This window comes from Pinus tabuliformis, chromosome 3_1 (assembly GCF_031772625.1).
Source record: "Pinus tabuliformis cultivar Carrire ecotype Pingquan chromosome 3_1, CPIR1, whole genome shotgun sequence".
In the NCBI taxonomy this organism is placed as follows: domain Eukaryota; kingdom Viridiplantae; phylum Streptophyta; class Pinopsida; order Pinales; family Pinaceae; genus Pinus; species Pinus tabuliformis.
This window is the reverse complement of record NC_142301.1, coordinates 211,224,731-211,296,819: the sequence shown is the minus strand read 5'-3', so window position 1 is coordinate 211,296,819 and position 72,089 is coordinate 211,224,731. Positions and strand designations below refer to the sequence as shown.

The 72,089-nt window shown below is 40.3% G+C and overlaps 2 protein-coding genes across 2 annotated transcripts; both read right to left on the bottom strand.

Moving 5' to 3' along the window:
• Positions 1–18,541: 18,541 nt before the first annotated feature.
• Positions 18,542–42,708, bottom strand: LOC149186536 (uncharacterized). The gene is made up of 3 exons (XM_089412629.1): positions 42,403–42,708; positions 41,555–41,700; positions 18,542–18,892 (listed from the first exon to the last, which is right to left on the bottom strand). Exons 1-3 carry the CDS (start codon positions 42,656–42,658, stop codon positions 18,827–18,829), a joined length of 468 nt encoding a protein of 155 aa, XP_089268755.1. The 5' UTR covers positions 42,659–42,708; the 3' UTR covers positions 18,542–18,826.
• A 4,081-nt stretch (positions 42,709–46,789) lies between these two features.
• LOC149186535 (uncharacterized) lies at positions 46,790–47,218 on the bottom strand. The gene has a single exon (XM_089409381.1). The coding sequence runs from the start codon at positions 47,216–47,218 to the stop codon at positions 46,790–46,792; it is 429 nt and encodes a 142-aa protein (XP_089265507.1).
• Between the last annotated feature and the right edge of the window lie 24,871 nt (positions 47,219–72,089).

The window sequence follows — 72,089 nt, the reverse complement described above, 5'->3', positions numbered from 1 at the left end:
TGTACATGTTCCAAAGGAGAAACGAACCAAGTTGGATAGTAAATCTGAAAAGTGCATCTTTATTGGGTATAAGGATGGTTTAAAGGGTTATAAGCTTTGGAACCCAGTCACACGGAAGGTTGTGTACAGCCGAGATGTGTTGTTCAGAGAGGTAAAAGATGTTATTCAACATGAAGTCCAACCAAAGGAACCTGAGAAGATAGAGTTTGAGCCAAAGGAGGAAGAATCAGACTCTGCAGCAGAGGAGGAATCAGAAGATGAAGAGCCACAAACTCCGGCTATGAGAAGATCAGTTCGAGAAAGAAGGCAGCCAGAAAGGTATAGTCCATCTGCTTTCAGTTCAAATTTTGCTTTGTCTGTTACTGATAATGATCCCAGAACTATGAAGGAAGCAGTGGATTCAGAGGATGGAAAACTCTGGAAAGAGGCCATGGTCGATGAAATGGCATCTTTGCACAAAAATGAGGCTTGGTATCTGGTGGAGTTGCCGGCTGGAAGGAAACTAATTGGCAGCAAATGGGTGTTCAAGAAGAAGACAAATGCAAAAGGAAAGGTGGAGAAATACAAAGCTCGGTTGGTAGCAAAAGGTTATTCCCAGGTGCCGGGAATTGATTTTGGTGATATTTTTTCTCCTGTTGCCAAGGTAACTTCTATTAGATTACTTTTATCTGTTGCTGTTGCTTTTGATTTTGAGGTAGAACAGATGGATGTGAAGACATCATTTCTTCACGGGGATTTGGAAGAGGAAATCTACATGAAGCAACCTAAAGGCTTTGCGGTGAAGGGTAAGAAAGAACTGGTATGCAAGTTAAAGAAGTCTCTGTATGTGTTAAAACAGTCACCAAGGATGTGGTATCAGAAATTTGATACATTTATACGGGGACTTGGCTTCACCAGAAGCAAAGCAGATCATTGTGTGTATTTTAAATTAATTGGTGACCGTATTATTTCTCTGGTCTTGTATGTGGATGATATGTTGCTGGTTGGAAATGACAAAGAAATTATCCAGGATTTGAAGACCCAATTGTCCTACAAATTTGACATGAAAGATCTTGGTGCTGCAAACTATATTTTGGGCATGGAAATTAAAAGAGATCGGTCAAAGAGGAAGCTCTGGTTAAACCAGAGGAAGTATGTCGAGACAATACTCCAGAGGTTTAATATGCAGGATAGTAAACCGGTGAAGGTTCCTATTCCTATAGGTGTGAGGTTATCTGCTGAACAGTGTCCCAAGACACAAGAAGAGGAAGAGGACATGTCCCATGTTCCATATGCAAGTGCAGTGGGTAGCCTGATGTATGCAATGGTATGTACTAGACCAGAGATTGCACATGCAGTGGGAGTATTGAGCAGGTTTATGTCAAAACCTGGGAAGGAGCACTGGACAGCAGTGAAGCGGGTTTTCAGGTATTTGCGTGGCACTACTGATTATGGTTTGTGCTACCAAGGAAGACCAGGATTGCACAGAGTGTTGGATATTCATGGCTTTGTTGATGCAGACTGGGCTGGAGATCTGGATCAGAGAAGATCTACAAGTGGGTATGTGTTTAACCTATTTGGAGGTGCAGTCAGTTGGATGAGTAAGAAACAATCTGTAGTGGCACTATCAATTACAGAGGCAGAATACATGGAAGCCACTCATGCAAGCAAGGAAGCAGTTTGGTTGCAGAGTTGTGTTCAAGTATGGGGTTAGTACAAGGAGCTATAAGAATAGACTGTGACAGCCAAAGTGCAATTTTCTTGGCAAAGAACCCTGCTTATCATTCAAAGACAAAGCACATTGATGTTCAGTATCACTTTGTGATGGATATGATAGAAGACAGAAAGGTGTTGCTGGTAAAGGTGGACACTTTGAAGAATACTGCAGATGCATTGACAAAATCTGTGAGCTCTCAGAAGTTCTCTTGGTGTAGAGAAGCAATGGGAATCTCAGGGCTGAAAAAATGACTAAGCTCTCTTGTAGCCCCCTGTGGAAAGAAAACAACAAGTGGGAGATTGTTGGGTTGTGTTATATTATTTCCACGTAGTTAATAGGGGGTTTTAAGGGCACCCGTAATCCCACTTTATGGGGTCCTGGGCAGCGCCCCGGAAAATTTTGGTTTTGGACCATATGTTAGGTTGGGCGGACCCACCTATGGTTTTGTGCATGATTTTCGCACATGTTTTTTGGACGCGATGGTTTTCGGTCCATGGTATTGGACGCGATGGTTTTCGGTCCATGGTATTGGATGCTTCGGCATGTATAAATATGTATTGTAACATTGAAAGGAACATAATGAAAAATCAAGCTGGTAGTCCCGGTTTTGGGATCCAGGGAAAAATCTCTGTGCATATGTGTTTTATGGGTTATGCTCTCGCATTGTTTATTTTCTTTGTTTAAGAATTCGTATGCAGGTAATTTCTGTACAGGGTTAAAACCTACAACAATCAAGTGGCAGCTCATCCAGAGGATCGGGAAAAGACCATTTTCACCACCCCGTGGGGAACATTCATGTATGCTCACATGCCTTTTAGGTTGATAAATGCAGGGGCCACATTTCATAGAGCCATGGACATAGCTTTCGTGGGGGAGCAAGAAAAATTCATGGTGGTCTACTTGGATGACATAACAGTATTTCCGAGGCTAAGGAGGAACACATCCTCCACTTAAAACTAACCTTTGAGAAGTGTAGGAGATATGGTCTTTCCCTGAATCCTAAGAAATCGTAGTTCGTCCTAAGTGAGGGGAAGCTGCTAGGACATATAGTAGTGCAGGATGGTGTGAAGATCGATCCTCAACGAGTTTAAGACATAAGCCACATTCCTTTGCCTAGGAATAAGAAAGAAGTCCAAGACTTCTTGGTGAGAATAAATTTCTTGAGGTGATTTATACCCAACTATGCATAGATAGTCAAGGGTATTACAGACATGCTCAAGAAGGGAAATGAAGTCAAGTGGAACCCTGTCCCCCGTGATTCTTTTAGTAGAATCAGAGAAGATTTCGCTGAAGCCCCAGTGTTACTTAGCCCCGACTATTCAGTGCCTTTATACATCTTTTATTTCCCCTCTCCACATGCCATCATTGCAGTGCTGCTACAGAAAAATAAAGTGGGTTATGAGCAACCCATCGCCTTCTTCAACCAAGTCCTAAGGGATGTTGAGCTAAAATATAACATATTGGAGAAACAATCCTATGCACTGGTCAAGGCTCTAAAGGCATTTCGTATGTATGTGTTGCAATCAAAAATCACAGTGTTTGTCCCAACAATAGCAGTCAAGGACATCCTGGTGCAAGGAGACAACGAAGGAAAGAGGGGCAGGTGGATAGCGAAAATACAAGAATACAAGCTAGAAATAAAGCCTACCAAGCTCATTAAAGGCTAGGGGCTGGCCAAGGTTTTATCTGAATCCAACTGCCAAGCACTAGGGATAAACCTGATCATAGAGGAAGGCAGACCAGAGGATCACTAGAGCAGTATTAAAACATCTGAGCAGAAAATCTATGCCAAATACGAGGGATCACCTTGGTATAAGAACATCGTTCATTACCTCTTATTCCTAAGGTGCTTGTTGGGGCTGGATACATCCAAATACCGAAGTCTGAGATTGCAAGCGCAAAAATATATCATATCCAATGGCCTACTCTACTGGAAGGACCCTGTGGGGGTATTGTTGCTATGTTTGGTGGAAGGGGAGACCCATAAAGTGATTGGGGAGTTTCATGGAGGAGTTTGTGGAGGGCATTACAGCTAGAAGACCACAGCACACAAAATCCTCAAGGTTGGATTCTACTGGCCTATGTTGTTTGGGGATGTTCATTCCAAAGTTAGGATGTGCCACAAATGCCAAGTGTTTGCAAAAAGGTAGAAGTTTTATCCTCTCCCCCTGATTCCTATGCATGTGGAGGAGCCTTTTAAATAGTGGGGACTGGACTTCATAGGGGAGATAAACCCACCATCTAGTGGCCAAGGCAAATGGATATTAACAGCCACTAACTATTTCACCAAGTGGGTAGAGGCCATCCCAGCTAGAAATTCTACAGACTCGGTGGTGATAAAATTCATGGAGGAGAACATGCTATCCTACTTTGGCAGAGACCATCACATCTAGAAATGCTATAGACTCAATGGTGATAAAATTCATGGAGAACATACTATCTGATCCGAATCGGACCCATCAAAGACTGGCAAAGAACCATGATTGTATCAGGTCAGGATGAGTCTCTAAAAACTCCAAAAATAGCGATCAAAAACACCCTGAACCAGTGGCAGTGGTAGCTAGCGTGGAACGATGAGGACCCCGGTCAAAGCGCGCTGACCGAGGCCCATGGAGACTGCGCAGGAGGTCAAAGTAGCCCCTGGGAGCCCCAGATCGAGAAAAGGAGGTGATTTTTGATGTGTGATTAGGGCAAACAAGGCCAAAATGGGGGAAGCCCGAGAACTTGGACGCATGGCGAACCGGAGAACCGCGGGCAAGAAAGGAAAAAAGTGCTAATTGTACAAGGCGAGACCCACGCTCTGGAAACCGGCGGTATTGATCGGGGCGCCCTCAAACGGTAAACGGTTTTGGAGAAAGCAGAGCGATCCCACTTAACGATCGACGCGTGGCGACGGAGGTGAGAGAAAACCGTCGTTGATCGTGCGTTATCGGTCGAGCAGGTCAACCGTGTGGGACGTGCGTACGACGTTGGATCTGGGGGACCCAGATCGGATGGCTGAGATGGCGCCTGATGGAGGAATCGGAGTCGACGAAGGATTACGCCGCATTTGTAAAGATTTGAGGTCCATTTGACTGCCACGATGGAGGAAGAATGCATCCACGACGTAACTGAAGAAACCAACCGACGAGTAGGCTGGCACTATTCAGATGGGGACACCTGGCCACTCCTTGAGCGTTCATTCTGACACCGAATAGGGAACTCCAAGCGCAGCTGTAGAAGGTGAATCGACATAGGCAAAAGAGGAATCGAATGGGCATGAGGACGAATGGCTAAAAGCCATGAACAGAGACAGTTGAATCAAGTGAGAGTGGAAGTGGAAGTAGACACAGAGAGAGTCGAGAGACGAAAAAGGTGGAACAGTGAACCCTGAGAGGACTAAACACAGATAACAACAAACAAAGCAGAAGAGACAGAGGGCCGAGCTAACCAGTGGCACATCAAGCACCAAAGCTTGAAGATTCAAGCCATCCCATAGAGGAATCTGTTTGGACTGAGCATCATATTTGGCTCTGTCCATTATAGACCTGAAGGTCACAGAGTTGGTAGGAGGAAGAAGATTCTGTGCACTCCAGTGGCCTGGGAAATCCAGGAATCACCCTGCCAAGAAAACCTGCTTCGGGAGAACTCTCTTCGAGTCCCTGCATTGTAATTGTCTGCTTAAAGACCCAATAAAACAAGGCCACCACTGAAAGTTGGACCGGAGACGTAGCCCTGGAGAATAGGGTGAACTCCTTATTAAAATTGCTTGTGTCTTTGTGGTTGCTTACTGTATTTCTCTGTTGTCTTTCCATTTAAATGTCTATGTATTGGCAATCTGATCGATCCATTGCTTAAATAACATAGGACACACACCGACACATGAGTCTGTAATACCTTTTGTTTAATAAACCTTAAATTGGTGTCACTCATAGGGTGATTATCATATCAAGTGGTATCAGAGTAGTAGGTTGTAAGGTTATACAAGCTTGCGTTGGTTTAGCTATGAATGCTCATTAGATCAAACCTCAAATTAGGAGAAGGAGAGTTGGTGGAAACTAATCCTGAAATTGGGAGAGTCTATCCTCAGAAGACAATGTCAGAGGAAGGTTATATGGGGCCAGACCCTCAATTCATAGAAAGTTTCCTAGCTATAAAGTCTGTGGTAGAAGAAATGTATAGGGACTTTAGAAAGCATAAGGATGAAGATTCATCAGGTTCTAAACAAGATAAAGAAAAGATGAGTCTCATTCCCATGACCACTCAAAATGAAAGGGGAAAGAGGAAATATTTCTCACACCTCCTAATAGCCCTGTGCATAATAAGAAAGCATCTTTGATTAAGTTAGATGTTAAATTTGATTTTCCTATATATGATGGAGAGCTAAATGCTGAAAAGTTGGACAATTGGATTAGACAAATTGATGTATATTGCAAGTTACAAAACGTAGACTCAGACAAGAGTAAGATTCAGCTGGCAAGGCTACGCCTAGGAGGCACTGCCTTGGTTTGGTGGGAAGGCAGAACTCAAGCTGATATGAAGAAGCATGGTAAGACCATCTCTGTCTGGAGTGAATTTGTTGCTGCAATTAAAAAGCAGTTCTATCCATTGGCCTACATGCAACAAGCTATGATGAGTTGGCAAACTCTTTGGCAGTTGAAAGGAAAAGTGTGCAAGGGTATACTCAAGAGTTCAGAAAAAGAGCATTGATGTTGGGTATATCATTAGACTCACCAGAAACTCTTTTGAAGTACATTGGTGGTCTACACAGCTACATGAAACATACCATCCTCATGTTTAATCCCACTAGTATATATGAGGTATCTGTACAAGCTACTCATCTAGAAGCTAGAGGAAAGAATGGAAATCTAGAAGCTGGGGGACCATCCCAACCCATTGTAAGCAAGAGCAAGGAGAAAAGAAAACAGAAGTGGAAAGCAAGGAAGGCTAACACTGCACATAAAAGAAAAGCTTCATGCACTCACTGTAAAAAGGATGGGCATGATGATGAGCACTGTTGGATTCTGCATCCAGAGCTGAGACGTAAGAAGTCCTAGGGCAAGAAGAAGAATACTGTTGCAGCTATTCAAAAAGATTTGGGGTCGAACTCGAGAGATGAAACAACCATTGCAACCACAGGTATAAAAGGTAAGAATTCTGAAGCATCTACTAGTAATTCTGCTCAATCTGTTATTGATGAAGAACATGAGAGAAAAAGACATGAGTTTTTCCATATTCGAGTTGTTTCCAAAAATCAAAAGATTGATACTTTGTTTGATAGTGGCTTACAAGTAAATCTAATTTCTGAAGCAAATGTAGAGAAATTGGGATTAGAAACTACACCTCATAAGAAACCATACCCATTAGGATGGTTGAATGATAAAGCACAACTGCAAGTGACTAGATAGTGCAAATTCAAGTTTTCTTTTGGGTTAGCATTTGTAGATGAGGTTGAGTTAGATGAAATTCCTTTGGATATATGTGGAATTGTTTTAGAAGTCCTTACTTGTATGATAGAAAGGCTATTTTCTATAGAGATGAGAACAAGTGCCTACTTGTTAAAGGTGGAATCGAATACTTTGTAAGAGCTCACAAGCTCAAGAATAATTATACTCTCATAAACTCAGGACAGATGAAAAGAATGATAAATTCATGCAAACAGTTCCTACTGATGGTTGTAAAGGAAAAGAAACCTGATAAAACCAATGTATTTGAGGGATATAATGCTGATAAGTAAGCTGATATAGAAAAGATTGTTTCAGAATATGATGTCTTGTTCCAAGAACCTAAAGGTCCACCACCCAAAAAGGGGATAGTACATGATATTATTTTGCAGCAAGGTGTTCCATTGCCTAACATTGGGATGTACAGGTTGTCTTATTTAGAGAATGTTGAAATCAAGAAGTAGGTGCAGGAGTTTCTCAAGAAAGGGTTCATCAAGCCTAGCACATCACCATGTGGGTCACCAATCGTTTTGGTGAGACAGAAAGATGGCTCGTGGAGAATGTGCATTGATTACCGAGCACTAAATAAGATAACAATAAAAAATCGTTATCCCCTTCCTCGCATAGATGATCTTTTAGATCAATTGAAGGAAGATGTTTATTTCACCAAGCTAGATTTGCACAATGGATACCATCAAGTCAGAGTTGCAGAGCAAGATTCATGGAAAACTGCTTTCAAAACAAAGCAGGGATTGTATGAATGGTTGGTTATGCCTTTTGGCCTAACTAATGTTCTTGCTACTTTCATGAGATTAATGAATGATGTACTCAAACCTTTTCTTGATGATTTTGTTATTGTGTATCTGGATGACATTCTGATTTTTAGTAAAACGTGGGAAGAACATTTAAGGCATGTTAAGTAGACATTAGATGTTTTGAAAAGAGAAAAAATTTATGTTAATCTCTCCAAATGTGAATTTGGCAAAACCTCTCTAAATTATTTGGGTCACATAGTAGGGGGAGGTGAATTGAAAATAGATCCCTAAAGAGTGGCAGTCATTGTAAACTGGCCTAAACCCAAGTCTGCTACAGAAGTGAGAAGCTTCTTAGGAGCAACACAATATTGGAGGAAGTTCATTTCAAATTTTTCCTCAATTGTAGCTCCCCTTACATGCCTTGACAGGATTGAACAAGGTGTTTTAGTGGGGAGGCAAACAACAGAAAGCCTTCAACACCTTGAAAGAAAAAATTAGTACAGCACTAGTACTAGCACTGCCAGATCTACAAAGACCATTTGAGATCCAAACTGATTCTAGTGACACAGCACGGTAAACCCATATGTTATCATTCTGAGACTTTTAATCCTGCAATAGTTAACTATCGTACATATGATAAAGAATTGTATGCATTAGTTCAGAGTGCAAAAAAGTGGAAACATTACTTAATGGGCAAAGAAACAGTAATACATACTGATCATCAACCACTTCAATACCTACACTCCCAAACTAAGTTGTAGCAATCAAGACATTACAGATGGATGGGTTTTCTACAACAGTTTCATTTGGTCATCAGATATAAAAAGGGCATACATAACAAGGTTGCAGAAATGTTATCTAGACCCATTATAAATGCATCTACCATACTTAAGCATAATTCTATGCTACATGAAAGCTACATAGAATAGTATGCTCAAGACATGGACTTTAAAGATGTATATGCAAATTTGAGTCAAGGCAAAAGAATAAAAGAATTGGACTATCACATGAAGGACCAACTCTTATATCGTTGTGGGAAACTCTGCATTCCACAAACTAAGAGAGTAAAGATAATTAGGGAAGCACACACTTCTCTGATATCAGGTCACTTTGGGGTAAGTAAAACAGTTGCACAGCTGCAAAGGTTCTATTATTGGCCGAGAATGAGTGAGACAGTTTCTAGATATGTAAAAGGATGTGCTATGTGTACTAAAAGAAAGCCCGGCAACAGAAAACTAGGCTTATACACTCCATTTCCAGTTCCTTCTCTGCCTTGGGAAAGCATTTCCATGGATTTTGTTGGAGGACTGCCTAAATCTAGGAAAGGTCATGATTATCTATATGTTGTTGTGGATAAGTTCAGCAAAATGTGTATTTTGATACCCTGTAGTAAACAGATTATAGCTAAACAAACTGCAAAATTTTTCTTTGAACATGTATGGGTTCATTTTGGGTTACCCACTTCTATTGTATCCGATTGAGACACCCGATTTGTGGGGAAGTTTTGGTCAAGTCTATGGGAACTAATTGACACCAAATTAAAGAAAAGCACAGCTTTTCATCCACAAATAGATGGTCAGAAAGAAGTAGTTAACAGGATGGTGGTCCAATTACTGAGAGGATATTGCAGCAAGCACCCTAAGCTTTGGGATGAACACTTGTGTTATGTGCAGCATGCTTACAATAGAGCCAAACACTCTTCTACATAGATATCTCCTTTTGAGATCTGTTTTGGTTTCGTACCAAGGTCTCCTTTGGATTTTGTCTTTGGTAAAGATACCATGGTTGATAGACACAGTGATGTGGACAAGGCAACTAGGGTCATTGAACAGATCCAGGAGATCCACCAAGCAGTACAGGAACAGCTGGAAAAAGGTCAGGCCAAGTACAAGGCTAGGCACGATAAGCATCGAATGGAGCATAGTTTTCAAGTTGGAGACCAAGTCTGGTTGTATATCAGCAAGGACAGGATGCAAGGTGAAGGTAAAAAGCTAAAACCTATCAGGTATGGACCCTTCAGGATACTTGAGAAGATTGGTGAAAATGCTTTTCGCCTTGATCTACCAGCTTACATGCACATCTACTCAGTCGTAAACGCAGATTGCTTGAGGTTGTTTGAACCTTCAATGATTGAGGACCCTGAAGAGCAGAGTCAATTACCTTATGTTGATGACCTGCTACCTGAATATCTTAATGAATTACGGGAAGACACAGTGCTGGACAGGAAGGTAAGGATGACACGCAGTGGACAAGTGGAATACCTCAGGATTGGGCTCAAAGGTTCGAAGCCAAACAGTGTGAAGTGGATTGAGATTGGACAAGTGAGAAAGCAATACCATCACTTAGACGATGTTTGAAAACCAACTTTTGGTGGTCCAAAAGCTCTTTCAGTGGAAAGGTCGTGATCCAAATCGAACCCATCAAAGACTGGCAAAGAACCATGACTGTATTAGGTCATGATGAATGTCTAAAAATTCCAAAAACAGCGATCAAAAACACCCTGAACCAGTGGAAATGGCAGCCAGCGTGGAACGATGAGGACTTCGGTCAAAGCGTGCTGACCGAGGCCTATGGAGACTATGCAGGAGGTCAAAGTAGCCCCTGGGAGCCCTGAATCGGGAAAAGGAGGTGATTTTTGATGCGCGATTAGAGCCTAGATGGTCGAACAGGGCCGAAATGGGGGAAGCTCGAGCACTTGGACGCATGGCAAACCAGAGAACCGCGGGCGGGAAAGGCAAAAAGCGCTAATCGTACAAGGCGGGACCCGTGCTCTAGAAACCGACAGTATTGATCGGGGCGCCCTCAAACGGTAAACAGTTTTGGAGAAAGCGGAGCGATCCCACTTAACGATCAACGTGTGGCGACGGAGGTGAGAGAAAACCGCTGTTGATCGCGCATTATCGGTCAAGCAGGTCAACCACGCAGGACGTGCGTACGACGTTGGATCTGGGGGACCCAGATCGGATGGCTGAGATTGTGCCCGATGGAGGAAGTGGAATCGATGAAGGATTAAGCCGCGTTTGTAAATATTTGAGGTCCGTTTGACTGCCACGGTGGAGGAAGAACGCATCCACGACGTAACTGAAGAAACGAACCGACGAGCAGGCTAGCACTGTTCAGATGGGGACATGTGGCCACTCCCTGAGCGTTCATGCTGACATCGAAAAGGGAACTCCAAGTGCATCTGTAGAAGGTGAATCAACAGAGGCAGAAGAGGAACCAAACAGGGATGGGGACGAATGGCTAAAAGCCATGAACAGAGACAGTCGAATCAAGTGAGAGTGGAAGTGGAAGTAGACACAGAGAGAGAGTCGAGAGACGACAGAGGTGTAACAGTGAACCCTGAGAGGACTGAACACAGAGAACAACAAATAGAGCAGAAGAGACAGAGGGTCGAACTAACCAGTGGCAACATCGAGCACCAAAGCTTGATGATTCAAGCCATCCCATAGAGGAATCTGTCTGGACTGAGCATCATATTTGGCTCTGTCCATTGTAGACCTGAAGGTCACAGAGTTGGTAGGAGGAAGAAGAGTCTGTGCACTCCAGTGGCTTGGGAAATCCAGGAATCACCCTGCCAAGCAAACCTGCTTTAGAAGAACTCCCTTCGAGTCCCTGCATTGTAATTCTCTACTTAAAGACCCAATAAAACAAGGCCACCACTGAAAACTGGACCGGAGATGTAGCCCTGGAGAATAGGGTGAACTCCTTATTAAAATTGCTTGTGTCTTTGTGGTTGCTTACTGTATTTCTGTGTTGTCTTTCCATTTAAATGTTTGTGTATTGGCAATATGATCGATCCGTTGCTTAAATAACAGAGAACACACACTGGCACAAGTCTGTAATACTTTTGTTTAATAAACCTTAAATTGGTGTCACTCATAGGGTGATTATCATATCACTATCCTAATTGGGTAGAGGCCATCCCAGCTAGAAATTCTACAGACTCAGTGGTGATAAAAGTCATGGAGGAGAACATACTATCCTACTTTGCTTGTCCTTTCAAAATCATCACTGATAATGCTCAGGTCTTCAAATCTATCAAGTTCACCAGTTCCTGCCATAAATATAATATCACCATTGGGCACTCCACTACATTCTACCCTCAAGGCTATGGCTTGGTTGAGTCCTCAAACAAAGTTGTGGTGAGGATGTTGAACAAGACCATCACTGAAAATCAAAGGAACTGGGACTCCCAACTGAAGTTTTCCCTCTGGGCCAGCCGAGTGATGCCTAAATGATCCACTGGGAAATCACCTTTTGAGCTAGTGTATGGAAAGGTTGTTGTCTTCCCGATCCAACTAGCAATGCCAGTAGCAAGGTTGCTACAAGAAGCCGAGGAAGAGCCAAGCACCTTGACAAGAAGGATAAATCAACTGGTTGAGCTTCAGGAAAACAAAGAACAGGTGGAGGCCAAACTGCGCAATTACCAACAAAAGATGAAATCTCTGTTTGACAAGAAGGCCAAGGAAAAACCTCTTCAGCCAGGAGATTTAGTTCTCAAGTGGGATGTCTGATGGGAGGACAAAGGAAAACATGGAAAATTTGATCCACTATGGTTTGGCCTCTTCAAGATTGTAAAAGGGAGAGGGAACAACACATATCTCCCTAAAAAATTGGATGGTGAATTGTTGGAACTGCTAGTAAATGGTCAGTTCCTCAAATTTTATTTTCAAAATTAGAAGTACCTATCTTACACTCATTGTAAATATCTGGTGTGTGTATTGCAATTGTTATTTGAATTTTCCTTTTATGTAAAAATTTCTACTTTCATGAAAGTTATATTTTGATTAGAAGTGACTCCATGCCCAAAGGAGTAGTTCGCAGTGTGAAGTTTCTTAGCACCTTGCTAGCAAGGCATTGTCCCCAGTTAGAGCCAATGTATTCACTCACTGCATTGCGGGTTTTAGTTGGTCAAAGTTGCCTAAGAGAAGTGAAGTTTTAATACACCTTTTCAGGCCACAGAAGCTCTCAGAGCCAAGTCATTTCCACTCCATTGCATAGTTCTTAGAATGAGCTTTCCAACGATATATAGAAGTCCCAAAATGGACTTTTGGATCAGAATATATGGCCTCTTGAAGATCAGGAGTTTTGTTGCCCTGAAATGAAGGAAAAGAGCTTATCAGAGGGCCCTGGGCATAGCAAGTCAAGCATATCGGCGGCGGGAAGACCCTGCATATCGGGCACCCCATAGTCCTGCAATCCCACAACCCCACAATTCTACAATCCTGCACCCCGCATCATCGCAGTCCCACACATCGGCGAGCCCTGGGAGTTCATCTGCTTATCAGTCATATTAGCCATATCCCGCATCTCGCAAATCTCACAAATCGGCAATCAGCGATGGGAAAACCTCACATCCCGCAACCCCACAGTCCCGCATGGCCCCCCATAATACCTAATGGACCATCCTTAAGGAATTGCAGGGGGAAACACACCGATAGTGTTAAAACATCGGGGAGGGCAGAGGCCGATTTCCACTGAAAATCACTAAAAAAACCAAGGGTAGTTTCTCTCTCCTCCGCAAGGCCATGTGTTAGACTACCTGCAGTCTCGCGATCCCACAGTCCCGAAGTCCCACAACATCACGTGATATCCTCGATTTGCAATCCAATGTAAAAGCATCGGGGGAGGCCAGAAAAGATTAACAAAGGAAATGCAAGGAAAAACCAAGTTCTAGCGAACCCTCTCTCTCCTCCACGTGGCACTACGAAATGTGATGTGGCAAATACGGAGGACACATGTCACTTAGTTTCGGCATTTTCAGGGGTCTTATGGGGCCATTTTCGAGTGATATGTGTCACCACTCATAGGGTGACACATGGCAGTGATGACAACACCCCGCAGATCGACGATCACAGGTGTCTTGGGGAAAAACTAAAGGTAAGGTGCATTCAACGCTGGGATGTGGGATTCTGAATAACAAAGGAAAAGGCCCCTCGCACAACAGTGGAAAGCCATAGCACTCGAAGGGCTAAGCCCCTGGTTCCATCCCCCGGTCATAAGAGGAAAACTACAAAAGGGCCTATAATAAAGGGGGCTATGGGGGAAATAAAAGAAATGCCTGTTTCACCTGTTTCAGAGATAAAAAGCCTACACCAGAGCAGCTTCTCTGTTACACTGTCATACGCAAACCCAGACCAGATTAGGGCGTTGATTATGTTCAATAGGACTTTAAAGGCAGAAATGACAAATTCGGCGCTGGAAGAAGCTGTAGCAGTAAATCAAGAAGAGGGAGCATTCAAAACCAAGTATGGGCGAACTCAGAAATGGTTCTTTGTGGCCCACTTTCAAGGTGGCGCCGAAGGCACTAAAGGCAAAAATGACAAGAGTTAGCTAAGTAGCACAGGAGACCATACCGTGAACTAGGTGCAGCCTGAAGCCGAAGTAATTACAGTGAGGGGCACAAAGATATTGCATTAATGTTTCATCTGTTTTTTTATCTTGTGATGTGCTTTCCTTGGCAATCACTATTTTTGTGATGTTTTTTGGACACGAAGTCTTCCCTGGCTGAGACAACAAGTTGATCTGAAAATTAAGACTCGACCCAGGGATATTTTGTATTGTATCATGATTAATAATGCACCCCCTCTTCTTATAAATGGGGGGTAGCAACATTGAATAAAGGTTTTGAAATCTTCAAAGAAAGGATGATATTTTTGTGAGACTGTATCACTTAGTTACATAGATCTTGCAGAATATCACAGGAGTAGTGGTGATTGACCCTTTTAAGTATTACAATGTGTTATTTCCCGTTTTCATACATTTTTGTCTATTTTCTTCTCTGAATTCATGCAACAATAGATGCCATAATATTTCATACTTGCCTACATATTCATTTGCATTGAGTTGTTAATGCACATCCCTGTTTGATGGGTTGAAATTATATCTTTAAACTGCACTACATAAATCATAGCTTACAACTTATTTTATGTCCATTATATCTAATTGTAACTCAGATAATTGTAGCGAATCTCATGGTTTCAGGCTCTATGCTTTTAATATAGAATTCTTGGTGCTTTGAGCTCTACATTTTGAGTTATCCCTTCTCTTTGTCTTCTCTCATTTATTCCACAAAGCTGATTAAACTATAAGCCTTTTAAGTGCTCGGCCTCCACTATTTTATATTATATTTCTGGGAACAGTGTATGTGTAGAAATACTGAAATACCTTACTTGTATATTTGGATGAAAGAACCAACTCTTGACTCTTATATATGTGTATATAACATGGGTGATGTCTCTTCTTACTTGAGAATCATTTGAGACACACCAATCTAGATGTACCCAGTGATAGGTCTTGTAAGCAATCTAAGGCTCCCTTTGGGAGTTACAACGGGGCTTATGAAAAATCTATCATAACTTTATCCATTATTGTGTTAAGCTGCCAACATATATTTGTAGTCAGCATATATCTTATTTTATAGGTTATGGTGCTCCCTGTGTCACGGACCAACTTCCTACTTGTTCTTCCACCTCCACATTTGAAATGAATCTTCTAGCAATTATAGCTTCCCTCTCAACATGTATTTCTCTTTTGTTAGTTGAAAGGGTGATTCTTACAAAAGTATCCACAAAGCACTCAGACACCTATAGTGCCCTTGAATTCATGGGGAGCCTAGAGCTCTTGCACCCATGTATGCTACCAAACAACCCCCCACAGCCATCCTCCCCTCCCCAACATGATTGGTCAATAGTATGGGAACCAAGAGAAAGGGAGTAGAGAAGGGCAACAAAAAAAATGAATATCTAATAAATTCCCAAGAAGGGTCAAAAACTAGCCAAGAGATAAAAGAAACCCCCTCCCTAAATCTCTAGTAAAAGGAACTTGTAGCCAAACTTTGAGAACAAGAGAACACCAAAGAATGACAATGGAGTTTAAAATTGCCCCAACTAAATGGAGAAAGAAACCACCAAACTGAGATGAGAGGCAACTCCAACTAAACACTCAAATAGACCACACAAGTAGCTTGCAAAGAGAATTGGCAAACGAGAAAAAACACTGGAAGGAAATTGAAACAAGAATGTTTGTATACAAATTTATATAGCGATATATTTGAAATCGAAGTCTTGACTATCTATACAGGTCCATGCCAAACAATACCAAGCTCCATGAGTGCGTTCCAGAAGCCAAGGATAATTTTTTATCTTCCTTCTTAAATAAGATACACCCTCCAAAATATGGGCTCTACTAACTAACTCACGAACCAACTTAAGAACATCATAGCCACAAAGCAACAATGATGGTAGGCTCAAATCCTACCGGGAAAAGAATTAGATACCAGACATACAAAATCCACTATAAACATAAAAGCTAGAAAAGTTGGATAAACAAAATGCAATAATGTCAAATCAATGTTGATTTCCTTACCCATTTCCCATGTAAAATGTCCATCATCCAAACAACTATACCTTTCCTTACCATGAAACATTGCAATCAAATCTCTATAAGTAGAATGATGATTTTTGGCATGAAGGGTCGATGAACACAAGCACCATATGAACACCCACACTATTAAACATCCCCTCATGCCTACATGTTCATATCCTTTGTATGATTTCCAAGTATGAGGATCCTTGATGCCCCACCTCCCTCGACAGCTAAAATTTTTAATGATCATATCCTTCACCATTAATTGGCACCCACAATGGGGTACTTACACTTAACTTTAATTAATGCAACATTAATATTTTTTGTACTACAAATTTTGTTTCTTATAAATAATAACTTCTATGAATAAAAAATTATATTTGATAATTGGAAACTTACAATGTTAATAGAGATTATAAAAGAGAACATTAATGATCAAATAATATAACAAAGATTTACTACTTGCTCTCTTTCTCGATTTAGTTTATAAGTAGGGTGTATCACCCTACTAGGTTATACAGGTGTGGTAAAGTGTTATTATCTTATTAAGTAAATCATCATTTTCCAGGATTTTTTTAATCCACTACAACAAATTTATAATGTTTTTATATGCAATATTCATTAATATTTAATGAAATTTTAGATAATTGAATTGTGAATGTATAAACAAAATTCCTTCTAGAATTCAACCACAATTCGAAGTGTTTAAAGAATGAAATTTCAAGTAAATATTTGTGTACCAATGTAATCTCAATATTTATAAATAAAACAAATGAGTTTGAAAATGTCTTCCTTAATGTTGATTACGATGTTGAAAATTAGTCATTAAAACTCCTCTTTCCCAAAATGAAATTAACCACTCAATAAACAAGAATCCTAACAATTTCCTTGAAGATTTGTGTTTTCTTCCAATTTTTCCAACCCCTCCTATGCCTTTCCTCCCTATATTTATCATCGTCTCCCCTTGCAAAGATCCATACTGCTTATACTCCTAAATCTGATTTTGCCCCACATTCCAAGGCACCTCAAGGAAAGGTAGTCAACCCTTCTTAACCTATGGGCCAACAACTTTATCCTATATTAAATTAAAGGAGTATATAAAGTTGAATGCTAGATCCAAAAATATGCTAACACTTGTTGTATATGAATTAAAAAAGCATAATAATTCAACACTCTATCTATATTATAACATAAATCACGAGAATGATATTAAACAATTTCTTTCACATGGTAAGGAAGTAAAGAATGGCATATTCAATCCCTATTAGGATCCCAAACCAACTCAGAATCATCCCTCCTAAGCATTCACTTATGTTTTCCATCCTTTCCTTAATTGCCATATATTAGAGTGTTTATTAAATTTTCCTAACTCCATAAATAACCCTAACACATAAACATCAACTATATCAACCTTACTTACTAAACCAATTAGCAACCACCATCACACATCTAAGGGATTGTAGACAACACAACTCTTATATGACATCTAAAAAGATATATAATGGGAAACACCTCCACCTTTCGTAAGCAAACTAAGGTCAACACCCTAACATTGATCATATTGCATAAAAATTGTTGTTCATAGAGCCACATCATCGAGTATGACATTTTCGGTGACCATGCATCCTATCAAAACCGCATTTACCCGCATATCATGGCCGTGTTTGGTACCAATAATTAAATAAAAAAATAATGCTAATATCATACAAATACCATTTTAATGTCCAATATATCAACATTATCTCAATGCTATAGTGATTTTTCTATCATCTAATTCGTCAACCTATAAATTAACTTACAAAAAAACACATCTTCATACATAATCATATAACAATTTCATGTTATAAATTATGTCACATATGTCATTCAATATACGCAAAGTATGTTTATTTATCAAATGCATCACATCAATAATACTTTCACAATATATATTACATTAACATCCACATATCAAAACTTCATTCATAATATATATTACATTAACATCCACCTATCAAAACTTCATACTTTAAATTGCATACTTAAAAAATTGTATTATTATTATAAAAATAAATAAAATAATAAAACTTGTATTATCCACTCATAGTTACAATTGCATACTTAAAAAAACGTAATTATCATTGTAAAAATACATAAAATAATAAAACTTGTATTATCTACTCATAGTTACACGTAACAATAGACTCAATAGACTCTATTAATTTAGCTTTCAATATTAAGCCCGTAAATAACACAATAAACTAGAATATATTATAGCTACTAAAAGGAAAATTGTTGAATGTTATATGAAAACAATATCAGTGTTACTCGAGCACTTTATTTTGCAATAATTTCACAAGAAATACAATAATTATATGCATCTTCCATGGGATTGTTAACTAACCACTAAATACTCATTAACAAACTCATTATAGCATGCAATAATTAGAATGATAAGAAATCATTGTCAATGATGTGATTTAAGGTACTATTCGATGTCTTCAAAAATATTACAAATTGAAAATACCACACTTTGTTAGATAGCATCTAGTAAGTCATAATTGCCGGAATGCTATGACATCATTTTGTCATAAATTTTAACGTCAGTACCTCACAATCAATTTCTCCATATTATCGCCTAAGATGGCTGAATAATATCGAATTTCAGCCTGTCGTCAAAAGAGAACAGTAACTTTAATGGTCTGATTGAAATATATAAATACAATACGCATCATCAAAGTACATTGAAAGTGATAAGATTAAATAAAGCAACTAATAAGTTGAAATAACAATGACTTCAGTCAAAGAGTAGAAGTCATTACACGGAGAGGGAGATATAAATGTTTTTTATAACCATTCTCAATGCTTAAAAAATATAGTAGATCAATATGCTATCACCAATGTTGATGTTTCATTCATTAAAATCCATATTTTGATAATAATTTATAAACATCCAAACACATACCTCGGTGGAAAATGAAATGGACCTGGTCCATATAATGAGATAAATAGGGTAATGTAGAGTTAAATAAGGTTTAGATGGAGTGAAATAATGGTTAACAAATTATTAAATATCAAAACTATTTATAATTTTAGGTGTAGTATTCCTTGAATATAGAGTTAAATAGCATAAAAGAGGGTTAAATAAGGTTTATATGGAGTAAAATACTTGTTAACAATTGGTTAAATAAACAGGTCTTATCAAGATCTAGTTACATCTCAAAGCTCATATATATTGAAATAGTTATACTCCATTTACAAATGGTGAAATGGACGGATAGATTGGACTTTCGTGGTATTTATGGTGGGTCGATCTTAGTACACATGGAGTACATCAAGGGTTAAAGTAGGAACTATCAACTAAAGGATAGATGATGTCGATCTTAGTACACATGGAGTACATCAAGGGTTAAAGTAGGAACTATCAACTAAAGGATAGATGATGTTGTATTGTTGTTCACATTTCTTAGTTTAAGATCAGCAAGGGAATTAACATAAGCATTGTGGATTTCTGCACGCTTCCAAGAAAATGCACTAAATACTTTTTAATGTCCTACAAGATGTCTACTTTATGATTTCCTCTATCTGAAAAATTGTTTGGAAGATGCAGTCAAGGTCTAGAGATAATGAAGTTTCATAATCTGTTACAAAGGAAATTAGTTGAGGCCAATGAAGGCAATAGAATAAGGGGAAAAGGTTGTGGCTACTAAAGATATTTCCCCAAATAACCTACTCCATGTGGTCAAACCTACATGATAAGTCGCAAACCTAAGAGAACTAGGAAAAAAAGATGATTTAATGGGCCATTGTGTTGTATTTTACCCATGAAATAGGAGCAGATATTAAATGAGTAACTCTTCCAATGCAGCTTAATCAATAAGTTTGGCAAGAAGCCATAACAAACATGAATGTTGTTGCATCGCAAATCTAGACTTCAAAGATATTCAAGCCCAACAAAAAGATGAAAACTTAGGGTAAAGTAGAAGCACCACCCTCTATCATCTTGATTCCATCTCTTTAGGTTGATTCATTTCCAACACAAGTGGGGAATTCCATATTAGGATTGCCAATCTATCTTTTACAAACTATAGCAAGTTCCTTATTAGCAAAATGAAAATGTTTTAGGGTTTTTAATATGTTTTGTGGTAGATTTCAAAGGATGAGTACCGTAACCAAGGGTCATTGTGGCTTTTAGGTTACCCAAAAAGTGTTTACGCCAATGATGAGGGCAGTGTTGCAAGAACACACCCCCCCAATTGATCTGTAAATTGTCATGGAGATTCCACTGGACAACTCGTCATAATAGATTCCATAAAATTATATTTAAAAATCCAAAATCTACACTATTACAAGGTTACTTATATTTAGTTTTATGGATATGTAGATTATTGTTAATAATGTATGCATGCGACTTAAAATTATGCAGAAAATAGAGAACAATGAAATAAAAGATCACACATGCATTGACAGGGGATATGACCTGGGGAACCCTTTCGGGAGAAAAACCCAGCTGGAAGGTGATGCCACTCTACTCTCTCTCTGAATAGAAAATGTTTGCGAGTACAAAGAAGTATGGTCTATGGCTTGTGGGATACTACAGTGCACAAATCCTTTATATGTGTTTTATCTCATATCCCTCTCGATTATTTTTTCTCATCTATGGAATAAATGCACTCGAAAGAATGGAACCCCTTCTCCTCCTAGTGTCCCGTTTATAACACAACTCGATAACCTACTAGTAGTTAGGTTTGACTACCTCAACTCTTAACTAGAGTTACAATATAGACTCTTCTAGAGTCTTCTTCATCATAATCACGTGGCTAGCCCATTTCTCATGAATAATGGGGGCTGGCGTGGCATCCTCCTGAATTATGGTGGTGGAAACAAGAAGGTCAACTTATGAGTGACATAACTTTCACATATGGACTCTGATTGACGAGATTGCATCGTTGGAAAGGTATTTGTGCGTAGAATAGGAAAAAAATGTGTTTCACTAAAGTGACAACGTTTTACCCCCAGAACATGTCTGTTTATGCATCAAAACACTCCCGAAAGGTTTCAAACCCCAATTTGCTAAATTGGGTCCCATTAGTAAAAATGGTTCTGAGCGTTGATTCCTCCAATTTTTCCTCTCTCAAACCATCAATATGGATGATAAGCAATCTAATGATCCAATCCAAATCATCAACCCAGTTTAGAGGCCAAAAACTTGCTCTGAAAAAGACCGCTACCTAAGCACCACGTAATCCACAACCTAAAAATTCAAAACCAAACTTCCTATTCTTTAATAGTGATGGTTTGACACACAATCTGACATGTGGGACCACATTCCAACATATAGTTTGACACAGTTCAAGAATTCTTCTAGCATGCTTCCCATCATGGTGGTTTAAGGAGGAGAGAATAGTATCTAGATTCACTACTTTATGTCATAGATGATATATTAGTGTTTTGAATTCATATTTTAGGTGTTTCTACTTCAGTGTGTAGATGCCTTGTATTATAAACATTACTATTTGGTCATGTTGATAGTTTCCAGATAAGTTATTTCAATGATTTAATGGTCGACTTCCTATTATATGCTTAAAATTTTGATGTTTGTTTGTAATTTCTAGAATATAGATGGTTGATGCGCAAATAATTAATCGTTAATGTATTGTGGATGCCAATTAAATCTTGATTTATGTACGAAAACTCATGGTTTCATATATTCTACAACTAATGTGGCATTCTAGATGATTTTTTAATTATAAATGCAATGTGTGTGTGTGTGTGTGTGTGTGTGTGTGTAGAGAGAGAGAGAGAGACGTTTTTGGGATGCTTCACTTCCAATAACTTTTGGAAAATGACACTCTGAGCACTTCACTTCTGAAAAACACATGATACTCCTAGCGCTTCATTTCTAAAAAACACTCCCACTTTTTGCAACGGTGGTTGGGGGTGCTTCATGAGATTTGCAAACATGGTCTATTTTCCACAACCATATGGAATCTGGATTGACATGGATTGGTGCATGGGCGATGGTCTTTGATCAATTTGCACACTAGAGACAACATGTTTAGTGATTCTTGGACCTTAGTTGGATGATTTCATTGCACTCTTTCCTAGGGAATTAGTGTTCTCTTGACAACTTAAGGGATGCTCTTCGTGATGGCCAAATGGAGAGGTTCACTTGCTTGGAGAATGACCTACTTAGGAGGAGGAGTGTTGTGCATCTTAGAGGAGGGAATTAGGCCCTAGACAACATGGGGTAGCTTGGATTTTTGTATGGAGACTTTGAGTACACTTGGGGATGCTTGGGTTACAACAATGTTTGTGTAAGGGGAGTGGACAAATTGGACTACATGGTTTAGAATGAGTGATGGAATCTGTGTGGGCTTGTAAAAAAGGGGTGTTTGGACACACCTTGTGTAGCTACATCATTTTGGAGATCTTATTGCATATGAAATCACCTTGAGCATTACACGTGGACCCTTGAACTAAAATACTTCACTTGTGTAGGCCTACAAGTCTTTATTTCAGTTTCTTGTAAGGGCTTAGGCCCACATTGTATTGTTGGCCTTCATTACCTCCCATATATATAGAGAGGAAGGAGAGAACACTACTCATTCATATAATTTTGTGCTTCTTATTTCACTCTTATATAAAGATGTGACTAAGAGGAGTGAATTAGCCATGCCATCTTCTCTATTTTTGATATCCATTTGTAATTGGTCACTCTCTTAGAAGTTATAAGATTTCCTTGATATTCTTGGAGCATCTTGAAGTTTAGGGTTAGGGTTTCATCACTTGAATAATTGATAATATGGATTTGAGATTAAAAAAAAAAATCATTTTAAAAGTTGTCCAGTCTGAACCGGTAACTAATCAAATTCATTAATCAGATAGGCCGACATAATGAAGCGGTACAAAAACCTAGTTGAAGGGTTGGTTTGTACCAATTAGGTACCTAATCGATACAAATAAGCCCTAATAAACTGATCAGATATCACATGTGTGGGAGGAGTCCAACACCAATTTGTTACCTAACCAATACAAACCAGCCATATTTGACCAATTCCAACCCTAACCATTTAATAAAATCTGACATGTGTGGGGGGAAGTTCGAGACCCCCAATGGTGGTTTTGTTAGATGGTTTTGAAGAAACCAAGTGATTTTTCTATTTCCCTCCCAAAACAACACCCCTCGACTATAAAACCAACCCTCTAAACCCTAAATCTAAAAAAAAACATAACTCAAACCTAACAATGTTGGCAATCAATGGTAATGTTAAATTCTTAAAGGATAAAAAGGAAAGTTTTTCAAAATGTTTGATTGGTTCCAACCTTATCAAAATTCATATGGAGAAAGTAGAATTTCATATCCCACTCAAAATTCACCAGACTTTACAGTTTTCAAGATTTTAGGATCGGTAGGATTACAAATTTTTCATTGAATTATATGATGTATGAGGGTGTGAGATTGGCATTTAAACAAGAGTATGAAGCTTTTTATGTAACATGATGTTGGTGGTATTGATTGTTGAAATCCTCTGATCTTTGTGCTATTGATTGTTGAACTCCTCTGTTATCGCCTTAACAAAAATGTACCCTTCACTCAAACCAAAATAATTGGTTAGGCATGTTAATATTCTTCTACCATATTATAAGGTTTAGGAGATGAACCCTTCACTCAAACCAAAAACATTCGTTAGACATGCTAGGCTTTTTCAAATTTTACCATAGTATAAGGTTAACGAACCTGATTCTAAAGATTTTGAGCAAGATGATGTTTGTGTAGCTCTTGTTGATGATCCCATTTCTACTAGAGGTGATATAGTGATGATTTTGATGAGTGAACATGTTCATCAATGATTTCTAGTAGGCAAATGGCCCAATAGCTTGTAGCATTGTTTTTGGTCTCTAGAGGCCATTTAGAGTGTCAATGATTAAGTATTTTTTTGTTGATATGTATTGCAGTGGGTGTCATTTTGATATATTCCATCTTACATGGTATATAGATAAGAAAAATTTACATATTTTGTTTCTAATGGTTTGGAATCTTAACAAAATAAGATAAAAAAATATGATTTTATGTATGTTTTTCAAATTTGGCTCATTGAATCCAGTGCAATTTGGTTCTTGTTAGAATACTAGTTAGATAGATGGGCCAGTTCAAAACTTGGTTTCAGTTTTAAAGATATGGATGAAACTAAGTGCATTTTGTGAAGAAGAGAATGAGTAGAAGATGATTTCCTTGGAGGACTTGTTTGAGTGATTCTTGCATGTTGGAGCTTCTTTGTTAAGCTAGGGTTTTTCTTGATTCTCTCTAGCTAGAGTTTTGGAGAGCTAATGGATTGTACTGTCCTTTTGATAAAGCCATGGTATGAACAACAAATTCATCTTATACATTAATGATGCCTTTATGTGTCCAATACTTGTGCTAAGTACATATTTGACTTTTAGCCATCAATGTTCTTCATGCATTTTTAACTATAGCTATATATGTCTTGCTAATTTCACATAAGTAAAGGAAAATTATATTGAGTGATTTAACGCCATAACTAAATATGGTTATTTTAATGTTGTTGTTAATATTGTTAAAGATAGTTTTCAGATCTGTTTTATGCATGATAAAATTTCCCTAGATGATTAAAACTTATCAAAACCATAGTTTTAAAACTCAGATTCAGACTTTGGCTCGACTACCTATCAACTCAAGTTTTGACTTGGACTTGGACCGACTTGGATAACTCAGATTTAATGACTCGATTTTCAACTTGGATCGACTCAAATCAAATCAGATTCAATGACTTAGTTTTCAACTTGGATCAACATGCCAAACTGGGTGAAACCCGCTCCTTCAGCCAAGTTGAAAGTCAAGTTGACTTTGTGGTCTATCAACTTGGCTGATGAGACTAAGTCCAAGTCAAACTGATCCAAGTTTTAAAACTATGATTGGAACTCTCTAGTATCTTTTCACATTAGAGTGTCAATAATAATGGGTTGTTAAGGATCAAAATATTTTAATATTTTGTTATTTTTTCATTCTATATTTCATAGCCCTAAGCTTGAAAATTTATAGGATTAATATCTAGGAAACCTCTAGTTAAGATAAGGGACCCACTGTCAACTCAGACCAAGCACCTGCTCTTTAGGCTCAACATCTCCTAAACAACCACAGGAGGAGTCCCTAAATATGCACAAACAACTCAAGTGCAAGACCAGAGTCTTACATGGAGTCAATTGTGTGGAGGTGTTCTTGTTATACATGTTGCGTAGCTATAAATTCGTAATTGTAGTGCTAAAGTTCTACACAAAAAATATTAGTAGCCAAAATTTGAATACAATATAGCATATAACCTATGGATTTTGTGTTTACTCGAAAAATCCCAACCAAATACATTGTTTTTATTCAATTTAGTTTCCTGCTTAGAATGATATAGCTTAGAACGTCTCACCATCCCATCCTATAGAGCCCTTCATTCTGGTTCCAATGAGCTATTACACTAAGGTGTTTTTCCAAATAATCCCCTCCACACAACACCTTTAATGTTTTTAATTAAATTATGCTAATAATAACCCCATTTTATGGGATTCATCAGAATGAAACAAAACTAAAAATGAACTATGTGCACCTGCCCCCGATGGTCAAATACAACAAGAGAACTCCATCGAACCCCATAAAACTCTTCCAAAGCACTCCAAGCCCTCTGATGATGTAATCTCGCTCCTGCAAATTCGCTGCCACCACCCTTGGAATTCCATCCTGACTACATCATAAGGGAAACTTGAAACTATTTATTTCTAGTAGCATCTGATGTGTTATAAGCCTCAAAATTTGCAAGGAGGCGAGGACACATGCATTCCACAATACCCATAAATGGTTTTGGGAAATTACACCCAAAGACAGTTTTATTAAAATAATTAATTATTTTTAATGGGTGCCTAAGTCTAAACTTAGGAAATAAAATAATTAAAGGGTATTAATCAAACTGAGGGTGGAACTTCTAGAAGAAGACAGAGATCAAGCCCAAATTATTTGAGCCATTGATTAGAATCTAATATGGGTTGTTGATTGATCAACGAGAGGATCATAAGAGGAGGCTTGATGGGCATTTGGAAAACATATCGAAGAGAGATCAAGAGATCGTATTTCTTAGAGAGGGCAGCGTAGCAGTTGCTAGAGAATCGATCGAGGAGATTTCTTGCAGTGAGGGGCAAGGATAGTTCTGGAGGGAGATTTCCTGATCCGGGAATATGCCGAAGAGGAAGAAGAGATAGATCCAAAAGAGGCAACGCAGAGGCTACATTGGGTAGCGTAGGCTGACGTAGAAGCAGCGTAGAGCCTAAGAGGATATCCGTATTTTGCTGGAGAAGTCGAGTTCTGGGGCCAGAGGTCAAGGTGTGAGTCTAGGAGAGCAGAAGTCGGAGTTCCATAAGCAAAACAATGAACCAAAAGGAATGACACAAGCCCCAGAAGGAGTGATGCAGAATAACATAGTGATTGTGCAGAAACTGCGTAGAGGCTGTTAGGGGCCCACCATTCAGTGGTCGGATCAGTCTTGGATCACCAGTGATAGTATGAGGTATTTTTCACTAATCTTGTGTCAGTCAAATTCTCTGTATTGGATAACCAACAAGGCATCCAAAGATTGTATTCAAAAAACTACTGCTTAATAATACAAACCCTTAATGTTGCACTGGCTTTCCCGCATTGGGTTTTCGAGGGACATTTGTCCAAAAATAACGTTGTTAGTGTTGTGTATTTCTTTCTTGCTCAGTTTCTTGTTTCTGTGTTTAATTTAATTGGAGACTATGGAGACTCTGCTCCTCTCAACGTCTCATCTTCATTCCAGCAATATAAGCTTCTTTTGCTGTTACATGTTCAATTCCCATTTTCTTCTCTATCCTAAGCTTTCACTTGAATAGGTTATTCCGTTTTCTTCTGTATCTAATGCCAGATAACTGTCATCTTATCTCTGTGTTGATAAATTAGATTTGCAAGCTTTATTTACTTCCTGTAGCTAGCCATTCATATGTGTTTATGTATGCATCTGTTGGTACAGTCAGTATTCTCCATCTATCCATTGAATCTATAAACTATTGAGCATTAGTGGTCTAAAGCCTTGTAAAGCTGAGGGTGTTCATGCATGTCTTGAGTGAAAACAGAGTTGAAATAGTCATCTGACTTGATCCAAACCATCATCCATTCCAATAGTTCTGAGAACGATATTGAAGATTTATATGTTACCAGGCATCTCCGAGCTACAACCTAGGAGAGCTTCCTGGAGTGCTAACATAATTGGCGTCGTTGCCGGGGAGAGGAGACTGAAGCTTAGCTTCCCTGGGAGATGACACAGATCCAGCTTTGATGATAGACAAAGTCTAGGCACTTTTTCGGTTGTAATCATCTATCTGGCGACTCTACTAGAGGACGAACCTCTTGGCGACCCCACTTCATAGTTCTGGCTCAATTTGTGAGGCATACTCGGAGAAATCCTCAGAAGCCACAAGCTGACCGAGTACCTGACCCTGAAAGAATCATCAAAGAAAGAAAGGCATTGCAAAAAGGAGCATCAGGTTCAGGTAGCTCTAAACAATATTCTATCTCTTCAAGAAAATCCTTTAATAGAACAAATACATGTTGAGAGTATAGCATCTAATACTAGCAGTGAAGAAAAAATCTCATAGATTCATAGAGCTCCTTATTCTTTAGGTCCTCCTTCCGTTCTAAGCCCAAAGAAAGCCTCTCCTCCTATCCATCATACTCCTTTAGTCCTATTAGTCACTCCTCAGCCCTCTGTCATTCAGACTTCCAGTACCCTTATAGCCACCACAGATATGGCAGGTCCTCAAGCACCTACCAAAATGGAAAGAATCATAGTGGCTAGGTATGGACCTTTAGTACTGCCCACTCCTGTGAATACCATGCCTACTGGAGAATATCAGAAGTATATGCCTAAGTTCACTGGGACTGAAGGTGTTACAGCTGAGGAACATCTTGATCATTCTATAGCTATGCTGATAACCTGGACATTAGTGAAGATGATGTGTGGATGAGAGTCTTTGTCCAAAGCCTAGATGGAGAGGCTAGAAAATGGTTCAGAGAACTGACCCCAAGGTCTATAGTAGATATTGAGGCTCTAGATGATGTATTCCTAAAGCATTGGGGGGATAAGAAAGATCTACTCTACTACCACACTGAGTTTGCAAACTTAAAGAGGGAAAATGGTGAGTTGTTGTCTGATTTTAATAAGAGGTTTAACCGTATGTACAACAAGATACCAGTTGAAGTAAAACCCACCACTACCTCTGCTAAACTCATCTATGCCATCGCCTTTGATTCTGACTTCTGTCTACTGTTGAGGGAGAGACGATGTGCTACTCGGCTGATATGTAGGATGCAACCTTGGAAATAGAATCAAACATCATGGCTGTAGAGAAGCTCAAGGGGAATGTTGATAGAAGGAGACAGAAGGGGCGAATCTTCATCATCTTCAGGATGATAGAGTCATTAGCCTCTGAAATCTCCAAATTAAAAGTTGAGTAGCACCCTAGGAAAGGAAGAGTTCCTAATACCTTTGCTCCTAGAAATCCAAATCCATATAGAAGAGCTAATGAGCAGTTGCAGATTTTGCAAAGAAGCAAAGATGCCAATGAAGACCAAAGGGTGAAGACCCCTTTCTAGAATGTAGTCATGGAAGAAGAGCAGTTTGAAGAAGATGATGAGATCCATTGTCTGGAAGACAAAGACAATGCCTCCTTTTTGACCTCAACTGCCTATGAAAAGTCGTTATTCAATGACCAGACCAGCCAAGAGTGGGATGGTGGAGTTGTTCTGCAAACTAATGATCAACACAGATATGATCTGAGGTCAAAGATGAATAATGCTAAGGAAACTCCTATTCAAAGAGCTATTGTCCCTGCAATACAGCAAGCTAATAAGCAGAAACGACCGACAGTTGATCCCATCATCCTCAAAGCTCCAGCTCACGAGGAAAGAGGCCCTTACAAGTCTCCTTCTCTTTTCAGTTTTGAATCAGAAATCCAGAAGCTAAGAATACCTATACCTCTGATTGAACTAGTGAAGAATGAGACTTTAATGAGTCCTTCAAAAGATCTATCCTCGAGGCCCTTGAGCCTAAAGCCATCCAAGCCTCCACTAACTATGTAAATCTGCAAGATGACAAACCAGCTATTGTTCTCAGCCCAATGATTGAAAATTATGATGATAGCTCCCCATCATTCTATGTCCCTCTGACTATTCATGACAAAATCCTTTGTAACTACCTTCTGGACACTGGAGCCAGCCATAATCTAATGCCCAAGGTTGTCATGGATGAATTGGGTCTTGACATTACCAAGCCTTATCATGACCTGTTTTCTTTTGACCCTAGAAAAGTGAAATGTCTAAGATTAATCAAAGACCTAGCCATCACCTTGTCTTAGCTGCCCATGAAGAGCATGATAATGGATATTGTGGTAGCAGATGTACCCCCCAAGTTTGGCATGTTGCTTTCCAGAGGCTGGATCAAGATATTAGGTGGAACATTGCAAAATGATATGTCCTATGCTACTGTCCCAGTTTTTGGAGGTGAGAGTAGGAGATTATACAGAGAAGCTCAGTTGGATTATATCATCAGTGATGAAAGGAATCCCACTAATCATCCCATTTATGTTGTCGACATAAATTTTGGAGCCTGTATTCTTCAGATTGAAGAATCCCAGTTGGCCTCCATGTAGCTAGGAAACCGATTTGCCAAATCACAGAGGAAGAAGGCCCAAAAATTTGGGACATGTTCTTTGATGGAGCTTTCTCTAAGAAAGCTGCAGGGGCAGGTGTAGTCCTTGTGTCCCCCACACAGCAATGCATTCATTTATCTTTCAAATTAACTTTTCAGGTCACAAATAACATAGAAAAGTACGAATCCTTGATATTGGGCTTAAACGTTGCTAAAGAAATGAGCATCAAAGGTATGAAGGTGTTTGGAGATGCAGACCTTATCATTCAGCAGGTGAAAAAAACTTTCCAAGCAAAGCATCCAAGGCTGAAAGAATACAGAGATGAGGTATGGAAGCTCAAGGGTCCTTTTAATAGTTTCAACATTTCTTACATCCCTAGAATTAAGAACTAGCTTGTTGATTCCCTTGTTGTGACTGCTAGCATGTTTATTCCTCCTTTGCCTCCTAAATTGACTTATGAAGTTCAGGTGAAATATAGACCATCTCTGCCTGACAATGTCAAATACTGGAAAGTTTTTGAAGATGATGATGAAATTAATAGGTTTTTACAAGTCGTTGATGAATTTTCCGAAATGCACGTCGACCAAGAAAATGAAACCATTGAAGAATGCAACCAGTCCAAGCTAAAGGATGAGATTGGTCAGGACAACATTGTTCAGCTGCCTAGTAACCATATACCCAAAGGATTGGTGCCCCTAGAGAAGTTGTTTGATCATAATGATGTACCTTATAAGCCTGCCAAAAAAGAAAATGAGTCTGCTGTTCAAACATAACGTAGGGAGTCCAGCCCATCCAAAGTACATAAATCTATCCACTCACTTGTCTTCTGCCTAGAGTTCCAAGTATTGCACCTCGATGAAACAATTTGCTGATATTTTTGTTTGGGAATACAATGATCTTAAGACCTATGACACCAACCCCATTCAACATAAGATTCCACTGGAGAAGAACACCATCTCTTTTAAGCAGAAATTAAGACCTATCATCCCTCTCTTATTGCCTTTGATTGAAAAGGAAATCAAGAAGTTGTTGGATGCCAAGATCATAGTTCCCCTAAGGTATTCAAAGTGGATAGCTAACCTTGTGGTAGTAAGAAAGAAGAATGGAGAAATCAGGCTTTGTGTTGACTTTAGGAATCTGAACAAATGCTCTAAAAAAGACAACTACCCCTTGCCTAAGATGGAACACTTGCTGCAAAAAGTTTCAAGGGCTAGAGTCATGTCTTTCTTAGATGGATTTTCAGGTTACAATCAGATTGTTGTACATTCAAAAGATCAGGAAACGACCGTCTTCACTACTCCTTGGGGCACTTTCATGTACTCCAAGATGCCTTTTGGACTGATGAATGTTGGGGCTACTTTTCAGAGGGCCGTGGACATAGCCTTTGTGGGAGAGAAGGACAAGTTTGTCCTTATTTACCTTGATGACATAACAATATTTTCTAGCACTCACAAGGACCATTTGCAGCATTTGAAGAAGGTGTTTCTAAAGTGCAGACAGTTTGGAATTTCTGTGAACCCAAAGAAGTCACAATTTGCTCTAGAAGAAGGCAAACTTCTGGGACATATTGTTTCTGCTGAAGGTGTGAAGATCGATCCAGCAAGAGTTCAAGCAATTCAGACATTGTCCATCCCAAGGTCAAAAAGGCACATTCAATCTTTCCTGGGTAAGATTAACTTTGTAAGGAGGTTCATTCCAAACTTTGTAGAGCTAGTGAATCACATTACTTGCACGCTGAAGAAAGGATCAGAAATAAAATGGACAAATGCTGCAAGAAGCTCTTTTGAAACCATCAAACAAGTTATCATGGAAGCTCTCGAAGAAGGCAAACTTCTGGGACATATTGTTTCTGCTGAAGGTGTGAAGATCGATCCAGCAAGAGTTCAAGCAATTCAGACATTGTCCATCCCAAGGTCAAAAAGGCACATTCAATCTTTCCTGGGTAAGATTAACTTTGTAAGGAGGTTCATTCCAAACTTTGTAGAGCTAGTGAAGCACATTACTTCCATGCTGAAGAAAGGATCAGAAATAAAATGGACAAATGCTGCAAGAAGCTCTTTTGAAACCATCAAACAAGCTATCATGGAAGCTCCCACTCTAATCAGCCCAGATTACACCAAGGAGTTTTATATCTTCTCTTTTGCCTCTTATGATACACTTGCAACAGTTCTATTGTAGAAAAATGATGAAGGTGTAGAGCACCCTGTGGCCTTTTTTAGCAAAACTATGAGGGACGCTGAACGAAGGTATGACCTTATTGAAAAACAAGCTTACGCTCTCATAAAATCTTTAAAGGCATTTAGAATTTATATCCTTCATTCTAAAGTGATTGCATATGTACCTTCAACCTCAGTAAAAGATGTTCTAACTCAGCCAAAAATTGACGGAAAGAGAGTTAAATGGATTGCAAAATTCATAGAGTTCAACATAGAGGTGAAGCCCACCAAGCTTGTCAAAGGCCAGGGCTTGGCTAAGCTTATGGCTGAGGAAAATTGCAGTTTGTTAGACATCAATTGCATGGGTTCAAATTTAGGTGGTAAGCGGACAGAGTAAACAACAGAAGAGCAAGAGCAGAATCAGTCTTTGGCTGAAAATCTAGCCACCTGTGAATGGTATTCCAATATAGTTCATTTTTTGCAGAAGCTAGAAGTCCCTCCAGGGCTTAGCTCAAGTCAAGCCTGGGCCATTAAGCTTAGATCAGCCAAATTATGCATTTATAAAAACCTACTTTATTGGAGAGACCCATCAGGAATCCTCTTGAGATGCCTAGATAAAGGACAATCTGTGGAAGTCATGCACCAGTTCCATTCTAGCATCTGTGGAGGGCATCATTATTGGAAAACCACAACCCACAAGATCCTGAGAGCTGGGTATTATTGGCCTACTCTGTTCTTTGATGTGTGTTCTTTTGTGAGGTCTTGTGACAAATGTCAGAGGTTTGCAGGAAGACAACAGCTAAAATCTCTACCCTTGAAGCCAGTACATGCCAATGGTCCCTTCCAGCACTGGAGCTTGGACTTTATAGGAAAGATCAACCCACATTCAAGTGGCCAACACAAATGGATCTTGGTAGCCACTCATTATTTCACCAAGTGGAGTGAGGCTATACCCACTAAGAATGCTAATCATCAAGTTGTCATAAATTTCTTGAATGAGAATATTTTCACTAGATTTGGTTGCCCAACCAAACTAGTCACTGATAATGCAGCAACTTTCAAGGCAAAATAATTGGTGGACATGATTGAATCCATGGGCATTCAATTGGTGCATTCTACCTCATATTATCCTCAAGGCAATGGCCTGGCAGAATCATCTAACAAGAGTCTTGTAAGGATAATCAAAAAATTGTTGGAGGACAACAAAAAGAACTGGGATTCCAAGTTGAAGTTTGCATTGTGGGCTAACAGAGTTACCAACAAGAAGTCCATAGGAAATTCTCCATTTAAGCTGGTTTATGGCGCTGATGTTGTTTTTCCTATCCAGCTGATTCTCCCTGTGGCCAAATTCTTGCAAGAAGAACAGAATGAAGAGAATGACATGGCGAGGAGAATGAGTAGCTTGGTTGAATGACAGCAAATTAGAGAACAACTGGTTGAGAAGTCAAGAATTCATCATAAGAAGATCAAAGAAACCTTTGATAGAAAGACAAAAATAGACAGTTTTCAGGTTGGTCACTGGGTTCTCAAATGGGATGCATTGAAGGAAAAGAAGGGCAACCATGGTAAATTTGATGCCTTATGGATGGGACCGTTTGTCATTACTCAAGTTCAGACAAACAATACTTTCATTCTGCACAATTTGGAGGGGGAAGGTGTTTTTGATGGCCCAGTCAATGGGCGGTTTTTGAAACTTTACTTCATATAAGGCTTTAAGGCTTTAATACTGTAATAGGTTTTTCAATTTTTGTATTTTATGCAAATAAACTCCATGCCCAACGGAACACTAGGAGATAAGTTTGTTTTGGTTGTTACTGGAAAGGCAGTAGTCTGCAGTTCTTGAAACCTCATAGGGAGGCTTTCATCCCCAGAAGGAGCCAGTGTTAGCCCTATTGGCATGTGGTCCAAAATGGATCCAAATATGCTCTCTAAGTCTTCAAAATCTTGTAAAAACATGCCAAAGACCAAAACAATCGAATGAGAAAAGCCCTTAGAATGGCGGAGAAACACTATCGGGAGGCAAAATCCCAAGAAAACAGTGAAAAAACTGAGTATCAACGGTGGAAACAGTGAAATGCACAGTAGTCGTCAAATCTGGCCGATCAACGGTCCATATCTGATCGGCAGATCGCAATCGATGGTGGCAATTGGCAGTGGCAATCAGCGATGGCAATTGGCAGCTATCGGCGCGGACCATATAAAACTTGAGATGGCGACCGACAGAGTCAACTAGGACCGTCAATCAAGCGCACAGATCGACGGCCCACGTTGCATCGCAGGATCGCTATTGGAGATTACACAGAGCGCTCACCATCGGCCCGAGGCATGAGCGATATGCAATTGCAACTAATCGCATTGCGATATCGCAATCGGGGAAACATTATGGAGAGGGGCCTTTATACATGTATATGTGCGATGCGATTAGCCAGACCTGATGGCTATATAAGCATTATTGCATAGATTTTGAGATCTGCCGAAAGGCATTTGTTAATGTATTTTCGCATATTTTGTTATTTAACGAAATATAAAGAGACAACACCGATGCGATAAAACCCGGACCAGAAGGGGTTCGGGAATGAAAATATATAATATTTTAGATCCGCCAGAGCCATTTTTTCAAGATTTTTTGTGTTTTTAACGTATTTCAAAATAAGAAAGGAAACCTTGGAAATAAGGTCGAAGCGACTTGCGATAGTGATTGAGGGTGGACTTAATAGAGGAATAGACCGGATTTAAAGACTTTTGAAGTCCGGAATGAGCAGAGCTTGGCGGAATTTCACAGTGTTGCAGCGTTTCTCTGTGTAAAACAAAAAACAATCATTTTTGGTATTCAAATAGATTTCAAAAGCCCGAATGACCCATTCTGTCACAGAACAGAGGACGGGAGACAGATGGCCGGAAGAGAAAAAAGCCACAACACAATGCAGCCCACAACAGAAGGAATCATGGAGCATCGTTGGCAAGAGCGAGCCACCTGATAACGCAGCAAATTACCAGAATGCAATTACTCTGCTGTTGGAAAAAGAAACCTCCAAGCTCATGCGTGTCTAGTCATGGCATCAAGTCGTTAAAAAGACAAAGAGGATAGATTAAGACCTCTCGAGCCTCAGAGGGTTTGAGAGCATTGTAAAAGGCCTATAAAAGGTTGAACATTCAGAGGATCAAGGGTTCAACTTTTGGAGACTGTGGAGACTCTGCTCCTCTCAGCGTCTCATCTTCATTCCAGCAATATAAGCTTCTTTTGTTGTTACATGTTCAATTCCCATTTTCTCCTCTATCCTAAGCTTGCACTTGAATAGGTTATTCATGTTTTCTTCTGTATCTAATGCCAGATAACTGTCATCTTATCTCTGCATTGATAAATTAGATTTGCAAGCTTCATTTACTTCCTGTAGCTAGCCATTCATATGTGTTTATGTATGCATCTTCTGGTATAGTCAGTATTCTCCATCTATCCATTGGTTCTATAAACTATTGAGCATTAGTGGTCTAAAGCCTTGTAAAGCTAAGGGTGTTCATGCATGTCTTGAGTGAAAACAGAGTTGAAACAGCCATTTGACTTGATCCAAAACATCATCCATTCCAATAGTTCCGAGAACGATATTGAAGATTTATATGTTACCAGGCATCTCCGAGCTACAACCTAGGAGAGCTTCCTGGAGTGCTAACATAACAATATTCAATTAACTTCAAAATGTGGGAAAAGTCAAAGGAGGAATGATAAATATACTTTTGGAGGCCAAAATTCCCTAGAAAATGGCTCGTCTTGTAACAGAGGGCTATAACCTGTTGTTGTAGACATGTAAACCCTTGGACAACAACTTGTTTTAATGAATATAATCCCTATCTACACACAACAAAGCACTATACCTTTCTTGAGCCAATTTGCTAAACCTTTGTAGCAAAACCCAAATGCCAAAGTAGCTAAAAATTGGAAATTGAAAATATTTCTGAATTTTGAGAAATTTGTGATGAAAAGAAAATATGGCTTGCCTTTTACCACACTAATTACCTCTTTATGCTGGATCGTAATCACAACCCTCCCTAAATCAACCTTGAATTATTTTATTTGTAAAATATGTGAGTTTGGAGTGCATGCACTAGTTACCTCCACTCTTGTCTAAGTCTTTCTTTTGGTGCCATCCAACTACCAGTGACTCCTTTAATGGAGCAACTCTAGTCAATGAATCCACTATGATACTAAATAGATTTAATCCTTTAAGGAGGAATTCTTAATATGGGTTTGTCCAAACATCAAATTTCAAAAGCCCTAGCTCAACAAGAAAATGATGAGATCTAGCATCCTAGACCTTTTTCTCTAAGTGACTATGTAGCTACTAATGGATGGATCGACTAACTTTGTGTAACTTCAACCATAAATCAAAAAACTATTTCATGGAGCACACTATCTTTGCAAGAGCTAAGGAGATAAATAATAGAATAGCCAATCTACAAATTGGAAACAAAGTGTTTGCAACTAAGAAGCTCTTATCATGGCATTGTGATCTCACATATTCACAACATGGTATGCTAAGGAGAGAGAACTCTAAATTTATAGATAAGGCTTTCAATAATAATTCTACTTTGGTTCACAAATTTAAGTCACTTGTCAGCCACAAAATCCTTGCAAAAAAAGTCAATTTTTTTTTAATATTACGTTGCTTAAACCCTTCCCAAGGATGTAGACATCTCACAAAAGGGGATTGTATCCTATAAAAAGAGGATTGTCTGGGCTTAAAATTCCAATGTTTCACTTGATTTTTCCTTAAATAGCCTTCCAAAATTTCCACACTCCTTGTCTTGCTTCAAAACTCCTCAAAATTGTTCAAATTCTCCTCATCAAGGGAATGATGTCACCCCAACGACTAGCCTGTATGGATGGCTCCCTTGATTTGGAGATGAAACTTGCACTTGAATTATTCCTTGACTTTATCTTGATGCCTGATTCCCTAAGTTGAGATGATTTGTTGGTGAATAAATCATATCTTGTTCCATTCTTTGCTTGAATTGACTTGGAGTACTCCTTACTTTTCTCTTTGACCTTCCAGCATCTCACTTGACTAAGCCGACTGGGTAATTTTTCCCTTGAAATAATTTTTTTTTCTTTCTCTTTTCCTATTTGTCCTTAACCTTGCTTGAAGACTTGTCTTTAGTTGACTTATTGATTTTTCTCATTCTAGACATTCCCTTGAGTGAGTTGGAGGACACTCCTAGTCCCAAAAGTGTGGCCAACCCCCCACGAAAGCAAGCCTCAAATGTAGATCTCGAATGTCATTGATTTCTTGTGAAAACTAAAACATGGGTTTTGTAGAAAAAAAATTGTAGATGCCAATAGATTGCCCACTTACCCCATTTGACCCAGAATTGGCAGTCAAAATGACTCTAGAAATTTCCATTTGCCCTCAAAAGTAGGATAGACCTCCTTTGTTGATTTGGGGAAGCATCAGATGTGCTCTAGCCATGAAAAGTAGTGGAAAGACTAAAGAGCATGAGATATCCAAGACCCAGTAATCGTTTTGGAAAATTCCATCTGGATGAAAAGTTATTAAAATAATTGATATTTTTAATGAGGCCCTAAGTCTAAACTTAGGAAAATAAAAATGTTAATGTGTATTAATGAAGATAAGGATGAGAAGCTTCTAAGAGACGAAGATCAAGTCTATTTTAACCTTAGCCGTTGATTAGGGACTTAATCTTGGCCATTGATTCATCAACAGGAAAAGTATAAGAGAAGGCTTGAGGGTCAATTGGAGATATACTAAGGGAGACCAGTGAATTTGATTTCTGGAGCGGGGTTTGCTGAGAAATTCGAACTAGAGGTCTAGATTGCAGCAAGGGGTAGTGAGTACGGAACAGAGAGGCAGGAATAGTACCAGAAGATCAGCGCAAATATCAGAGAGGCAAACGTAGAGGCAGCAGGACTACGCAATCACTAGAGGGCTTGCATGGGTGATGTAGAGAGGCCCAGTGCTGACGCAGAGAGGCAGGAGCTGACACAGAGGTTTTGAGAGCTGTGCAGAGGCCAGAAAGTCTAATGCTAAGTCTGGGGGAGGTGCTGGAGAATTTATCTCTATTGGGTAAGCCAGTTTGGCACACAGTTGTACTCAAGAATAGCTGATTAATAAAATCCTTCTCTGTTGCACCGGTTTTCCCACATTGGGTTTTTCTGGGGACATTTGTCCAAAAATAATTGGGTTTGGTTTTTTTGCATGTATTTGTTTCTGTTCTATGGTGTGATATCTGCAGCAGAGTTTATTTTAATATTTACTGAAGCACTTTCATAAATAACGTATTGAAGAATAAGTAGGAAAAATAAATCAGTTGCTGTAGTAATAGAATTTTCGCATCCTTGACTAAGCATATCTACCTCCTAGATCACCATTTCTGAAAAATTTCAAGAGGCATGGGAAGTAGAAATTTTGTTGCTTCATCTAAGCATTTTGACTAATGACCTCTCCATAACCTATGCACTAGGATTTGCATACTGTTGGAAAATTTGAGACTACCATGTTGAAGAGTTGTGACATGATGAAGATACCAAAGCAAAGGAATGCCATACACACTGAATAAGACAACCAAGCAGGGAAAAGGTAGGTGCATCAAGATCATGGGGCTGATGTGAGGGAAGAGTAGAATATGTGATCACCTTCACAAGGATAGACATTAAGTGATCCCATAAATCATGAGTCTTGATAGATCCACTTCTAAGATGCCCACATACCACCCCAGTGTTGAGAAATCTAGGGCATTATATTTCTCTTAGATCTTGACATTTACTTGTGAATATTCTTATATGTTTGTTAGTTCTTATTTATATTTTTCTTTCATCAAGATAAATGCCAAACAATAAAAATCACAAGGGACACAGGATGTAGGCACTCAGCCAGGGTAAAACCCCTAGGTAGGGGAAAACCCAGTCAAGAACTCTTCCTTCAGTAGATTCAAATCACAGTGAGGCAACCAAGACTCTTGACACCTAGACCAAGAAAAATTCGTTCCACCAAGTCAACTTCTTTCCCTTAAGACAACGTGATCCTGATTCTTCAAGAATTTCGTCTTACACTTGTATTTCTGAAGTAAATCTGAACCCTCAACCCTGTAATTGCATTAAGGACAAAATTTACATCTTCCAAGGATCCTTCTCTTCCTTCGCTGTATTGGTTTCTTTATTGTGAAGACAAAAATCTTCTGCTTTACCCTCTCACACTTACTTCTTGATATCTGAATTGCAAATTGATTAATGCCAAAACAGGTCAAGTACCTTTTGCTATATATAGTGGTTTGAACGTCCAATAATAGGCCAACTTGTAGACTGGTGAATAGGCCGACTTGTAAACTGTTGAAGAGGCCAACATGATGAGATTGAGGCTGACTTGAGAAGAAGCTAACTTGGTGGAGGATAGACAAAAAAATAATTTTTCTTTCTTGACTTTAAGAAGTCCAAGAAGGGTCTCTTACACAAATGATTTTGACTCTGACTCAATAGAAACCTAGAGCACTCAAAGGGTGCTATGACCTATTGATCATTGAACCAAGCATGAAACCCATGCTTTAATAAGTCAATTTAATAAGAATAAATTTCTTTTGACAAATATATTACATCGTGACTCAAGTAAAATTATGAAGACCGACAAAAGTTACATTCTTCAACACCCAAGACATAAAGATCCCCATCAAAGCAGGGAGTTATTTGCCACTAGGGGGATGTCAGCAGTGTCATAAAACCAAGCATCATGGAAATGAAGCTAAGAAGACCAACCATGACCATCCACACATCGGGGATCCAAGACACGCACTCACATAAAGATCATCCCACAAGGCTTTACAAGGCTTTAGACTTGCATTGCTTGAGCTTAAAACGGTGATGTCAAAAATAAATTTTCTCATATGTACCCTTGATAAAGGAGGGGTAATAGGTTCTCTTGCAAAAAACTAGTAGATGCCTTTTGACTACTCACTCAACCCATTTGACCAAGATTTGACCTCCAAAAGCCCACATGTGCCACAAAAGTAAGACAACCTCCTTTGACTAAGCATAACTTCTTTCTAGTACATCATTTTTAAAAATTCAAGATGGTGTGGAAAGAGGAAGTTTTGCTAAGCAATCTAAGCCTTTGTTGACTTTGACTCCGACAACTTGTTCATTGGGATTTGCAAACCACCTTGGGAACCGCAAACTATAGGAGAATGTGAGATTGCCATGTTGAAGAGCAGTGACAAGATGAAGAAACCAACGCCAATGAATGCCTACAGACTCAATAAGAAAAACCAGTGGGAAAGAAAGAGGTGCCTCGGGACTAAAGGGAAAAGTACAATAAATGATCACCTTTATAGGGCTAGACACTGAGTGTTCCCATAAATCATTAATCCTATTAGGTCCACCTCCATTATGCCCACATATCACCCGAGGACACAACGATGCCCATCAAAGCATGAAGTTACTTCCCACCAAGGGTATGTCAGCAGTGCCATAAAACCAAGCACCATGGAAATGAAGCTAAGAAGACCAAGCATGATCGTCCACCATCGTGGATATAGGAAACACTTTCACACAACCATCATCCCACAAGGAATTTACAGGGCTTTAGACTTGCATTCCATGGGCTTGTAATGGTGCTACCTAAAATGTATCTGTGCATATATGTACCTCTACTGAAAGAAGGGTAACAGGACTTTAAACACAACATAGGTGGTATGTGCAAAGATTGACTGCTATTTAACTTCCCTTTTGTATCAAGAACTAGGCTCAGAGAATTACAGCAGCTGATTGCATTTTTTCATGTGCATAAGAGAAACAGTAAAAAAAAAATAAGTTTCTTTTTTTCGAATGAAGGCTTTTGTGAGTAGAATTATTCAAGCATCTGTCTTCTGGATCCATCACATAAAAGAGTAGATTATCGATTCATTGAGGAACCACATTAGTTGGTTCGAAAAGTGTCTTCAATCTACTATTTTATGTGATGGATCTGGAAGAGAGATGCTTGAAAAAGTTTCTTCACAAATTTTCAAAAGCTTTCAAATCTAATACATGAAAAAAAGTATTGCAAATAGCAAAATAATTTATCAGTAGCACTACAAATGTATACGTCTTACCTGAAGTAAAATACACAAGTATAGAAACAAAAGATATCTCATCTAAACGTCATTATAATTCTACCAATGATATGTTCCCATTTTCCAAAGAAGAAGACGCAATCACCCCTCCCTCCTTTCAATATTTTCAGATCGTTTATCAATCAAAGATAAAATCAAGGTGTTAGAGGAGCTCAAATGGTAGGATACTATAATAAAAAAATATTCGTAAATTGATGATTTCATATTATGCATATGAGCTGAGCCGTCGAAGCTTAATTTATGGAAAGAAGATATAGATAACAATTTTAAGCTAACAATGAATTTAGCCAAAGGACTACTCTATAACAGAAAAATATCAAGAGAATATTTACCAACCTCACGGACAGCAATTATTTCATTTATGAGGTTATCGCCAATAAAGTTCTTCAGGACTTCATTCTTTCTGAGTTCTGTAACAGACTCATCCAACGATGTGGGCAATCTGTGCACCGCACCTTCCTCGAGATCATCCGGGTTTGTGTCTGTTACCAATGACAACGGTGTGAAGCTTAGAGATCGACTTGATAAGATCAAAGCATAATTAACCTAATTAGTAAAAGATAATTAAGAACAAGCTTCAAAAAAGAGCTACATATATAATTTATTAAAATATGCAAAACATAAGTATTGTGCAGATAATAGGCAGAGAAATGCAATGGGAATTGTTGAAATTTTTGAAGGTATACAACTTGAGAAGTAACCAAACTAATCAGATTGCAAATAACAGTTTAACAAAGAACAGCTGAGGTAGCTAAATTTGTTAACAGGAAATGGAAGTAATTATATAGAGAAATCCATCATTTAGTTTAGGAATGAAACAGAACATCCTAATCCACTGAAAAGATAAAACATGTAGTCCTTTCAACGAAAAAAACAATGCCATGGGAGCAAAAAAATCCAAATTTTGTTAGCATTAATAATATATTTCAACTTCTCGGAAAGTAAAATTAGAATACCAGTAGTCATTTAGAAGAATTCAAAAGGTGATCTTCCTCAAGTTTAGAGTGACGAAATGCGTTTTGAATAAAGCGTTATTATCTTCGAATGCAGACCGCAACAAGACTTGCCCAGTGTAAAGATTATAAAATACATGTAAAGAAACCGTTCAAAGTCCTAGAGATAATTTGACAACAATGAACAACACCAATCTAAAAAGAATTTATATCACAGTTCGGTCACCATACCAACAGGCTCTGGCAAAACAAGGTGCTTCCGCAGGCCATCTATTCCAGCTGCTATAACTGCTGCTAGTCCCAGATATGGATTAGCACAGCCATCAAATGCTTTAATCTCAAAGTTGCTCACGACTTCACTTGAAATCCCAGGAGGACATGCTGTTCGGATTGGAGCTTCTCGATTTTCCTTCCCCCAGCAATGATATGCTCCACTCCATGTGTTAGGCTTCAATCGCTCATAACTGCAATATTCGTAAATATGCATTAGCTTCAAAAAAGGAGTGACTAAAATGACAGTCGCCTAAATATCTAAACTGCTGTAGTTTAGAATAAAAAACCGATGAACAAAACCATTACATAATTAGAATACATATAAAACGCAACCATCTAATAAGTTGGAGCCTTTTGTATATGACAAGGACTTCATAGATTAGGCTATTAGAATTATTGCCAACTTATTCATTTTCCTAAGAATTACACTTTGTCGCATGATCATGCAAATATTTTATAAAATAAACTATTGGAATCTTTGCTCAATTTGTCAATTTCAACAAGTATTAATGGTTGTCACATGGTCACCCCAATAGTTTTTTGATAATACAAGAAGAAAACTCATATAAACCAGGAAAACATATTTCGTTACAAGGTCACCATACCCACTCATGATGGTTAGGTGTTTGGTATTCTGTTAATAGACCAATGAGGGCATGTGGCAGTAAAAGAAAGTACAATACCATCAGGACAAAAAGAAAGATGAAACTGTCAGAGGTGATCAAATTGGAAGATAATATAAAAAAGTTGCACATATTTCTGAAATTGGATGACTAAAACTACATAGGAGGAGAAAACATAAAGTGGAAAAAGATGCTGGGAGGTAGAAGCACGTGAGGAAGCTGATGGAAGTAAAATAGAAGCAAATGAGTATAGTCTGTTGATGTTTTGGGTAGCATCAGGGGTGTTACCGCTCAATCTAGCAAGGGCCCTAGTAGGGTTTCCAAAGGGGCAACTACTAGACCAAGTGGCAACAATGGACAAGAACCCACTGTCACCTCAGTCAATGCCCACTGCTCTTTACGGACTTTCACCAATGGGAGGAGTCTAGGTATAAGGAAAATTACTATGAACTGTATATCAATGATGGAAGGATAGTGATTTCAAGAGCCCATTCATAGGAAAGGCTCAAATGATAGGACTTCCTTGCTCAAGAAGCAAGGTATAGGGATCTCCAAGAAAGGCTTAAGAAGAAGCCTAGACCTAGGTATTAGGGATATTCCTTGACAAGGGATGCCCTAGACCTAAGATCTTTAAGGGAAGAGGGTTTCTAAAGTGATCTTGTGAAATAGGAATGATGAAGGTGCGGGACCACAAAGAAGCCCAAGTGGACCCAAGTAAGGCGTAGGGTTTCGGGTGAAGCATCAAACAAAAGATCTAGGCCAAACAAGGGAGAAGAAGAGGATTAATGAAATTGGATATGACTTGAGTTTTAGTGCAATGACCCTTAAGAAAGCCACTAACCAAGGAAACCTAGGGACAAGAACGAAGTTGGAGCTAGGGCTTGGGATAATTCCAAATCTAGCTGTGGGAATTCCTTCAAACCTTGTGAGGGCCTAGGGAAAACCCCAGCGCAGTTGTAGTCCAATTCGCTCTCCAAATGAATGGCTCAAAAGATTTTGTTTGATGCCATAGGAGACCCCTAGGGTTAGGGCTTTGGAAAGGAGGAAAGAGGTGAAAAATATATTCTTTAGGGTGATCACCAAGGATAGGATCAATGCCTAGTCTATTGGGAGAATGGAGTCAATATGCTTTCAACCTTTGGATTTCTTTTACCCAATCAAGGAGTCTGATGGTAACTTCACATGGCACTAGAGGCAGCTACTAGGTTACCAAAAGGAATTTATACTTCTTATTGCAGCAATTTGATGACTTCTCAAGGCAATTATGGAGATAATTTACCCCTAGGAACATTCATTCACTATACCCAAACATGTAACTATGAAATATCCTCACAAGATCAAAATTTGACAAATTCGCATTAAATTAGGGCAGATTTTCAGATTTCATGACCGAAAATTCCATACATTATGTATATAAGAGAGAGGAAAAATAGGCCATGAAAAAGCACTTACAAGTATAGTGAGTATATCCAATCATCAAAGAGATACAAAATCGAAGCTCCAAGACCAAGAAAAGATATCCAAACATTGAAATGCATCAATATTCATCCAATTTGTCCATCAATAGCTATAGCAAAATTCCCAAGAAGAGAGAGATACCAATCCAAGTGACGATAAGGAATGAATCAATCCTCTCATCAATATATATGATCCTCTAAGGGTTCGATTTGCCTAATTAGGCCTAGTGATGCCCCTAATAATAAAATAATGTGAAAAATAACATTCCTTGTTGACAAGCCCACCAAGATAGCTCCATAACATGAAAAATAAGCCTCTCAAGAGGGCCAAAATGATAGATAAGGTTTAAATAGATAGGAGGGCCATTGGAAGGCCTAGTGGAGTCCAATGTGTGCCAAAATGAGTGGAAAGGCTCCACATATAGTGATAAAGGGGGCGACCCTTTGATCTCCAAGCAAATGAACCTTGGTGCTCCCAAGTGGCTTTGGGGGCAAAAAAACATCCTCATGGGTCCCCAAGTAGATCGATCAAGCCTGTATCCCATATGAAAGGGCTGGAACAATGATGCAAGCCCTCCCTTTGTCTCCCATGGTGAGACAAAACCTCATTTAGGCCCTAGATCAACTGCCAAGTGTGTGGTGCAACCTTGCAAGTGTGTACCTAGCTGGGCAGGGTAGTCGAGGTGCATCATCATCATCAAATAGGTGGAACACAAGCGAGCAATGGATGGTACTGAAGGATCCCATGGCGTGTCTATCTGCTCTCCGCTATAGTGGAGGCACATGGCTCTTAATACACATCCTACAAATGCCAATATGACCCTCTGGAGGGCTTGGACCCCATATAGGGAGACCAAACCCCAAGATGAAGACCCACCTGCAATCCTGTGTAAGATTAAATGCGTCTCCCCACCTTCTAGTCTCATGCTATATATACACTTCTCAGGAGGTCGAATAGGCCTCTTCTAGGCCAACTTCTCCTTGGCAAGGTCGATTTGGTCTTGGAGGATAAAATGACTTTCTAGACTCAAAAATAATGATTTTTTTTTGTTACAACAATTCCAAATACAATGTAATATTCTGAAGTAGAAATTTACAAAGATAACAAAGACATGCAACAATTACAACACAAAAATTTATTCAATAAACACATGTAAACAGAAATTTTGTCCAGAACACCAAATTGGCCAATTTTCATTAATTATAATTGTTGGAGTACAATATAATATGGAAGGAGTGCACCTGGGTTTGCACAAGGCAGGCTACAAGCCTCAGGTGGATAATACAATAGTGCCTAGCTGTTGTAATCTTTGTTGCATCCAAAATACTGCATTGTTCCTTCAAAACTGATCTGCTGGTTGATTTTCAGCTCTAATTTACCCCCTCAAAACAACCCAGATTTTCTGTAACTTTGGGGATGTACTCCTCTCCAAAAAACCAGAAAATACCTAGAAAGGGTTTTGCCTGGTTTTGACCTGCCAATTTCGACTCCTTGGGGATTGGACCTCCTCCAACGTTGGTTCTCACTGCCTGCAACTGAAACTGTTGTAACTTGCTGCCACAAGGCTAGAAGCCTCCCCAAATCAGGCTCCCAACAATCTCTCCACAACCCAGCTCCCAAATCCTTTGGCTAAACTTCCAACCGAGAGTCCCCCTCTAGTGATTGTGCAATCCTGAGTGAGGATGACGCGGTCCCTCCAACCTGCAGTTCAAACTGGGTGTATGACTGACTATCCTGCTGCAAATTATCCTCCACAATATGACAATTTGATGTGGGCAATGGAAGCCATCCTAGGGTGGCACTCAAAGTCCACCGAAGAGAGGGATGGGCTTCACTCCTTTGGAAGCTCCGGTGCTGAACAACACTTTGTAGCTTAGCTAAACAACCAAAGCAACAATGAAATTCTCAAATGATCAAAAGGCCCCAAATGCTTCTCACTTCCTCCTATTTATGCAGGCTCCCTTAGGCCCCACGTGGTTCCCATCAAATATTTTGATCCCCACTTAGGAAATTCGAATTGCCTTCATGGGGTGCGTATTTTTGGGTGGGTGAGTGGCCCACACAAGCCACTAAAAGCACATCAACCCCCTTTCTCCTAAGTTCTCCCACATATTTTCCTAAAGCCAAAAATATCAAAATTGCCAAAATTGATTTTATCCTCACCTTGGGAAAATTATTAGGAAGGGACATTATAGTCCTCCCCTCCTAGATGTTGTTGTCCCCAAGCAACTGCAAAACTAGATGCTGCAAGATTTGTTCACTTCTCACATGGCATCCTCTTCTGGCAAATCCTTCCATTTGACCAAGTACTCCCGGATCACCCTGTTCCTCAACTTCTTCTCTCGGGTCTCCAATATGATCTTTAGTGTCAAAACCAAGTGCCCCTCATCATCCAAGGGAGGCAACTCAACTGCTGCTGTGATATGATATCCCAATGCCTTTTTCAGGCATGAAACATGGAACACGTTGTGAATCCGGCTCTCCTTAGGTAGCTCTAATTCGTAGGCCACTTCTCCCACCTTCCGAACCACCTTATACGGCCCATAAAACCGTGGGAAAAGCTTCTCTGCCCCTTTCTGCTTGAGCGTATATTGCATGTATGGCTCTAGGCGTAAGAAGACCATGTCCCCTACCTTAAAGTGTCTATCCACCCTATGTTTATCAGCATAGACCTTTTGTTGATTCTGGGCCATCTGCAAGTTGTTCTTGAGAGCTCAGACAATCTCCTGGCTCTCTTGAACCCAATCCTTTGCCCCTGGGGCCCTGCTATCTCCAAACACCATGTCAGAAAAAGAAAGTGCATCACACCAATAAAGTGCTCAGAAAGGGGTCATACCAATGGACATGTGATAAATAGTGTTATAGAAGAACTCCCCAAGGTGTAGCCACTTGACCCATGCTCTCTGCTGTCCAATCACATAGTTGCACAAGTACTCTTCCAGCCACTTGTTCACGATCTCTATTTGCCCGTCGGTTTAGGGATGATAGCTATTGTTGGGTGTAAGTTCTGTACCCACTAACTGGAACAAATCCTGCCAAAAAGCCCCCATAAACTTGTTGTCCCTGTCACTCACAATGGTCTTGGGGACACCATGCAACCAGAAAACCTCCCAAAAGAACAACTCGACCACTTGGGAAGCTGAAGATCTCGTTGGAATAGCAAAGAAGTGGGCGAACTTGGTCAGTCTATTGACCACCACATATATGCAACCTCGCCCCTATGCTGCTGGAATTCCCGTGATGAAATCCATGGATATGCCCTCCCACTTCCTCTCTGGAATGGGGAGTAGCTGTAGCAAACTGGCCAGGTGACTCAGTTCCACTTTGTTTCTCTGGCAATCCACGCACTCTCTCACATGTTTCATCACATCTCCTTTAAGACCTTGCCACGAGAACCTCTCCCTAATGGTACGGTATGTCTTGAGGAAACCTGGGTGCCCCGCTAGTGGAGAATCATGGGTTGCCTGCATGATTCTCTCCTTCAGCTGAGATCCTGACACTAAATAAATCTGATCCTTGTAGTAGATCACATTGTCCATCACCCAGAATCAATCATCTCAATGCACGCCATCCAAAATGTCGCAGGCCTGCGTATCCTTGGAGTACTCAACCAATAGTTGAACCTTCCAATCCTGTGTGACATCAATCAAAGATAGAGTTGCGGGTCTCCTGGAGAGGGCATCAGCTACCACGTTGTGTTTTCCCTTCACATACTCTATCTCAAAATCGTAAGCCTGGAGCTTACTCACACATTTCTGATGACTCTCCTCTAAGGACTTATGCTCAAGGAGGAAGTGAAGACTATTCTGATCTGTCTTCACTTTGAATCGGTTGCCCACTAAATACTGTATGAATTTGGCCAGCGCATGCATCATTCACAACATCTCCTTGTCGTACATAGAGTACAACCGCTTGTGAGGCTGCAATTTCCTGCTCTCAAATGCAATAGGATGGCCCCCTGTGTCAAAACGGCCCCAATCCCTTCACGGGATGCATCACACTCCAACACAAAAGGCCATGTGAAATCCGGCAAAGCTAAGACCGGACAACTGCTCATGACCCTCTTGAGGCATGTGAAGGCCTCCTTTGCCACCTATGTCCACACAAAAGCTCCCCTCTTCGTCAAATTCGTAAGAGGTGTTGCAAGTTGTACGAACCCTCTCACAAATCTCCTGTAGTACGTACAAATGCCCAGGAAACCCCTCAACTCCGTCATGTTCCTGGGTGTGGACTAATCTAGAATTGCCCGAATCTTCTCCTGATGCACCTTCACTCCATCCTCCCTAATCACATGCCCTAAGTACAACATCTCTGTTAGCCCAAACTCACATTTGGACAACTTCGCATACAGTTGTTGCTCCTCAAGTATGCGGAGCACCTCCTCCAAATGCTGAAGATGCTCCTCCCATGTTCTGTTGTAAATGAGTATGTCATCGAAGAAGATTAGAACAAAATGTCTTAGTTGTCTACAGAACACGTGATTCATACATGACTGGAATGTGGTCAGGGCATTGGTTAGCCCAAAGGGCATCACCAAGAACTCAAAGTGTCTGTAATGGCAGCGAAAGGCAGTCTTCGGAATATCCTGCTCCCTCATGCGAATCTGGTGGTACCCTGAGCGCAGATCTATCTTAGAGAAGTATTTAGCTCCCCTAAGCTCGTCCATCAACTCATCTATGCGCGGAATGGGGTACCTGTTCTTCAAGGTCTTTTTATTGAGAGCTCAATAGTCTATGCACATGCGCAGCGTCCCATCTTTCTTCTTCACCAGCGCCACGGAACAAGAAAATGGACTCGAGCTAGGCCTGATGTGCCCCAACCTCAACAACTCCTGAATGGCCCGCTCTATCTCGTCCTTATAGGCCTTCGGGTGCCTATAAGGGGTGGTGATGACTACGTTCACCCCCTGCTCTAGCTCAATGATGTACTCAAACCTACGGTCTGGTGGTCTACTTGGTGGGACATCCCCAAAAACCCCCTGGTGCTTCTCCAACACGGCTAGTATATCTGGATGTGCGACCTGTGTCTTAGTGCCTAACTCCGAAATCCGTAGCTCAACTGCCCACTCCACATCTTCATGGTGTAGATCTGCCTCCATCCGGTGGGCTGAAGCTGTTTGAGGGGGATAAGAGTGCATGCCCCTTAGTATTACCGGCTTCCCATCTAGACCCTGGAACTCCATCTCGAATTTTTGCCAATCAGTCGTGACCTTCCCCAATGCATTCAACCACTGGACACCCAACACCACATTGGTGTCTGAGACAACAACCACAAAGAAATGGTCAATGAGTGAGTAGTTCCCCATCGTCAAGGTCAACCGGGGCACATACTTGATACACTGCATGGTCTGGTCTCCGGGTACCAAAACTGAGAACCCCTCAAATGTAGTTTTCTAGATGCCCGTACACTCCATCTGGGCATCAATAAAATTGTGGGTGGCCCCACTATCAACTAGGACTAACATGTTGCCCCTGTACAATCCCCCTGATCCGGAGTGTCAAATACATTGGCACACCCCGAAGTGAAGCGAGGACTCCCCCCGTTGGGGCAAACGACCCTCCTCTAGGTGGTGGTGGTGGTGGCCCTCCTGCTGATGGTCCCCCCTCATTTCCCGACTCCTCTCCTGCCTCAGTCTCCTCCTCCTCGGGCTCATTATCCGAGAACACCTCGATGAAAATGGCTTTCCCCTTGGTACACTTGTGCCCTGGTGCCCAAGGCTCCTGGCACGTGAAGCACAACCTCCTACTCCTGAGGTCCCTCTAGGTGTCATCATCCAATTGGCTACGTCCTCCATCTCTCTGTGGTGGCCTCACATCTCTATTCCCCAATGGAGTTATGGGTCTTGTGGGAATAAAAGCTCGGTTCTTGCGCACTGCGTCAATCACGTCCTGGGTCCTAGAAATGGCATCATGAAGTTAGCCCTGCTTGTACACTCTCACCCAGCCACGCAGAGGCTCAACAATCCCCTCCACAAACAACATGATCAGTCGTGCCTTCGAAATATTTGTCACCATCACTGCAAGTCTCTGGAACTCTGTAATGTAGACCTCTATGCTGCCAATCTGTCTCAAGTGGGCTAGCTCCCAGAAGTGTAGCTCCAGGTCCTTCCTTTCAAACCTTTCCAACAATCTCCTGGTGAACTCCGTATAAGTGGTGATGTGAAGGTGCGCCAACATGATCAACCCATGATACCACCACTCCCAGGCATCACCCTCCAAGTGAAGGGTGGCAAAGCGTATGGCATCAGATTCCCTCATGGGATTCAGGTGAAAGTATGTATCAAGTTTCTGGATCCATGCCCTAGCTAAGCTTTTTGCTGACCCATCAAAATTTGGGAGTGTGATCTTCCCCAATAGCTTCTACACATCTTTGTTGGATGCTCCTCCTCTATAGTGGCCTCTAGCCCTAGTAGTGCACCTCTCCTTGAGGTGAATGTACTCTCCAAAAGACATCACCCTCTTGATCCGGCCATCCAGCCCCTCGTACTCATCAATGCCTGATGCGACAGAATGTACCAAATCCGCAACTGGGTCTGGCTCTCTCTCTGGCTCAGCCTCCTCCATGAAATGAGGCATCGTGGGGCGGTCAGCTTGCCCATGCTGTGGGGTGTGTGGAGGCTGATAGGTACGACTGCCTCCTCCCGCTCTGGAACCCCCTTCACCTTGAGGTTCTCCCTCCGGCCTTCCACCCATCTACAGGCCCATCACCTGCTGCATCATGTCCATCATCAACTGCCCTTGCCTCATCATCTATTGGTTGGCCCTCAGTAGCTCCTCTAAGACCTGGTCTGTGTTCCTCTGTCTGGGCTGCTCATTCTCTTCCTGGTTCTCCATCCGGCCTCTGATGTTATCCACTTCGGTGTCTGAAAATGGGTTTGGCCCCTCTTCTCTACCTCGACCCCTGCCTCTACCTCTACCACAGCCTTTCTAGAAAACCAGTCCTTGGTATCTTGGTGGCATCACCCGCTCTTGTTCCCCACTCTAGCCAAGAACATGCTCTGATACCACTGTAATATTCTGAAGTAGAAATTTACAGAGATAACAAAGACATGCAACAATTACAACACAAAAATTTATTTAGTAAACACACATGTAAACAAAAATTTTGCCCGGAACACCAAATTGGCCAATTTTCATTAATTATAATCGCTGGAGTACAATATAAGATGGAAGGAGTGCACCTGGCCTTGCACAAGGCAATCTACAAGCCTCAGGTGGATGATACAATAGTGCCCAGCTGCTGTAATCTTTGCTGCATCCAAAATATTGTGTTGTTCCCTCAAAACTGCTCTGCTACCTGACTTTTGGCTCTGATTTACCCCCTCAAAACAATCCAGAAATTTCTGCAACTTTGGGGATGTACTCCTCTCCAAAACCCAGAAAACCCAGAAAGGGCTTTTCTTGGTTTTGACCTACCAATTTCGACCCCTTGGGGATTGGCCCTCCTCCAACACTGGTTCTCACTGCCTGCACCTGAAACTACTGTAACTTGCTACCACAAGGTTGGAAACCTCCCCAAAACAGGTTCCCAATAATCTCTCCACAACCCAACTCCCAAATGTAATATTCCTAATTAGCCATGGCTAATTGGAATATTCAATTTTGCTCAATTTTGCCTTCTATAGTTATTTATAAATAAAAAGGTGAGGAAAGGGGGGACATAACTCACTTTTTGGAATAAAGTCACTCCCTAGTAGCACAATGTTGTAACTTAAAAGGGGAGCCAAGGGGGCCAAAGGACCACGTAGAGAAGGGGGGCCACGTACACACTTGGAGGGACTGCGCAGATGGAGAAGGAGCACATGGCAAGAGAGAGGCTACGTTGGAGGAGGTGGGCCTTAGGGTTTTGAGAGAGGCCAACGCTATAAAGGAGAGAGGAGCCTCCTCATTTGAGGCATTCGATTATGTTGCATTTGAGCTAGTCACTTCGACTTAGAGCACGCTGGTTGTTTAGCCTGTCTGCAACACTGTTTAGTGCATCGAGTGCCTCCATTCAGAGATCTCACCCTTAGCCTCGGGGGACTTCGAGTGCCTGCTCAGGCAAGGTAGTTTCATCAGTATTATACAGGAGGAGCGATCTCTGGAGTTGAGGAGGAACTGAGCATTTTGATGACTGCGCAGTGTTGAGAGGGGAGGACGCAATCTCTTTTGGTAGGAGCTCCGGATTGGGTTTATGTGGAGGATTTGAGCTTGGAGATTGAGCAAGGGATCATCCCTTGTATATTGGAGGATTTTGGCAGAGTCTCGGATAGAGTTTTGGAGGATTCTCTTTAGGGGCAACGCATAGCCTTGAGGGATAGCATAGATCCTCAAGGGGGTGATTTTTGGGGGTTATCTATTTTAGAAAAGTTTTCTGGGCCTTTCTGGGTTAACTAAACAGAGGTTGATTCCAGAGTTTCAGCATTTTCTGAGGAGGGGAACAACCCCAAATCCTCACTTGATTCCAGCAGTAGCAGCAGCACCGCAGTTCTCCGGCAGTTTGGACACAGTTCAGAGAGAGGCCATTTCCTTACCATTCTAAGTGTATTTCTTCACTTGCCTTGTGCAAGTCGAGGTTATCTTCCTGATCACCTATTGTACTCTTCCCATTACTCAATATAATAAAATGGCTTAGCATTTCTCTCTGCATTACTCTAGTATCTGCTTATATTCCATGTATACATTATTGTATGTTGCACTACTGTTATTTTTATCTCTTTGAGCTTCCCGGCTACTATACCATTTGTGTGTTTTTCTCCTATACTCTTAGACAAAGTCTGGAAAGGGCCAGGTAGCCTCCAGATCTCGTCCTCCTTTCAGAGGCGACATGTATAGTAAACGCCCTCCCAGTCCATCTCTGGTTGAAGTTTGCTTGTGTTTGAGGGATACCCCTGATAAGGGATATTACATTGGTATCAAAGCATAGATCTGGCTCAGCCTGTGGGGCTAACAGTCTATGAAACCGAGGGAGAAGCCCTACATCTGTTACAGAGGTAGGAAGTACAAAGATTATGAGCATAGGTTGGAGAACACCTATGGAGAGGGAGACTGTGTTCGGGTGGTGAACACAGAACAGGAGGAGCCTGTGGTGGACGTAGAGCAGAAGAATCTGATGGCAGATGAGAACGGGAAGAGATTTGCGGACATGCTCCTCAAATTAATGTAGGATCTGTCGAGGCAGACCAAGGTGATGGGGCAGAGATTCACGGAGATGGAGGCTAGACAGCGTGAGAACCCACGGGCTTTCCAAGTTGGTGAGGGATCGGGTACATCCCACCATTTGCCAGAGCAGGGTGCCACTCAGAGTGATACTACTCAGCAGATGGCCTCACATGCCCCTACACACTCTACCATGCCCACTTTCCTAGGCGCAGACAAGGGGGCCGGAGCCCAGCAGGAGGCAGAGCTCAGTCATATGGGCATTTATTTTGCAGAGTACCAGGCCTATGGGCAGGAGTTCAGGATGCTCTCTCATTCAGAGACTGTTCAGCTCCAACGGGATAGTAGACCCCACGACCATCATAGAGGATATCGGCATTATCATGATGGAGACACCCACCGCACAGCTAGTAGATTCCACTTGCCTACGTTTGATGGCTCATCAAACAGCTCGGCAAAGTCTTGGGTGGAGAAGCTGGACATCTATTTCCAGCTTAACTAGATGACCGAGACAAAGGCCATCAAAGTGGCGACATTACATTTGGATGATGAGGCCCAGGACTAGTGGTTCCATGGTATGGTTACACTCGGACACTCCACAGTGACGACATATGCCGAGTTCACCAAGAGAATTATAGAGAGGTTTGACCGGAGGGATCCGAACAACACTTTGTTGAGCTGACAAGGCTCAAACAGACCGGGAACCCAGAGACCTACATTGCAGACTTCTCAAGGGTTTCAGCGATGGTGCCAGATCTATCCGCAACACGGAGGATCTACATGTTTGTTGAGGGGTTAGCAGAGCCACTTCGGGGTCTAGTCAGATCCACTAGACCAGCCACACTCCAGGATGCTATTAGCAGGACCCGGGACTTACAGGATGCCTTACCCAGGACCCAGACATCTTACCCCCAGAGACAAGCTTTCTAGCCTAAGGGGAAAGATGTGAGGATTCCAACTCCAAAGGGGAATCCAGGACGAGCACAGATTGATGATGATGCCAGGAGGGAGCTGAAGAAGAAGCGGTTGTGCTTTCCCTGTCAGGAGCCGTGGGCATCGGGACATAGATGTGCTGCTGGCAAAGCACATTTTATTGAGGTCTTCTCTGAGAGCAGTGGGGAAGAGGATGATGAGGATGACGTGGGGGTAGGATATAGTCATGCTGCATAGGATCCTTTGCCACCTCTACCACCACCAGCAGGTGGTGCAGCTTTTGCACCTATCGAAGGGGCACTTGCAACATTGCGAGGAGTTCCCAAGTATTTGACGCTGCGCGTACGGGGGACAGTACGTGGGCAGCGAGTATCAGTTCTGGTTGACAGTGGGGCAACCCACAACTTCATCGATGAAGAGATGGTTGAGCAGAGAGGTATACAGACAGAGAGCTTCGATGGCTTTTCAGTTTTGGTCCCAGGAGATCAGACCATGGTGTGTGCTCGTTATGTCCCAAAGTTATCAGTGATGATGGGCACTTACACAATGACTGACCACTTTTTCGTGGTCAACATTCTGGACACCAACATGATATTGGGTGTTCAGTGGCTTATCACTCTAGGGAAGGTCACGACAGATTGGAAGGCCCTAGAGATGGAGTGGGATGATGAGAAGACAGGGAGGCACGAGAAGATATGGGGACAGCGCACATATTTTCCTCAGACTGTTTCGGCTCATCGGATGGAGGCAGTGTTCCGGAAGGGAGACGTAGAGTGGGCAGTGGAGCTGCGTACATCAGAGGTAGGGACTACAGGGCAAAGGGTGCATCCAAAGATACAGTCCATCCTTGACCAGTATGCCACAGTGTTTGGGGAGATTCCGCCGGGACAATCACCGGATCGGGGGTTTGAACACACCATTGAGCTTGAGCAGGGCATACAGGCAGTGATTACTACCCCCTATAGGCATCCCAAGGCCTATCAGGACGAGATTGAGCAGGCCATTCAGGAATTGCTAGCTCTTGGGCACATTCGGCCGAGCACGAGTCCTTTTGCTTCTTCGGTGGTGTTGGTGAAGAAGAAGGATGACACATTGAGGATGTGCATCGACTACAGGGCCCTGAACAAGAAGACCCTGAAGAACAGGTACCCCATACCCAGGATCGATGAGTTGATGGATGAGTTGAGAGGAGCATGGTTCTTCTCAAAGATTGATTTGAGATCTGGGTACCATCAGATTCGCGTGAGGGAGCAGGACATTCCCAAGACCGCCTTCAGGTGTCACTATGGGCACTTTGAGTTTTTGGTGATGCCCTTCGAGCTAACCAACGCCCCAGCTACATTCCAGTCCTACATGAATCACATCTTCCGCAGTCACTTAAGGAAGTTTGTGTTGGTGTTCTTTGATGATATTCTCATTTACAGCAGGACTTGGGAGGAGCATCTCCAGCACATTGAGACAGTGTTGTGCATCTTGGAGGAGCAGCAGTTCTATGCCAAGCTCTCCAAGTGTGAGTTTGGGTTGACAGAGATGTTGTACTTGGGACACATCATAGGGGTGGACGAAGTGAGTTCACGAGGAGAAGATCAGGACCATTAGAGATTGGCCGGAGCCGAGGAACGTGACAGAACTTTGGGGATTCATTGGCATTTGTACTTACTACCAGAAGTTCCTCAAGAGTTTCTCACAGCTTGCTGCATCCCTGACAGATCTAAGAAGGAAGGGGGCATTCAGTTGGTGGGTTACAGCACAGCGAGCCTTTGACAGGCTCAAGGAGGTTATGAACTGTTGCCCAGTGCTTGCATTGCCGGATTTTTCGCAGCCATTTGTTTTGGAGTGTGATGCATCAGGAGAGGGGATCGGCGCAGTGTTGATGCAGGGAGGTCACCCTATAGCCTTTGAGAGCCGGAAGCTCCTTCCACATGAGAGGTTGTATTCTATATACGACAAAGAGATGCTGGCCATTATGCATGCATTGGCCAAATTCCGACAGTATTTTGTGGGTAACAGGCTCAGGGTGAGGACTGATCACAATAGCCTCAGGTTCTTTTTGGAGCAGAAACAGCTACAGGAGAGGTAGCAGAAGTGGATCAGTAAGATCCAAGCGTATGACTTTGACATTGAGTATATCAAGGGTAAGAACAACATGGTAGCAGATGCCCTTTCACGTAGACCAGTGATGTTGTCTCTTATGAGCTTGGACACAGACTGGAGGGCTCGACTCTTAGTAGAGTACTCCAAGGACAAATTTGCATGTGAGGTTCTGGATGGGCAGGTGGCGGATGACAGGTATAGGGTAGTCGATGAGATCATCTACTATAGGGACTGGATCTTCTTGACTAAGGGATCTCAACTCAAGAAGAAGATACTTCAGGCATCACATGATTCACCATTGGTCGGCCATCAAGGGTTTACCAAAACCTACAGGGCCATTAGAGAGAGGTTCTCATGGAAGGGCCTCAAGGAGGACGCACTCCAGCATATCCAGGAGTGCGATATTTGCTAGAGGAACAAGGGGGAGATGAGCCATCCCGCAGGATTATTGTAGCCTCTTCCCATTCCAGAGGGGAAATGGGAGTGTATTTCGATGGACTTCATCACAGGTTTGCCTATGGTGTAGGGCAAGGATTGTATCTTTGTCGTCGTTGATCGACTAACAAAGTACGCACACTTTTTCGCCATATCCGCACACTACACAGCAGCGCAGGTGGCTGAGCTGTTCTTCATAGAGGTCTTCAGGCTACATGGTCTTCCTAAGACCATCATCAGTGATAGGGACAGTCGTTTCATGGGCGGGTTTTGGCAGGAGCTTTTCCGGTTGGTGGGGACGGAGTTGACACCAAGTACCAGTTATCACCCACAGATGGACGGGCAGACAGAGATAGTTAACAAGTGGCTGGAGGGCTACTTGCGTAACTATGTCATTGGGCAGCAGCGAGCATGGCTGAAGTGGCTGCATCTAGGGGGGTACTGCTACAACACTACACATCACATGTCCATTGGTATGTCACCATTCTATGCTTTGTATGGATATCATCCTTTATCTTTTGCTGACGTGATGTTTGGTGCTAGCAAGGTTACGAGAGCCAAGATTTGAATCCAAGAGAGTCAGGATATCCTCCGAGCTCTCAAGGATAATATGGCTACAACACAGAACTAGTAGAAGCTATATGCTGACAAGCTCATGCCCCTCTTTTATGGGCCATACAGGGTGATATGCAGGATTGGACAGGTTGCGTATGAATTGGAGCTGCCCCAAGGCAGCAAGATTCATAACGTTTTTCATGTATCATGCCTAAAGAAGGCATTGGGGCAGCAGGTGACAGTGATAGATGAGCTACCACCCACGGATGATGAGGGGCATTTGGTGTTGCAGCCAGAGGTTATTATTAATACCAGGGAGAGGCAACTGCAAAGCAGGACGATCCGGGAATTCTTGGTGAGGTGGAAGAATTTACCGGATGAAGATGCCAATTGGGAGAGAGAAAATTTTGCAGCATCCATCACTTCAGTTGCTTGAGGACAAGCAACATTTTGCCAGGGGAGACTGTAATATTCTTAATTAGCCATGGCTAATTAGAATATTCGATTTTGCTCAATTTTTCCTTCTATAGTTATTTATAAATTAAAAGGTGAGGAAAAGGGGGGACATAACTCACTTTTTGGAACAAAGTCACTCCCTAGTAGCACAACGTTGTAACTTAAAAGGGGAGCCAGGGGGGCCAAAGGACCACGTAGACACTTGGAAGGACTACACAGATGGAGAAGGAGCACGTGGCAAGAGAGAGGCTATGTTGGAGGAGGTGGGCCTTAGGGTTTTAAGAGAGGCCAACGCTATAAAGGAGAGAGGAGCCTCCTCATTTGGGGCATTGGATTATGTTGCATTTGAGCTAGTCACTTCGACTTAGAGCACGCTAGCTATTTATCCTGTCTGCAGCACTGTTTAGTGCATCGAGTGTCTCTGTTTGGAGATCTCACCCTTAGCTCCAGAGGACTTCAAGTGCCTACTCGAGCAAAGTAGTTTCATTAGTATTCTACAGGACGAGCGATCTCTGGAGTTGAGGAGGAACTGAGCATTTTGATGACTACACAGTCTTGAGAGAAGAGGATGCAGTCTCTTTTGGTAGGAGCTCCGGATTGGGTTTATGTTGAGGATTTGAGCTTGGAGATTGAGCAAGGGATCGCCCTTGCATATTGGAGGATTTTGGCAGAGTCTCGGATAGAGTTTTGGAGGATTCTCTTTAGGGGCAGTGCAGAGCCTTGAGGGATAGTGTAGATCCTCAAGGGGGTGATTTTCGGGGGTCAGCTATTTTAGAAAAGTTTTCTGGGCCTTTCTGGGTTTACTCAACAGAGGTTGATTCCAGAGTTTCAGCATTTTCTAAGGAGGGGAACAGCACCAAATCCTCACTTGATTCCAACAGTAGCAGCAGCACAGCAGTTCTCCAGCAGTTTGGACGCAGTTCAGAGAGAGGCCATTTCCTTACCATTCTGAGTGTATTTCTTCACTTGCCTTCTGCAAGTCGAGGTGCTATCTTCCTGATCATCTCTTGTACTCTTCCCATTACTCAGTATAATAAAATGGCTTAGAATTTTTCTCTGCATTTCTCAAGTATTTGCTTATATTCCATGTATACATTATTCTATGTTGCACTACTATTATTTTTATCTCTTTGAGCTTCGCGGCTACTATACCACTTGTGTGTTTTTCTCCTATACTCTTAGACAGAGTCTGGAAAGGGCTGGGTAGCCTCCAGATCTCGTCCTCTTTTCAGAGGTGACATATCTGGTAAACGCTCACCCAGTCCATCTCTGGTTGGAGTTTGCTTGTGTTTGAGGGATACCCCCGATAAGGGATATTACACCAAATCCTCTGTCTAAACCTCTGTTGACCACTACGTGTCAACTACCCATAGCAGTACACCCCCTTTTTCGCAAAAGGGATAGCGCTTGATCGACGTGTTCATGCCATTCCACTGTCATCATCAGCTCGATCGTCTTATGTTGTAAACCCAGTCTGCATGTGTAAATTGTAAACGATCTTAGCAGATCTGAGTCATGTATGTAAATTGCCTAGGCAAACCTAATTTTCTAGTGATAATCTACGTTCCGGAAGGTTTTTTGTCTCACCGATCCATGATCGGCAGAGTTTTCCTTCAACCTAACCCCAAAGCCGGAATGGATTTTGTCATTAGAATCTTAGGGGAATCCTAGTGTGTTTTGAGTGTATGTAAAAATAATTTGGAAATAATTCTAACTATTTGGTTAGGTTACTACAAATTGCTTGATCTGCTAGATTATATTTGTGTCACAGAACTGGGTGGTCTATGAGGGTCTATGTCAAATGGGTTTTCCCCCTTGAGATGTAAAGTTGTAAAAGTCATGATGTAAAGTGTCTTGAGGGTTAGAAAATGTTTTATCCCCTCATAAGTCCTAAGTCCTAGGTCCTAGGTGATTTTTCCAAAGGCTAAGTTCGAGGATCCACAAATAAAAAAATAAAAAATATATATATAAATAACAAAAAAATTAAAATTAAAAAATTAAAAAATAATAAAATAAAAAAAAATCTAAAAAAATAAATAAATAAAAGATTTTGAAAAATAAAATAAAATAATAAAATAATAATAAGTCAAAGTTTTGAGAAAATAAATGCAAGGTTTTAATTTTTTAATATATTAAAATGCATTTAAAATTTCGACGGATGAGATTAAAAGAGATTTTGATACTCATCGACGGTCGAGATCATTTTGACATGGATCACTCAAACTAGCCATTGGGAAATTTTCCTTTAAATAAGGTGTTAGGGGTCATTTGAAATCATATTGGATCTGAGAGTCTGGTGCTAAAAAAGCTCTCTTGTAGTCATTTTTTGTGCAATAAAGAAAGACTTTGGGGTTGAAAATCTTGCTGGTGTTACTCTTCTGGAAATGCTGTAAGATGTTTTATTTTTCTGCATAATTTTATTTTCAGTCATTGATGATAGCTTGATGAAGATTGATTCAGGCACAGGTATCTTGTCTGATCTCTGGGGTTTGAATGATAGTTTAGATTCTGAAATATAACGGTAGGTATCTCCATTTGATCTGGATTTCACTATTGTTTTATCCCTCTATGTTAATGATTGATTTTAAGTTGTGTAGGAAATCCTTTTTTTTAGATTACCGGGCGTTCGGGGAAGTTCTCGGCTAAACCAGCCAACTCCCGGATTGCGTTTTCTGAAAGAGCCCAGCCAGTTTTAATCCCGGGCTTATCATTTAAGCTTTTTTTTATGAATGCATGAAGGGTTTTCTGAAGCATCTCACATTAAATTTAAATTCTGAAAATATTTCTGTGGCATAACGATAAATCTGGCTATTTAGAGCCTTTAAACTGTGAATATTGTAATTATTTAGCTGGATTTAGGGTTTTTAGTTTTAATCCTTGCACATTTTATTTGTGGGTTTTCAATTTTTGCAGGTTGCAAGTACAGATTTTGAAGTTTTTTTCAGGGTTTTCATTAGACAAATCTGAATGCAGGGTGATTTAAAATTTACTGGAGAATTTGGAGGGTTTTCTAATCTATCTCTCTGTTGTTGCCTGGGGTTTTATTTTACAAGAGAATTTTCGAAATTTTTTAGAAGAAAGAATCAGGCGGCGGGATTGTCAATGCTTTTAAAGATAGATATGGTGATCCAAATAGCTTGCCTTGTGCCCCTAAAATTGTGCAACAGAATGAAAGTAATCTTATAAAAGATCCAGCTGTTGATGAAAGAGTTCAAGACAATTCTTCATATCAGAATGTGCCATCCACCTGTACCATTGCAAAGCAAATCCATGATAGTGGAAAAGCAGGGACAAATTACAAATCACTGTCGACAATGAAAAGATAAGAAGCAAATTATATAAGAACTAATGCGGCTGGTAAAAAATATGGAGAGCAATCAAACTAATTACGCCAATGATGTGAGAACTTTATATACCCACTTGGAAAAACGTAATAAGGAGATGGAGATTATGCAAAATCAGCATGCTAAGGAAATTGAGGCCATGAAGACTAATCATGACACAGAAATTAGTTTTATGCAAAGCAAGTTATCAGGCTTAGAGGAAAATATCACGACCATGAAAGCTAATCATGCTAGGGAAATTAATTCTATGCAAAATAAGTTATTGACCATTAAAGAAGACCATGCCAAGGAAATCAGTGATACGAAGGTTGAACACTTTAGTCAGATGGATGCCATTACAATACAGGTTCAGAAATTTCAACAGCTGTCAGAGGATGAAAGAAACCAGGGAACGTCAATAGACCAGGAGCCTCCTTATCTATTACAGCAAGCTCCATCTTATTATGAGGTCCTTTGTTCCACTGAAAAGTGGATAATTGAAGGTGATCTGGATAAAAGGGAAATTAATAATCAGGCTGATGCTCACACGGTTAATCCACTAGTCATTGAAGATCAAGTTATAACCCATGGCACCTATGAGATTGATCCATCATCCTTGACAGGGCAGATGCAGAATGAAGAAAGACATGTCACGCATATCTTACATATTTCATTTGAGAGCTTTGAAGCGGAAATTTCCATGTCATTAATGATACAGCCTGCCACGAAGAAAAAGCGCAAGAAAAAAAATGAGAAAAAGATTTGATGCGTCAGACGGCTGCGAACAACTTGATTTTCGGATAGGGAAAATTCCTACCGTATGTAGAATTGGATATGGCACATCCGATTAGCAGCTGACAAATTTGCCTGAAAGCAGGCAAATGCTCAGTATACACTATATTGAATACATCTGATGCCATGGGGCATCCTCTGTATTTCTAACCCTACTCTTTGTTTTTTCAACATTTTCATTTCTCTTTTAGGATTAGATTTACTTTTCATGTTACTAGATAGTTAATAAATGAAGAGCTTATATCTTTCCTGTTCTTAATGTTGTATGATGATTTTTGGATGGACACTACTTATGTTTTGTTGTGTGGACGCGAATTCTGGATTCTCACATTCCTACAATGCAGCAACGTGTCCCCAAGTAGAGCCAGATGTTGACCACTACGTGTCAACTACCCATAGCAGTACACCCCCTTTTTCACAAAAGGGATAGCGCTTGATCGACGTGTCCGTGCCATTCGACTGTCATCATCAGCTCGATTGTGTTATGTTGTAAACCCAGTCTGCATGTGTAAATTGTAAATGATCTTAGCAGATCTGAGTCATGTATGTAAATTTCCTAGGCAAACCTAATTTTCTAGTGATAAGCTACGTTCTGAAAGGTTTTTTGTCTCACCGATCCATGATCGGCAGAGTTTTCCTTCAGCCTAACCCAAAGCCGAAATGGATTTTGTCATTAGAATCTTAGGGGAATCCTAGTGTGCTTCGAGTCTATGTAAAAGTAATAAGGAAATAATTCTAACTATTTGGTTAGGTTACTTCTACCAGATTATATTTGTGTCGCAGGACTAGGTGGTCTATGAGGGTATATGTCAAATGGGTTTTCCCCCTTGAGATGTAAAGTTGTAAAAGTCATGATGTAAAGTGTCTTGAGGGTTAGAAAATGTTTTATCCCCTCATAAGTCAAAAGTCCTAGGTCCTAGGTGATTTTTCCAAAGGCTAAGTTCGAGGATCCAAAAATAAAAAATAAAAAAATAAAAGATATATATAAATAACAAAAAATAATAAAATAAAATAAAATTTAAAAAATTAATTAAAAAAATAATTAATAAAAAATTTTGAAAAATAAAATAAAATAATAATAAGTCAAAGTTTTGAGAAAATAAATGCAGGGTTTTAATTTTTTAATATATTAAAACGCATTTAAAATTTCGACGGATGAGATTAAAAGAGATTTTGATCCTCATCGACGGTCGAGATCATTTTGACATGGATCACTCGAACTAGCCGTTGGGAAATTTTCCTTTAAATAGGGTGTTAGGGATCATTTGAGATCAGATTGGATCTGAGAGTCTGGTGTTAAAGAAATCTCTCTTGTAGTCATTTTTGTGCAATAAAGAAAGACTTTGGAGTTGAAAATCTTGTTGGTGTTACTCTTCTGGAAATGTTGTAAGATGTTTTATTTTTTTGCATAATTTTATTTTCAGCCATTGATGATAGCTTGATGAAGATTGATTCAGGCACAGGTATCTTGTCTGATCTCTGGGGTTTGAATGATAGTTTAGATTCTGAAATATAATGGCAGGTATCTCCATTTGATCTGGATTTCACTATTGTTTTCTCCCTCTATGTTAATGGTTGATTTTAAGCTGTGCAGGAAATCCTTTTTTTAGATTACCGGGCGTTCGGAGAAGTTCTCGGCTAAACTAGCCAACTCCCGGTTTGCGTTTTCTGAAAGAGCCCAGCCAGTTTTAATCCCGGACTTATCATTTAAGCTTTTTTTTTATGAACGCATGAAGGGTTTTCTGAAGCATCTCACATTAAATTTAAATTCTGAAAATATTTCTATACATAACGATAAATCTAGCTATTTAGAGCCTTTAAACTGTGAATATTGTAATTATTTAGCTGGATTTAGGGTTTTTAGTTTTAATCCTTGCACATTTTAGTTGTGGGTGTTCAGTTTTTGCAGGTTGCAAGTACAGATTTTGAAGTTTCTTTCGGGGTTTTCATTAGACAAATCTGAATGCAGGGTGATTTAAAATTTACTGGAGAATTTGGAAGGTTTTCTGATCTATCTTTCTGCTGCTGCATGGGGTTTTATTTTACAAGAGAATTTTCAATTTTTTTAGAAGAAAGAATCAGGCGGTGCGATTGCTTCCTCACCTCCACGCAACTTTCTCCCAATAACCGGTGTTATGATGTTGCCACATCTGTCCTGTTTCTTCCAAATTAAACCCATAGCAACTCCAACATTCCTCATTATCCCCTTCGTGTGGCTTTTTTCCCTTTATCGAACCCTCTTCTATGCTGCCCGTACCTTCCTTCTGTTGTGCGTACCTGTACTCAGTCTTCAAACCCTCATCCATCTGCATTTTCCCTCCGCTGTCGTCGACCTACTCCATTCCTTGCTCCAGATCTGCTATTCGCTGCCTCTCCATCTGCAAACAAAAACATAAAACCCGTGGCTCCCTGCGTTGGTTGCTCCACGTTGTCACTCCTTCACCTTATCCGCAGCAAGCATTTCTGCCATCCCAAGCTGCATAATCCTTCGACTTCCAAAACCCGCATTCACTATTGCCATCCTCAGCTCAGCTCCTCCCTCACGCTGGCACACCCAAGCTCCACGCTGCCTGTCCGCTGCTCCCTTCGCTCCTCAACCCTTTCCGTCAAGCAAAGTTTCAGCTCCTCGCATATCCCTGCAAGCACAATTGTGGAAGCCGTACGCTCAAAATAATTTTATGCGCTTAGTTTATTTTTCTTATACGTTTTAGCAATTGGCATTTTAATTTTTGTATAGTTTAGATTTGAGATTTGATTTTTATTTTTGATTAGAGTTCATTTAGAATTTAGGTTTGATTTCTTTCAAATATATATATATATATAAAAGATTCGAATTTCCATTTTCCGTTTCTTTTATTTAGCTTAACTTTTATTTATTTTTTAAGTTTTAGTTTAATTTAGGACTTTAGTTTTTAGAATTAGATTTTTTAATCATTTTTTCTAGTTGTAAATTTCATTTTAATTGTATATATTTATTTAGTTTAGTTTAAAAATTTTAAACTTTCATTTACTTTATTTAGAATTTAGTTTTGTTTTATTTTTTAATAAATCAAAAATCATAAAAAATATAAAATATAAAAAGAAATCATAAATCGTTTAAAGAATTAAAAGGTTCATTATCATTTTTAGAATTTTAATTTAGAATAGATTTAGGCTTTATTCTGATTTTTAATTTTAAAATATAAAAAATATAAAAATAAAAAAAGCCATAAAAACTTTCTTTTTTTAGGTTTTAGATTTGAGTTTTTTAGAATTTAGATTTTCCCTTTCTTATGTATATATGATAAAGTGTTAGTTTTAGATTTAGATTTAGATTTTATTTATTTAGATTTCAATCTTGTTATATTTTAAACTTAAAATTTTATGAAAAAATTAAAATAAAATAAAATTTGAAAAAGCTTAACAAAAAATTGAAAAATTCCTTTTTGGTGTCTCTATGTTCCATTTCTCTATAGTTAAATGCACTTAATGTTTATTTGAAGTTAGTTATGTGAAAGTGGTAACTGGTCAGCGTTTAAATTTTATGATCATTTAAAGCATTTAATTTTTCTTGAAGTTTAATTGTTGGATCATTGATTAAAGCATTGTGAATTCACTGAATATCTTGCATTGCTTGGGTTATTTGATGATAGATGATTGTTAATGGTGGAATTAATGATTGTTAATGATAAAAATCAATCAAGTACTGGTATTGCCTTGTTGTGTCTCCCAACCCAATTGGTCCACAGTTGGTCTTCTTTTGTCCCATAGGGTCTACCCCCCTTAGCCTCGGGAGACGGCTTAAACGGAGAGATCGGGGATTAGGGTGACAGCCCCCGATCTGAGCGTTGTCGTGACAATCTGTGTGACAAAATTTTTTGCCGCCGTTGCCAGAGACATTTTATTCTCGGCGTTTCAACGACATTTCATCTTCATTCTTCTCATTCATCTGGAATTTGGAATTTTTTCATTTGAGCTGGCAAGGTCAACATTTGTGAGAGATTTTTCGACGAAAATCACATGGAATACCATTTGTCGACGCGTTTTGAACCAACTAGTGTGGTTCATCGTCAGGACAACTTGTCCTGACGATGAACCACACTAGTTGGTTCGAAACGCGTCGACAAATGGTATTCCATGTGATTTTCGCCGAAAAATCTCTCACAAACTTGATATGGATCACAGAAGCTTGAATTGTATAAGGTCAACATTTTTTGGCATCATCTCATCTTTTCCGACATTCATTAGCCTGTCAAACGACCAACATTTTTTTGACATCATTTGGATCTTTTCATCGCCTTATCTTTCATCATATCAGCAACTACTCTTCAGTTCGTTTCTTGTTTGGGTGGCGACTCCATTTCTTTTATTTTTTCCTAGACAACAAGCCTCCCTCATATCTGCTTCTTGGTTGTTTTTTGGATCCTAGAATTAGATTCATTGTTCAAGTGGCGGCTCTGTTGTCGTCGACCTGCTCCATTCCTTGCTCCAGATCTTCTATCCGCTGCCTCTCCAGCTGCAAACAAAAACATAAAACCCGTGGCTCCCTACGTTGGTTGCTCCACGTTGTCACTCCTTCACCTTATCCGCAGCAAGCATTTTTGCCATCCCACGCTGCATAATCCTTCGACTTCCAAAACCCGCATTTATGTATATATGATAAAGTGTTATTTTTAGATTTAGATTTAAATTTTATCTAGTTAGATATCAATCTTGTTTTATTTTAATCTTAAAATTTTATGAAAAATATAAAAATATTATTAAAATATATATATATATATATATATTGAAAAAACTTAACAAAAAAGTGAAAAATTCATTTTTAGTGTCTCTATGTTCCATTCCTCTATAGTTAAATGCACTTAATGTTTATTTGAAGTTAGTTATGTGAAAATGGTAACTAGTCAGCATTTAAATTTTATGATCATTTAAAGCATTTAATTTTTCTCGAAGTTTAACTGCTGGATCATCGATTAAAGCATTGTGAATTTACTGAATATCTTGCATTGCTTGGGTTATTTGATGATAAATGATTGTTAATGGTGGAATTACAAAGTTCATATTTCTACAACATTTGATAAACAATTATTTAATCATTAACTCCATAAGGCACTGGTACATTAATTTTCAAAAAATCAATCAAGTACTGGTATTGCCTTGCTGTGTCTCCCAACCCAACTGGTCCACAGTTGGTCCTCTTTTTTCCCCTTAGGGTCTACCCCCCTTAGCCTTGGGAGACGGCTTAAACGGAGAGATCGGGGATAAGGGTGACAGCCCTCGGTTTGAGCGTTGTCGTGACAATCTGTGCGACAACAACCTCCAACCAAGAGTCCCCCTCTAGTGACTGCACAATCTTGAGTGAGGATGACGCAGTGCCTCCAACTTGCAATTCGAACTAGGTGTATGACTGAATATCCTGCTACAAATTCTCCTCCACAAGATGACAATTCGATGTGGGAAATGGAAACCCTCATAAGGTGGCACTTGAAGTCCACTGAAGAAAGGGGTGAGCTTCACTCCTTGGGAAGCTCTAGGGCTAAACAACACTTTGTAGCTTAGCTAAACAACCAAAGCAACAATGAAATTCTCAAATGATCAAAAGGCCCTAAATGCTGCTCATTGCCTCCTATTTATGCTTGTTCCCTTGGGCCCCACGTGGGTCCCATCAAATATTTCGATCCCCACTTAGGAAATTCGAATTTCCTTCATAGGGTGCGTATTTTTGGGTGGGTGAGTGGCCCCAACAATCCACTAAAAGCACATCAACCTCCTTTCTCCCAAGTTCTCCCACATATTTGCCTAAAGCCAAAAATATCAAAATTGCCAAAATTGATTTTCTCCTCACCTTGGGAAAATTATTATTAAGGGGTATTACATAGAAGTATACTACATGACAAAAAATCTTCTTAGACTCAACAAGCCCCAGAAGCATGAAGAACATGCTTTGACCTAGACTTTGAATATGAAACCCATGCTTGAATAAATAAAAATTAGTTTCCTCTTTCTATATAAAATATACAACATCATGATTACAGAAGTCATTATGAAGGCCGAATCTAGTTACATTCTCCAACAGTTAGAACTGTTGAAATTCTAATGCTAGTGCAGTAGAATACAATTTTCTGCTAGGTAATTACTTACTAAGGATTTTCAATCCATATTTATGCCACTTCTATCATTGAATAATTACATTTCAGAAAATCTCAATAGTAAATGCAGTGAAAACATTAAAAATCACAGAAAGACAGCCATGCACAAAAGAGACGATATCTTTACCTTGGGAAACTCAACCTTGGGAGAACTCATAAAACCCAACAACTTTTCTTAGAAGAAATTATTCTTCAACAAGTTTTAGAAATCAACAATTTGCCTAGAAATCTGTACCAATATCCAATTAAAAAATACCAGTCAAACCTAGTCAAAATTTCATGTCAATATTGGTCAAATCAGCCAAAAATTAGAAATTCAATGCTATTCAACTCAACCTAGTCAAAGTTCAAACAGGCCTGCAGTCAAACTTCAGCCCTGTAGTATGCGGCCAACAGTCTGCATGTGCAGCCTTCTTATGGTCAAACTTGCGATCAACATGCAGTTAGATTCCGTAAACGCCCTATAGTCAAAATCTAGTGAAACTTCTATGGTCAAGCTCGGTTGTCTTCTCACATGTGCAGCCAACAGAGAGAGAGATAAAAGAAATATAAAGGATGATCTCCAAAACAGATTTCTTCTTGCTCATACCTCCTCTTCGTTGGTGGTCAAATGTGGCATCACAATGCCTTATTTATATAGGTCAAATGGGGTGTGAAAACCCAAGGGACACGTCCCTTCACTGGCTAGCTGACTTGACTTTCCTAGGTCAACTTGATTTAATATAAAATAAAATGTACATATTTTATCTAGGCCAACTTGAAGACCTCATAGCCATTCGAGAATACCTCCCAATGCTACACAAAATTCAACACTCCCTCTTAGCAAGGGAGGTATTCTCCTTAGCTGAAATTTCTCTTCCACTAGGAAATTTCATGAGCTTGATATGTTGATGTAGTGTCTCCTCACATGCACGTCTATAGATATAGATCGCTCCATCCTAGAATAGGAAATGTGAGTATCCTAGGCCATTTACCCCTAGTCAAATTAGCATGGCTCCATTGGTAAATGTATCAATCTCCCTTGGTCACATCAGTATGACCTAGGCAAATCAACATGGCTTCTTAGGAGAAGGTTTCCCTTGGGCCATTCACCCCTGGCAAAATCGGAATGGCCCAGACAAATAAGCATGGCTTCTTAGGTCAATGTATCACTCTTTTGTAGTCAAATCAACATAACCCTTTGGATGCCAAATCAACATGGCTCTAAAGGAAGAATGTCTGCCCTATGTTGCAATTTCCCTGGTCCATTCCCCCGTAGGCAAATCAACATGGATCCATGGATAATTGTATCAATCTCCCCTACTCAAATCCACATGACCCTAGCCAAATCAGCATGGTTGTATGGGAGAAAGTCTGCCCCAATCCTGCAAGCATCAATACTCTAGGTCATTCACCTGTTGCCAAATCAACATGGCACAATGGGTGAACGTATCATTCTCCCCTAGCCAAATCAACATAAACTCATGGGAGAATGTCTGCCCTATTCTGCAAGCTGCAGAAACATCAACACTCCTTCTCAATGAGGGAGAAATTATGCATCACACCAAGTTTGTCTTTGAAGTATACAAACTTCGCTCTACATAGAGGCTTGGTGAGAATCTCTGCAATCTGCTCGTCTGTGGATATGTATTAGAGCTTCATTGATCCCTTCTGTAGCATGTCCAACTACACCACGCAGATACCTCAACACATGCTTTGTTGCATGTCTCAGCTCAACCATAAATTAGCCAGCTTCCTTCACTAGATCCATCACCACAGTTGTTTTCTGGTCACCCTAACTGGGTGCTCCCTTTGACACTGAAGTAGATCTTCATGTGGAAATCTTGGTTGATCCCTTTGTTACGAAATCAAATCCTCCTTCCATTTTCGCTCCCTCTGTCACTGAAGCATACCCTGTTGTTTGGAGTGGTCCCCTCATAGAAGGCATATTGCTCCTAGAGACCTTTCATCTCTAAGCATCTATTCTGACACTATTAACCCATGACATCCTCTTGGAAGGCTTCTCCTTCCACTCTACCTGACTATCTGCTCCCTCTGAACCAGAAGATCTTCCAATCATCTGGCACTGTCCTAACAATATGTGCAACCAATCACTCATGCTGAGTGTATGTTTGAGCCCTCAGGTCATACAAGAACCCAACTATCTAGCAACTGGAGCAAAATTATCCTCGTAATCCACTCCCTCTTTCTGGGAGAACCCTCTTGCCACAAACCTCATTTCATACTTCTCGATGCTACCATCTACTGCATGAATCATCGCCTTGGCATCCTCCGCAATAAACCTACTCTTCCTTTCTGCAAACCCCATTTAGGAGGTCATGTTAAAAAAAAAAGGAAAAATCATAACCAAGTAATCATTTTCTGATATCCAAAGCATACAAAATAAAAGGGCAAGAGGTTGACCAAAAAGTCAACAAGAAGAAAAAAATATGACTAGAGGTACTTATCTCTTGATCAAGCAAGAAATTGTTGAGGGTTGTATAAAACTGTCAACTCCCTCTTCATCCCTGCCTCCTTGCAGAAAATTATCAAATTCCTTGGAAGTATACTCCTCCATTATCTGACCTCAAAACCTTGATATTCTTCCCTATAAGGTTTTCTACTTGAACCTTGAACTCCTAGATTCTATTGAAGACCTCATCCTTGGCCTTCATATAAAATATATGTCGTCAAATTTGTTAGTAGCCTTAACAGTGAATATACAATCTTCAAAACCATCCTCTTCTGCCTGGGCATCAACTCAAGTTTGATGTCATTTTGATGAGGTTGTGTTCTACTATACATCTATTTTGTGGGTTGGAATTGGCGCATTTGGTTTCTAATGATGTCTCTCCAATAGGCTGGTTATCCACTTACTCAACTGGGTTTGTTCCTCTGAGATAATAGATCGTCCAAATCATGAGAAACATCATCATCAAACTAATCAATTCCCTATAGCTTTCCATCTTTAGTGAGGGTTTCATCGCAATGACAATAATGACACCTTGTTCATATTTTGGGCATAAATTTGGACTGTAAGATATGCCATCATATTCATTACATTCACTTCCATTTTCAGGAATAAAATAAACATCAAAATTTGATATGAAAAGTTTTTCACTGTGTTGTTCATTAGTGACACTATTTTTAGGGCACAAAATGTAGCCACGCATCACATGTGATCTATTAATTGTTGATTTTTTGGTTAGAACCGGATGTGCTCTAGCTTCGAAATTTTGTGGAGGGGCCAGAACACATGACATCTCCAAGACCCATAAATCGTCTGGAGAAATTCCACCCGGAGTGCATGTTATTCAAATAATTAATTATTTTTAATGGTGCCTAAGTTAAAACTTAGGAAATTAAAATAATTAAAGTGAATTAATGTAAATATGGGTGAGAAGTTTCTAAGTGAGGAGGATAGAGCCTAATTTAATCTTAGCCATCGATTAGAGATTAGATCACGGCCGTTTATTTCTCAACAGGAAAAGTATAAAGGAAGGCTTGGGGTTAGTTGGAGAACACGCACAGGGAGAGCAGCAATTGAGCTAGATCGAAATTTTGGGGTGTGGTTTGCTGAGAATTTCGAAGTAAGCTTCTAGTGTAGAGAGGGCCAGTTCAGAAGTGGGACTTTCGTCCAAGGCCGAGAATACATAACAGAGAGGCAGTGCAGCACCGAAGAGGGTGACACAGAGGCTAGAGCGCTGAAGCAGTCAATTAGAGGCAGCGCTG

Bases quoted from the DNA above. Each gene is read 5' to 3' on its own strand.
- LOC149186536 (XM_089412629.1), bottom strand. From the start codon at position 42,658: ATGCATATTTACGAATATTGCAGTTATGAGCGATTGAAGCCTAACACA. The intron at 41,701-42,402 runs GTATGGTGACCG...CATTGGTAACAG, and splicing joins TGTTTTGCCAGAGCCTGTTG to ACACAAACCCGGATGATCTC. The intron at 18,893-41,554 runs GTTGGTAAATAT...TTTTGACGACAG, and splicing joins AAATAATTGCTGTCCGTGAG to GCTGAAATTCGATATTATTC.
- LOC149186535 (XM_089409381.1), bottom strand. From the start codon at position 47,218: ATGGCCCAGAATCAACAAAAGGTCTATGCTGATAAACATAGGGTGGAT.